This window comes from Sorghum bicolor, chromosome 7 (assembly GCF_000003195.3).
Source record: "Sorghum bicolor cultivar BTx623 chromosome 7, Sorghum_bicolor_NCBIv3, whole genome shotgun sequence".
In the NCBI taxonomy this organism is placed as follows: Eukaryota; Viridiplantae; Streptophyta; class Magnoliopsida; order Poales; family Poaceae; genus Sorghum; species Sorghum bicolor.
In genome coordinates, this window is record NC_012876.2 from 50,279,840 (window position 1) to 50,351,928 (window position 72,089).

Below are 72,089 nucleotides of genomic sequence, written 5' to 3' on the forward strand. Positions count from 1 at the left end.
TTTGTATTTGATAATTATTGTCTAATCATAGATTAATTAAGGCCAAAAGATTCGTCTCGTAAATTACAGATAAAATATGTAATTAGTTAATTTTTATCTATATTTAATATTCCATGCATGCATCACATCGAATCTTGCGGCATATATATAGAACATTAAATATATATTAAAAATAACTAATTACATAGTTTATCTGTAATTTATGAGCCGAATCTTTTGAGTCTAGTAAATCTATAATTAGACAACATTTGTCAAATACAAATGTCTATTTTGTAAAATAAATTGTAACTAAGGCCTTGTTTAGTTTCAAAAAAATTTCAAGATTCCCCATCACATCAAATCTTTATACGTATACATAGAGCATTAAATATAATCAAAAACAAAAAATAATTCTACAATTTACCAGTAATTTACGAGACGAATCTTTTGAGCCTAGTTAGTCCATAATTGAACAATAATTATCATATACAAACGAAAGTGCTATAGTAGTTAAAACTAAAAAAATTTCGGGAACTAAACAAGGCCTAAACGCCCTAGGCCTTGTTTAGTTCCGAAAACTTTTAAATTTTTGAAACTGTAGCACTTTCATTTTTATTTGACAAACATTGTCCAATCATAGTAACTAGGTTTAAAAGATTCATCTCGTGATTTACAGATAAATTATGCAATTAGTTTTTATTTTTGTCTATATTTAATGTTCTATGCATGTGCCGCAAGATTCGGGCTTTGTTTAGTTCCGAAAACTTTTTGGTTTTTGGAACGGTAGCACTTTCGTTTTTATTTGACAAAAATTGTCCAATTATGGAGTAACTAGGCTTAAAAGATTCATCTCGCGATTTACAGGTAAATTGTGTAATTAGTTTTTATTTTCGTCTATATTTAAGGCCCCATGCCACAAGATTCGATGTGACGGAGAATCTTGAAAAGTTTTTGGTTTATGGGGTGAACGCCTTGTTTAGTTTCTCAAAAATTTTGCAAAATTTTTCAGATTTTTTGTCACATCAAATCTTTAGACGCATGCATGGAATATTAAAGATAGATGAAAATAAAAACTAATTACACAGTTTGGTCGGAATTGACGAGATGAATCTTTTGAGCCTAGTTAGTTCATGATTAGATAATATTTGTCAAATATAAACGGAAGTGCTACTATTCCTATTTTGTAAAAAATTTTGGAACTAAACAAGGCCAAACCAAAAAGTTTTCAAGATTCCTCGTCACATCGAATCTTGCGACACATACATGGAGCACTAAATATAGACAAAAATAAAAACTAATTGCACAATTTACCTGTAAATCGCGAGATGAATCTTTTAAACCTAGTTACTTCATAATTGGATAATGTTTATTAAATAAAAACGAAAGTGCTACAGTTTTAAAAACCAAAAAGTTTTCGGAACTAAATAAGGCCTTGTTTAGTTTGTAAAAATTTTGGTTTTTGGCTACTGTAGCACTTTTGTTTTTATTTGACAAACATTTTCCAATCACGAAGTAACTAGGCTCAAAAGATTCATCTCACAAATTACGGGTAAACTGTGCAATTAGTTTTTATTTTCGTCTATATTTAATATTTCATATCAAAGATTCGATGGGACAAAAAATCTTGAAAATTTTTGTAAACTGAATAAGGCCTAAAGTGACGAAAAATCTTGAAAAGTTTTTGATTTTTAGGCTATCTCCAACAGGAGACCCATTTGGGAACCCAAACCTAAAATGGGTCTCCAACACAATACCTATAGCCTCCAACAGAGTACCTATACAGAAGACCCATTATGAGTATCATGAGAGGCATAACCCAAATTTGGGTATCCTCTCTCCTCGAGACCTATTTGCAGAGAGTGTTGTCTTTTAGGTCTTGTTGTTGGAGAAGACTAAAAATAGGTATAAAACCTTTTACCTGTAGCGTTAGCCAAAGGACAAATAGGTCTTGTATTTTGGATGACGATTGTTGGAGATAGTCTTACGTGAACTAAACAAGCCCTAGTATTTAAAACACGCACTAAAGTAGCAGCAGGCAGAGGCGTATAGGGGCGCGTGCAGCCAAGCAGCGGCGCGCAGCAGTAGCAGGCGCGTAGCAGCAGCAGTATTCGCTGGCGCAGCAGCAGCTTGCGCATGCGGCTGCGAGCAGATGACGTGTTCAGTTGACATGTACGAGGACAACGGATAAGGACGCATGCATCTCTATCTCGTCACGACTTTTGTAGAAAGGCCTCGTTTAACAAAAACAAAAAACTTTTTAAAATTTTTTATCACATTAAATTTTGAGACATATATGCATAAAATATTAAATATAATCAAAAATAAAAACTAATTATACAGTTTGTATATAAATCGTGAGATGAATCTATTAAACTTGGTTAGTTTATAATTGAATAATATTTGCTACGAACAAATGAAATTGCTACAGTGTCCAAAAACTTTTCATTTTATCAACTAAACAAGGCCTTAAAAGAGTATTTGATTTGAGTTATTAAAGTTTAATATGTACTGTATTATTTTTATTTTATTTGATATTTAATGTTTAATTATAGACTAATTAAATTTAAAAAATTCATCTCGTAAATTACTCTCTAGCTATGTTTTTAGTTTTATAATTAGTCTATATTTAATACTCAATACATATGTCCAAATATTTGATGTGATAGACGATAAACTTTAACAAAGGTAACCAAACCGAGCCTAAGTTATTGTTTATTATTAATTAATTAATTAATGACAGCCGGAACTTGCAGGACATGCAGCTGCAGCATGTATCGACGAAGCAGGTAGACACACGGGGACTCGTCGAGCGTATAGCACAATTCTAAAGGGCATGTACAACGGAGAGACAGCTGCTGTCTATAAATTTTTGGAATTTGCAACATATATGGCTAAACAGACAGCTCGTACAATCCATAGACAGCTCACGAATTGATTAATGTTTGCATGTAGTCATGATCAATCGTGAATATCATTTGTATATATCACTATGTTGCTAATTGATACAAAACAAATCCTTCAAAGTAAATCATATACATTGTATATAATGTAATATATATTTTATAAATCAAATATAACATGAATCTTCTTTCTCATAAATCAAATACTGAACCAAGTTTCTGTAGATGAAAACATTTAGTAGCTAGAATTGCAGGTTCCATATATTGGCATGTTTAATTAGTTCACATAAAAAAGGTAAAACCATATAACAGGTCACAAGCAAAATTACATACAGAGCAAGCACTACCAAAGCATCACGAGAAGTATGGTTCACGTTTGTTACCAGTAGAGGGAAGTATAATTGTATTATAAGTGTATTTCTTCTTTTATTTTTCTATAGAAAAACAGCAAGGTGACACTAGACTACAGGACGTTGGCCACAACTAGATCCCCATGAGCGCTGCTGGATAAAGAAGTCTCTCGGAGCACGCGCCGCTGCTGTCGCCTCACCAGACGCCGGCTAACCTATCTCACTTCATTCAATACTGTTTTGGAGGGTGTATTTTGCAAATATACATCTTTGTAGACAGCACTCCGGCATCCGTTGTAGGTGCCCTAAGGCCCCGTGTAGATTGGAAATGAAAATTTTTTTGGGTGTCACATCAAATTTGTCGTAAAGATGTCGGGAGGAGTTTTTAGAAACTAATAAAAAAACAAATTACATAGCTCGTCAGGAAACTGCAAGACAAATCTATTAAGCATAATTAATCTATTATTAGCACATGTGGGTTACTGTAGCACTTAAGGCTAATTATGGAGTAACTAGGCTTAAAAGATTCGTCTCGCGATTTTCAACCAAACTGTGTAATTAGTTTATTTTTTTTATGTACATTTAATGTTCCATGCTTGTGTCCAAAGGTTCGATGGGATGGATGAAAAAATTTTGGGTGGGGAACTAAACAGGGCCTAAGGCCTTCTTCCAAAAGCCATTTTTTCAGATTTTTACGGTACATAAATATAGCGCTAAATATAAATAAAAAATATAACTAATCACATAATTTGTTTGTAATATGCGAGACGAATCTTTTAAACTTAGTTAGACCATAATTAGATAATAATACAAATGAAAGTGCTACAGCAGCCCCGAAAAGTTTTCGGACACGAACTAAGGCTTTGTTTAGTTCCCAAATTTTAAAGATTTTGAAGTATGCATGGAACATTAAATATAGATAAAAAGTAACTAATTGTTCCATACCTCGCGCATTTTTTCAGCTGTTGTCGCTTAAGACCAGTTTTAATAGAGTTTTATTAGAATTTTATGCATATTAAATATGCTAATGTAACACTGCATCAATGAAAAGAGATATTATAAGAGTTTTATGAGAGTAGAGAGAATTTCATCTCCATAAGACCCTTCTACACTGTTTCTAAAATATGGATACGTTGTCAAGGTCATGAAATTCGGTAACCCTCACTAAGGATGGTCTACCTAATTTAGCGCGTGTATGAAAAATATCAGTGTCACTGCACGGTTTCACATACCAACACATCATCGAGATTGAAATGAAACCATCTATGAAATAACCCTAGCAATGGAGCATTTCACTTTGTTGTTTCCAAGGCTAAGCAAAGCATTTAATTGCTACAAAATGATTGGATCACATGCAAGATGGTGAAACGATTTGGCTCTCAGTGAGGATTTCATCCCGATTCACCGCGTGGAAAACAACGCCCGCGGAGTTTCACCATGGTGAAACTACTTCCTTCTCTCTTCTCTTCATTTCATGCAAAAAGTGTAGTTTTACTAACATGGCGCTCTAATAAATATACATGACATTCTGGTGAAACATCCACTGAGACTACCTTAGTCCTCCCTTTAACCATCCATGCAATAATCGAATTGGCTGGTCTCATTCCTTGCAATTGCAAGCAGAAAAGACATTCGGTGTGAGAAAATCAATAACTGTGCCATCCCATGTTCGCGACAAAATTTAAGCCCAGAATGCCAGCTCCAGAACCAAATTGGTTCTATTAAAATTTGAGGACCAATCTGAGCCAAAGCCATCTTAACATTTGGAGGGATGAAAATGATCACACAGACCTAACTGAGAACAGCACAACATAACCTAGATTTTGATGAGGATAAAAAAAGCACGATACAAAAACAGCAAGGTAACAATTTGCACAGAGGAAACCCTACCATTGGAGCAAAACAAAACATCAAGCACACCAAACTAGTACCTAGTGGTAATACTTAGCCTCATGACAAAATTGTCATCTGCTACAAACAGAAAACATTGCCTACGTGCCTAATACAATAATCTATCAGCTGTCATAACTCGTTGTCAATGATGTTTCTGATCATATCCGTAGGAATTAGCCCCTCAGTGCGTATGGCGTCTTTGTTTTGATCTGGACTGAAGAAATAAAGCGTTGGAAGTCCTCTTACCTGAATGTTTCAGCATTAGTGACTTCAATAATTGAAAGGATAAAAAAAGGAGAAACCTAAATAAGCATGTAATCAACACTTTGTTGGCTTCAACGAGTGCCATCTTGGGTGTACCTGCATGTCTTTTGCAAATTCATATTCATCATCTGTGTCCACCTTCACAAACAGGGCATTGTCCTCATACTCAACTGCAAGCTGCAATATATTGAAAGGACTGTTTAGAGATACGGCATGATGTATCAACATAGGCAGAGCAATTAGATAAACATAAATGCAAACAGCTCCAAGATTCAAGATACCAGCAATAATTAAACAGAACCCCCAAGTGACTGATTATGCTTTAATAGAAGCTAAAAATCCAAAAGTGGTTTTCATCAAGATTTTTTCTTCTTGGTCATCTTTTCACATTATTTTCAAAAGAAACAAAAGAAGAATCGCTAATTGCTAAGAATACTAATATTTGTTAGGGAAGTCTTCTATTATTTTCAGAAATATAGTTTCCTTTTTAGTTCATTTCAGATGAAAATTCTAAACTGTCTAAATTCCCCTCGGAGGCCTTGTCAACTTGTCCAATACCAGACTACACCAGCTACCAAGCTGTCTAAATTCCTCTCAAATGATATACAGCCTGATATCATCTAGACTAAATTGTCCAATGAAGGTATTTATATATTGTCAGAAACTCCGCATATAACAGCTTAATCCAGCAGAACCTATGCTCAGCATAGCTGCTACCACATTCCTTTCCATTTCATCGCATAGTTTCTGCGCACTGAAAGTGCGCACACAGAACTTGTTTCTATCACTGGTCCCATTGGTTGCAACTTCACAGACAGGTATTGTGTATTTGTGTTGGCCAAGGTAGCGAGAAATTGGCTATTATAGGACTCCAAACATTGGGTTTCTCTATAATAGGATTCCTAATATTTGTTTCTCCCAAATAGGACTCCAAACAATTACAATCAGCTCTAATGATATTTTGTTTATTTTTTAATCTCTTTTGTCATCTAAAAATACATGTATTTTTCGTATTGACCCTTTTACCCTTCACCTATCATATGGTACTCAATTTCATCGATTCATCTATTAGACACGAGACGCCGTCGCTCCTCCTCACACACGTGAACACCGCCGCCGCCGCTTCGCCGTGGAGATCGACCGTCAGCCCTCCTTCCCTCCCCCACGCGAGCGATCTGCCCTCCATGGAGGGAGAACCTCCGGCCGAAGATATCACCGCTCGGACGATCGCCATGGATGTCGACGCCACGTCAAGGCCTGCTGCCTTAGCCCTAGGCGCGTCGGGGCCTGCTGCCCAGGCTGCTGCGGCGCCCGGTGCACATCCTGACGTGGTTCCTGGAGAGCAAGCCACGGTAGATCACCTTCCACAGTCTCCATTGGAGAATCGCAGCGACGATGCCACAGCTCTAGCAAGAGTTCTGCTGCCCACAGTTCATCATCCGATAACAGAGTTGAACCTTCCGGTGCTTGATGTGCAGAGGTATTGCCTCTAAGGATTTTTCCTTTCAGCGCCTGGTCATTTATTTGTAATATTCAGTTTGCTCAAGGCATGGAAATACTTTAGTAATATGTGACCTAGGGTTATCGAGAGAAAATTAATTAGATTGGTGTAAAATCAAACACTCTGGTTTGCTAGCAACCAAGCGTTGCATGCCTGCGTACTATCTGGAATCAAGCAATATAGTACTAGACCATGCAGAAGCAGTATAGTACTAGACCATGCAGCCTATCTTTTTTTTTGCGAGGACCATGCAGCCAATCTGGTCGCGAAAGTTCAATATATGCTTGATCTATACAGCTGTGTAAAACATCAATTATCGTACTATATATCATATATAGTAAGTTTGTACTATAAAATGTCAATGTATTTATTAGTATCAATGTTACTAGTACAATAACTAGATTTTGCTTTTTTGTAGGCCCCAAGTAAATGATGTCGAAAATACAGAAAGAATTGATTGGTCTACCATACAGATAGTTGAGACAGTTGATAATGAAGGTCGAATTGAACTCATGAGCGAGAGTCAGATGTGTGAGCTTTTGGGATTGGGAGATGAGGGCACACCAAATATACCCACACAAGCAACTGATTGTCGAATGGATGAACAATGCAATGATAATGAGCTTGGTCAAGATGTTGATGGTGCTGCCATTCCTACTAATGATGTTGTACCAGGTGAGATCGTCATTTCATATGATAAGAACAACCCGTCAGTGAAGGTTGGGACACAGTACCCAACAATGGAAGAGTTCAAGCTGGCAGTGCGGACATATGCCATCAAGAAGGAGTTCCATTTACGAGTAGAGAAGTCAACTACGAAGAAATATAGGGGTTTTTGCAAGTCTGGTGATGAATCGACGGGCCCTTGTCCTTGGAGGATAAATGGGTCCAAACTAGATGGCAGCGCTACTGTGGAGGTAAAATATTTTTTTGGATAACTTAGTTCAATCGTTCATCTTGTTATGTAATTTAATATTTTTTTTATTTTTGTAGGTAACCGTGTTAGTTGATAAACATGAATGTGTGTCTAGTGAGAGGATGCAGGTTACAACTCCAAGTTGCAAGTGGTCAGATATATCCTGCTGCAAGGGCTTACACAGAGGAGATTTTCTATGACAATATAGCAAAAATGATAAGTGAATCAGCTGCATCAGTGCAATGGTTAAAGGCAAATCATAAGCTATTATGGTACAGGTGTGGTTTCAATCCAGAAATTAAGTGTGACTATATAACTAGTAACATTGCAGAGTCATTTAATAACTGGATTAGAGACCATAAGGACTTACCGGTTGCTGACCTTGCTGATAAGATTAGAGAAATGATCATGGTATTGTGGAACAAGAGAAGAATTATTGCATACAGGCTACCTGAAGGCAGGATACTCCCAGCAATTATGGTTCAGCTAAGGGCAAACACTAGAGGTTTGGGACACCTAAAAATTGTACCATGTTCTAACTGGAGTGCAGAGGTGTGGGACCATAGCAGAGCCATTTCTGTGAGGCATATTGTCAAGCTAGGCCAAAGAACATGTACTTGTCTTGAATGGCAGCACACTGGTAAGCCATGTCAACATGTATTGGCCTATGCAACCCGCCAAAGGGGAGTGGATCTAGAACAGTTTGTGCATAACTACTACTCTGTGAATAGATTCAGGGCTGCTTATGGTAGAGAGATTGAGCCAATGACAGATAAAACACAGTGGCCACATGTTGACCTACCATTTGGCGTTGGTGCACCTCTGACTAAATTATCTGCTGGAAGAATGAGAAAACTAAGAATCAAGGGATGGGATGAGGGTGGACACAGGAAGAAAGGAAAATCTACCAATGAGGGTGAAGGTGAGAAGGGGTGGGATGAGGGTGAAGGAGATAATGATATTGTTCCAACAAATGCAAAGGGACAGAAGATGATCAGAGGACCAATGACTTGCAAACGATGCGGAGAAAAAGGTCACAGGCAAGCTAGTTCCAAGTGCCCATACAATGGGACAGCAAAAAAGGGGTAATTTATTATTTTCTTTATCAACTAACTAGAATGAAAATATCAATATTAATTTATTTCATCACTTGTAGGAAGCGTAGGCAACCTAGGAAGAATGTTACAAAAGAAGGACTGGCGGAACCTAGCACCCCACGGAGGCCAACCAGGGATGAAATCCTACGAGATAGTCCAGGAAGGATCACTAGAAGGTAAAGAATATTAACACATTTACTGTACTGTTGATACATTTTTTGGCTCACCTATAATATGCGTGATATTCTTACATTAAATAAATGTGAATAATATGTGGTCAAATTCTATATAAATGATATATTGCATTCCCATGCACAAATGACCTACAGGTCTTTAACATATGTCCATGCAACGTATATGTGTGTCATATACACGGCTAGCTAGCCAGTTAGCATGCACGTACGTATAGTCGTAAATGGATGCATACGCATGCTGGGCGTCACTTGAACTTGTTGATCGTCATTTGTTTTGACCATGACAAGTTCAATTGTGGTAAGCTAGTACCTGTATACAATAATTGTTTTATATATACATCTAATTGCCGATACTATTTATGTGCAGCAAGCTGGCAATGTTACTTGGAGAGAGCACATCAGTACAAACCAACAACGCTAGCCCCGTGAGGATGCCTACCCCGGTGCCACCAAAAAAGATGACTCCAAAAAGGAGAAAGCTAAACATTTGATGATGGAGCATTTTAGTTGTGATGAGATGTAACCTCATGATTTATTTCATACGACATTGATTCTGTTTGGAACCACATTATGGTCTTTTGGGATAAACTTGTTTGTACTACAAAACATGGTTTTATGAGATGAACTCGTTGCTAAATTCTTGCTGTCATATATTACTTATAATTGTGTATAAATCAAGTCTTGTTATATATTACTTGGAACGTTGTTATATTTACTTCAGAAAAAAACACGCACAAATCTAAAAGAATTAGCAGCTTCTCGGCAATCGCCTTCACCTGCCAGTAAAGCATATAAACGGGCTTACTCCGACGCGACGTGATGACCATGACCGTGACAAATGAGCTAATACTGTACCTGGCTGGCCACACACACCATACAATAGTTGAAGGGTAATAGGGTCAACACGAAAAATACATGTATTTTTAGATGGCCAAACAGATTAAAAATGAAACAAAATGTCATTAGAGCTGATTATAATTGTTTGGAGTCCTATTTGGGAGAAACAAACGTTAGAAGTCCTATTATAGAGAAACTCAACGTTTGGAGTCCTATAATAGCCAATTTCTCCAAGGTAGCATCAGTCACACACGTTATCAAAAAAAAAAAACATCATTCACACAGGAACAAACAGAACCAAAGGATGGAAAACCGGCAGGGAGCGTGGCTCACCATCTCGATGTCCTGCGCCATCTGAACACAGGGCCCGCACCAGGTCGCGTAGAAGTCAACGATGAGCGGCACCTTCCTGTGCCCCCTCACCAGCTCCTGCACCTCCTCGGCCGACACCTTCCTCTGCAACCACGAACAATGCAAAGCACCGCTCAGACTCGAACCCACCGACTGCCGAGTGCTGAGGTGCACAAAGATTTGCGATCGAGTGAACCGTGCTGCGTACCACGAGGTAGTCCGGCGCTATGTACTTGCCGGAGCCCGGCACGTAGGGAACCACCGTCTCCGCGGAGGCGTTCCGTCGAAGGGTTGGCGCGCGGCGGATGCTGCTGGCGCCTACGCCAACGAGGCGGCTGCTGCAGCCGCGGGAGCGGTCCCAGCGCGCGGGGGAGAGCGGAACGGGGAGAAGAAGACGCACAGGGGTCAGGGAGGGTGCACGAGGAAGGGAACCAGCGGCGCACGCCGACGGGAACGCGGCGGCCGCAGCCATGGCGGAAATGGAGAGGGGCGGTGGAGGGGAGACAAATCCTATCCGGTAGACTCCGTGGAAATGGGCCGGTTTCACTTGCAGTTGCAGCTAGGTATGAAATTTTCCGGGCCTTGTTTACTTCCAAAATTCTCTGTTACATAGAATCATATATACATGGAGTATTAAATATAGATAAAAATAAAAACTAATTACACAGTTTGGTCGAAATTAACAAGATGAATCTTTTAAACCTAGTTAGTTAATGATTGGACAATTATTATCACAAACAAACGAAAGTGCTACAGTGTCACGAAATATTTCCTATCGCGAACTAAACAAGGCCCCGATCGTATTTGAGACCAAATTCGTTTAGAAGGGTTTAGATTTGTCCGTATCTGAATCCGAATATTCAACATTCGATACCGTATTCGTATCTGAATATTTAAATCATATATTTATAATGTTGACGTCCAATTATATCTTATCCAACATAATTGATATTTTTCGTATTCAATTCTGTAACGTCCCGCCTCCACGAGGCCGGGCCCGTTTACATCTGGCAGCTTTTCTAGGACATAGTCAGCCCCCACAGACCAACACTAGTCTTTTCTGCACACTTTTCGGCTATGATACCATTCTGTAACGTCCCGCCTCCACGAGGCCGGGCCCGCTTACATCTGGCAGCTTTTCTAGGACATAGTCAGCACACTTTGTCGTCGGCTATGATACCATTCTGTAACGTCCCGCCTCCACGAGGCCGGGTCCGCTTACATCTGGCAGCTTTTCTAGGACATAGTCAGCACACTTTGTCCTCACACGCGCCCGTGAAACCGCGAGAGTCGGTAACGTCCCGCCTCCACGAGGCCGGGCCCACTTACATCTGGTAGCTTTTCTAGGACATAGTCAGAGTCTTTTCTGCACACGCGCCTGTGAAACCGCGAGAGTCGGCTCCCGCCTCCACGAGGCCGGGTCCGCTTACATCTGGCAACTTTTCTAGGACATAGTCCATCTGGCAACTTTTCTAGGACATAGTCAGCCCCCACAGACCAACACTAGTCTTTTCTGCACACTTTGTCCTCACTCGTGCGCACCCGGGAACTACTTCCCGGTCGGTCACCCTTCCCTAAATTGCTCTAGGCCAAGCACGCTTAACTTTAGAGTTCTTTGGAGACGGGCTTCCGAAAAAGAAGTTGCAACTTGTTGGTATGAGTCTCCTATTAATCCTATTAAACTCTGGGGCGGGTGTTACAAATCTGAATCCGATCAAAAATATAAAAATAAATATGATATCGGTCCGTTCGTATCGAATCCGTTTCATCCTGCTTCCAGCCGAAGCGCCAAAGACGACAAGTATGCCTTTTGCCGGTGGCTTGTGAACCAGCACTCTCGTTTGTAGAGTCTTTTTTAGAAGTGAAAAAGATTTTTTTTTGAAACTTAAACTTTCGTGATAGTCCAAATTGTTACCCTCATTTATAAAACTAGATTTTTAACCCTCTCAACTTTTAAAACCATTTATTTTTACATCATAAACACAACTATTATTTCTTTTTGAACAATTATTCTTTGAATAATTTGTTCTCTGGAAAATTTATGCAATCAAAAAACCTAGTTTCATCTTAAAAATCCATAGAAAAATTATTTTTACCAAAAAAACTATATTTCATAGTTTTTCTAAAATCATGTTGTATCTTATGGTGCCGAAGTCAAAACTATGAGTCTTCTATGCACATATTTTGTTTTTTATTTGCTAGTAGATGCTCTCATATCTATTATAATTAGTCTATATCAATGACTTGGACTATGGAAAACTTTAGGTGACTTTGATAAGAACACAAGCTTCATGTAATGGCGTAATCGCAACATACTTGATCCTATTTAGGTCATGTTTAATCAGTAAATGGTGTATCTTTATCCTATTTAGGTCATGTTTAGTACAATAAGAGCAACTTCAACAGATATGCTATCCATGTTGTCTAGGCTATTTTTACATTTTGAAAGCAAAAGTTAAACTCCAACAGATGTGCTATCTAGTTTGCTAAAATAGCAAGTTTGTTATTCCTAAACTTTCGCTTGTCATATATAGCATGTCGTCCTCACTAGCTATCCTATACAAAGTCTGTTATGGAACTCTATGCTTTGAGAGCATCTCCAAGAGACTTTGTATATTCTTCCTAAATGCTAGGAATAGCAATTTTGGTGAAAAACTAATTTCCAACAACTTCTCTAAATGGTCATCCAAATATAGCAATTGTCTATTCTGAGTTCTTCGCTAGGCAAATATAGAAGACGAGAATGACTCTTTAGAGTGCGGATGAGATTCAGCAAAACTGTTGGAAAGTAAAAAAAATATAAAAAGTAATTTTTATGTAAATGGCTCTCAAAATAATGATTTAGAGAGTGAGATTTAGAAAGTCTCTTAGAGATGCTCGGAGTAAGTTTTTTATTTTACACAATGACTAAATCTTGTAATTTAGAATATAATTTTAGCTAGTCTCTTGGACATGCTAAAGTTTGATTTACCCCCTCTTAGCTGATATGGCGTTGTTGACCTGATGCCACGTTGCGCAAGACCATCATCCAAATCCGCTCAGGGATGCAAAACAAACATTTTAAAAAAGCGAGGTTAAAATTTTGGTTTTATAATGAGAAAGTAAAACCAGGCTATCTCGAAAGTTGAGTTTCCTTTCAAAAGTTCCACCTCACAGAATTTGACAAATCGGGAAGGCTAAAAATTCTTAGGTTGGTTTTTTCCCATTCATTTCTATCTTTTCATTTTATTTTCTTCCTGAAAGGACAAATCTGCCCTTGCCTTAGGCCTTGTTTAGTTCTAAAAAAATTTCGGATTTCGCTACTGTAGCACTTTCGTTTTTATTTGACAAATATTGTTCAATAATGAACTAACTAGGATCAAAAGACTCGTCTCGTGATTTACAGACAAACTGTATAATTAGTTTTTATTTTTGTCTATATTTAATATTTCATACATGTGCCGCAAGATTCGATGTGACGGAAAATCTTGAAAACTTTTTGGATTTCGAGGTGAACTAAACAAAGCCTTTATCCAATGCAACGATAGACTCCACATCAGGCAAACCAGCGCTCATATGACAAGCAAACAGCCAGTAAATTTTACATACAAGTTATTAAGGGAAATTTTACAACAAGCAAACTCTAAATATAAAGTAACACAGACTGACACATTGGTCTGTCTATTTCAGACAGTCCACTTGTCATTTTCATAAATATTTTTTAATATACTCTCTCTGTCTTTAAGTGTTATCTTTAAATGTTAGTCGTCACGTTTTGTGTGCTCACAACTTTGACTCGATTTATATAAAATATGTACAATACCTCTGTCTCTAAGTAAATTTATTAAAAAACTAGATTTAAATATCTATCCAATAATACTAATTTTGTATTATCAATATTAATATTTTTTTTAATATATACTTAGTCAAAGTTGTTTCTTAGAAAGCGAAAACAACAAATTTAGAGACGGAGGGAGTAACATCAAAAGTAATGATCAACATTAAGGGAAACTAAACACCCCTTAAAGATATTAACTTCCACAACAAAAAGGGAAGATGGCGGTGCATAGTTTCATGGCACATTTATCAAGACTATAATAACTAGGTAACCGAGCCACATGAGTTTCATGAGGATGAAACTCCTCTCTCATCTCATAAAACTTCTTCATTTAATGATGTATGACACTCTTATGAAACATTTATTGAGACTAGCCTAAGGGCCTATCTAGTTCACCGCTTTTGCCAAAAATTTTACGATTTACCCCATCTCTTGATAAAAAGAATCTAAATAGCATAGGTAAAAAAGAGCAAAACTTAAACTGGGCAAAAACGTCATGGCGGCGAATGTTGTGTATGCATGGCTAAAGTTTTATCATGCATCTAAACACCAAGATGTAAAGTTTAAATGGGCAAAAGTTTTACAGCAAAAGATTAGAAGCAAAACTTTTGTTATTCCAAAAGCATCTAAACACCCTCTAAACTCTCAATTGGAGTTGCATCACGACATACAAAATATGAAACCTTGGAGAGAATGGAAATATGGTTTCTGGGCTATCTTCATATCTTGGTATGTACATGTCCTAACACGGGGCATTTTATATCTCATTTTCTAATCAGATTCTGCACCAAACACAACATAACCATAAAAAAACATAGAATCTCATATTACAATCCCTACAATTAGTATGCTTGAGCAGGTAAACACTTAAAATAAAACAACTATGTTCAGTATCTAACATTATCACCTATGACGTTGACACATCCGTAATATGCCAAGTGAATTCCTGTGTATGAATGAACACGTGTACCACCAGGTTGGCGGAATTGTAAGTTTCCAGGCTGTTGGTAGTTGCTTTCTTTTCAGCCCTATTGTGCCAGAGCTATACCATACATGATATCATTATAGTATATAAGAGCCATAACAGGATATCACACGCTTCATCCAAATATAATCTTGATATACCTGCTTGACTAAGTCTCAATTGAAAAAAATGAGTGCACCTCACTAAGGCCCAGCAATTCAACTCCCCAATACATCACATCGCCCGTTTTCCTTGACATGTGAGCATTACTGAGAATCTCATAACAAGCTATCAACCACAGCTGAGATTTTGCAGGATGCGATTCCAAAGAGACTAGTTCTTGTGATTCAAGTCACCTCACCTGTCAGTTGAGGTGCATGGTGCGCCCACCACTATAAAATTTGTAGCATGGAGTTGAAGCTTCATCACCATTCAGGAGGGAAGCACATCATCACCACTCGGACAAAGTACAGAATCAGCATCTACTGGCAGCAACACAAGGAAATAGATATGCGCCTTCCATGTTTCTTAAGTATGTTCGTTGATACATAACCCTAAATGATTCAGTGATTCAAGTGTTGTGACTGAGGAGTTGAGGGATAGGATAACTCAGATTGTTCACTGCTGCGCAGTTTGGAACCATCACTCTACAGGAGACAAGTACAGCAGGATTTGAGAATTTTTTTAGGGAAATCAAGATTGGAAATGTCAAAAAAATAATTAACTAATACTGACAATAATAGCCTCAGGTATGCCAAACGACATGATTGAAACTGTGACAAGTGGATAATTAATGTCACCTGTGAAGCTTCAGACAGTTGCCCATGCTCAATTTGCCTGTTCCTTCCATCCTGAAAAAGGGATAATATCTCAGAACCAATGGCAGACAAGATATAGATAGGTTCCCTGCGCATGCAGGCAGGGTTGCTCGTGAAGTTTTGAATTAGACAGTAAGAAATCAATGAACCAGCAAATGAGCTGCTCATCTGACATAACTTCAGTTCACAAGCAAAATAACCAAGACAATAGCAAAATCTGACATGAGATCCTGGTTCAGTGCCATGCTCAAATTATCCTCGAAACTAGAAACATACATAACAAGCACTTGCTATCCAAGACTCATTTTTGCTTTGTCTAACTCTGTACTCTTGAAAAAACTACAACTACTCTGTAGCAGCCTCAGCAGGCAGCCCCGACCAGCCCTATGGCAACTGGCACAACAGCCAACACCATATACGGTGTTCGAAAATTATATGGTGCCCTGTGTTAGATGTATATATGTGTTCTTGTATTTTCTCTTTCTTGGAGGTTCTCCTTGCATATGTACACACTATGTTTTTGCCCCCTTGGGGTCTGAATAGAAACTTGGTTGGCCATTTCTTCTAACATGGTATCAAGCTAGGGTTTCCAATCCTCACTGTTAGAGTATATGTGTATGAGGCCCATGAGGCTAGGCCCATGAGGCCCATGTATCCATAATTATATGGCCACCCTGGTTTAGGGTCAGCCCATTAATGAAACCCTAATTCTAACATGGTATCAGCCTAGGTTTTCCTCCTCCTCCCCTTCCCAGCCGCCTCCAGGCCAGCAGCCGCCGCCGCCGGCCGGCCAGCTGCCTGGGCGCCGCCGCCGCCGCCATGGCAGGCCGGGACCCTCCTCCCTCTCCTCCTCCTCCCTATTTCCAGCAATTCCCGGCGCTGCCCTACCCGACTTGGGCCCAAGCCGCCGCCGCCGCCCGACCTCCCCTGCCGGCCGCGACCCGCCCTCCTCTCCTCCTGGCGGCCGTCGCGAGCGCGGAGCCGGCGGCTGCCGCGGAAGCCGCGGCGCGTGCGGCGGCAGAGGCGCGCGCGGGCGCAGACGTGCACGCAGACGTAGCACGCGCGGGCGCGGACGCAGCACGCGCGGCCTCAGACGCGCGCCCGGATGCTCCACCGCTCGCGGACACGGCAGCGCTCGCGGCTGCAGCGCGTGCGGCGCGAGGGGAGCGCGCGCCTGCAGCAGACGACGACTCGAGCGCAGCAGCCTACGCCAGGGGAGCTGCTGCCGCCATTGCTGCAGGGCTTGGCATGCCCCTGGACATGGAGACTCTGCCCAGGACACTCCTCACAGCCGGGGGCGCCCTGTCCAGGGGGCTTCCTGCCGTGGGCACGGCTCCCTTCCCTGCACCGCCTCCGCCGCCCGTGATGCATCGTCCGGACTCCACCCTCCTCGCCGCTCTCGCCACTGCTCGTGCTGCAGCTGCGGAGGGCCGGGCCCGCGTGCGTGAGGCCGCTCTCGCTTGGGAGCGCGAGCGTGACGCGGCCGACGCCTTGGCCCGCCAGATTGCCGACGCGGAGCAGTTCCTCGGCCTTCCGGCCTCGCCTGACGTCGGGACCACGTCCTCAGCATCGGCTCCGGTCGTCTGGCACGATCCGACCGACCCCCACGTGGTGCAGCTCCACTACCAGGCAGGGGGCGTCCAGAACATACGCCTCCTCGTCCCGGTCGTCCTCGAGCCCGAGTCGCCCTCCTACGCTCGCTGGAGGGACTTGGTCCTCCTCACCCTCCGCCGCTACGCCCTCGACGACCACGTCCTCCTCGACGCCGCGGGGGCGGTCCCGACCCCCTCGTGGCTTCGCCTCGACAGCGTCGTCCTCTCCTGGATTCTGGGGACGATCTCCCTGGATCTCCACGACCTCGTCCGCAACACCCCGAGCGCTCGCGGGGCCTGGCTGGCGCTCGAGGGCCAGTTCCTGGGCAACGCCGAAGCCCGGGCTCTGCGGCTCGACGCGAGCTTCCGCACCTTCGTCCAGGGAGACCTCTCCGTCAGCGAGTACTGCCGCCAGATGAAGGGTATGGCGGACTCCCTCGGCGACCTCGGCTGGCCCGTGGAGGACCGCATCTTGGTCCTCAACGTTCTCCGCGGGCTCAGTGACCGGTACTCCTACCTCCGGACGTGGATCACCAGGCAGCGGCCCTTCCCCACCTTCCTGCAGGTCCGTGACGACCTTGTCATGGAGGAGCTTACTCAGGGCCTACAGCCTGGGTCCACCTCCGCTTCGGGGTCCTCGTCCTCCTCCTCGACTGCTCTCGCTGCCACTCCGCCCCGTCCCGCCACCCCACCACAGTCGTCTCTTCTTGGTCCCCTTCCCCCCGGGCCGAGCGGGGGTGGGGGCGGGGTCGGGGCGGCCGCCGTCGTCGTGGTGGGGGACGTGGAGCAGGTCGTGGGGGCAACACGACGACGCCGCCACCTCCACGGGGTGCACCCTGGCCATCCTACAACAACCCATGGTCAGGGCGCATCTCCATGTGGCCGTTCCAGGCTTCCGGTGGCGAGCCTCGCCCGCCGGCGGCCATGCTTGCGGGTGCTCCCCCGGGGTTCCCCTCAGTGACCCCGTGGGCGGCCCCGTTCCCCGCGCACTCGTGGGCTACTCCACCGGCGACCTTGCCCGGGTCTGCTGGCTGGGACCAGGCGGCCTTGGCGCACTCCTTCAGCACCATGGCCCTGACACCCCCAGTCGGGCCGGAGTGGGTCGCCGACTCTGGGGCTACTTACCACACCACTCCTAACCCCGGTATACTTTCTTCTGTTCGCCCTCCTTCTCCATCTCTCCCTTCGTCCATTATGGTCGCTAATGGGTCTTGTCTTCCTGTCACCTCTGTGGGTGCTGCCGGCCCCCATGGTTCCTTTCGTCTTCCTGATGTTTTTGTTGCTCCTTCTATGGTTCACAATCTTCTTTCTATTCGTCGTTTTACAGCTGACAATTCTTGTTCTGTCGAGTTTGACTCTTCTGGTCTTACTGTGAAGGATTTGGCTTCCCGGCGTCCTCTGCTCCGATGTGACAGCACGGGGCCCCTTTACACTCTTCGCTTTCCGGCATCTGCCTCGCCTCCTTCGCCAGTTTTGTCAGCTGCCTTCGCCACCACCACCTCCACTACTTGGCACCGGCGTCTCGGCCATCCTGGACGTGATGCTTTGATGCAGCTTAGTCGTAGTTCCGATATTCGATGTACTTGGGCTCACGATGAGCATTTGTGTCATGCGTGCCAACTGGGCCGACATGTTCGTCTTCCTTTTTCTAGTTCTTCTTCTCATGCGGCCCGCATTTTTGACCTTGTACATTGTGACTTATGGACCTCTCCTGTCATCAGTATTTCTGGATACAAGTACTATCTTGTGGTGGTGGATGAGTATTCTCATTATTCCTGGACTTTTCCTTTACGTGCAAAGTCTGATGCTTTCCCCGCGCTTGTCCACTTTTTCGCTTGGGTGTCCACTCAGTTCGGCCTCACTATCAAGGCTATCCAGTGTGACAATGGTCGGGAGTTCGACAACTCCGCCTCCCGTGCCTTCTTTCTCTCTCACGGTGTCCAGTTGCGCATGTCTTGCCCGTATACATCCTCTCAAAACGGCAAGGCTGAGCGCATGATTCGCACCACCAACGACACCGTGCGCACTCTCCTGCTCCAGGCCTCTCTTCCTGCTCGCTTCTGGGCCGAGAGCTTGCACACCTCCACTTACCTCCTTAACCGCCTTCCTTCCGCTGCTTGTCCAGCTCCCACACCTCACCACGCTCTCTTTGGTACCCCTCCTCGCTATGATCACCTTCGAGTCTTTGGGTGTGCGTGTTATCCCAACACCACCGCCACCGCTCCTCATAAGCTGGCACCCCGTTCGACTCTCTGTGTCTTCCTTGGGTACTCCCCGGATCACAAGGGGTACCGATGCTACGACCTAACCTCTCGTCGAGTCCTCATATCTCGCCATGTGGTGTTCGACGAGTCGATCTTCCCCTTTTCCACCACTGCCACTCCTGCTTCCACCTCGGAGCATGACCTCTCCTCTGTGTTTCCTACTGACCCGGTGGTCCAGCCACCGTTTCCGGTGTTTCCTGCAGGTACTGCTACGTCGCCTGTCGCCCGTGACACCTCGGGGCCTCTACCCTGCCCGGGTCCCGAGGTGCCACCTTCTGGCCCGGCCCCTGCGCCTGACGCGGGTCCCGGGTCGGCACCTTCGCCACCGGTACGCTTCGCCCAGCCGGTGCGTGTCTACCAGCGACGTGCTCCCGACGTGGGCCCCGGGCCGGCGTCTCCGACTCCGGCCCCACCACCGGCACGTTACGCCCAGCCGGTGCGCGTCTACCAGCGACGTGCCCGGCTGGCGCCGCTGCCTCCGGCGGCGCCGGTGGCCCCCTCTCCGCCGGGGTCACCTGCGCCACCGGCGACGTCTTCTCCGCCGGCGACACCGACCCCGCCGCCGCGGCATCCAGCTACTCGGGCCGCGACGCCGGTGTACCACCCACCGCTCCTTCACCGACACCCGCGTCATGTTCACCCGATGGTGACGCGACACGCGGCTGGGACCCTGCAGCCCCGGGCTCTTGCGGCGATGCCCGGGGACTCGCAGGTCTCACCGGTACCCTCTTCCGTGCGCGAGGCCTTGCTGGACCCTCACTGGCGCCGCGCGATGGAAGAGGAGTACGCGGCCCTCCTCGCCAACCAGACATGGGATCTGGTGCCACGACCGCCGGGCTCCAACATCGTCACCGGCAAGTGGATCTGGACCCACAAGCGCCGGGCTGACGGCACCCTTGAGCGGTACAAGGCTCGCTGGGTTCTCCGGGGCTTCACTCAGCGGCCCGGTGTCGACTACGACGAGACCTTCAGCCCGGTGGTGAAGCCGGCCACCGTCCGCACGGTGCTCTCACTGGCTCTCACGCGCGGGTGGCCCGTGCATCAGCTGGACGTCAAGAATGCCTTCCTGCATGGCGTTCTTACTGAGACAGTCTACTGCAGTCAGCCGGCGGGATTTGTTGACTCTGCTTGTCCTGACATGGTGTGTCGGCTCAACAAGTCTCTCTACGGCCTCAAGCAGGCCCCCCGGGCGTGGAACCATCGGTTTGCTGCTTTTCTACAGACTCTGGGGTTTGTGGAGGCCAAGTCAGATACCTCTCTGTTCATCTATCACCATGGGACTGAGACTGCTTATCTGCTGCTCTATGTTGATGACATTGTCCTCACAGCCTCCACTGAGTCACTCCTTCGGCGGATCATCGCCTCTCTTCAGCAGGAGTTTGCCATGAAGGATCTGGGTGCTCTACATCACTTCCTCGGGGTCACTGTTCAGCCTCACCCTGCTGGATTACTCCTTCACCAGCGGCAGTACACTCTTGATATCCTGGAGAGAGCTGGGATGACTGACTGCAAGCCCTGCTCCACTCCAGTTGACACACAGGGCAAGATCTCAGAGGCTGAGGGTATACCAGTGACAGATCCTACTGCATATCGGAGTCTTGCCGGGGCACTTCAGTACCTCACCTTCACCCGGCCGGATATCACCTATGCAGTTCAGCAGATCTGCCTTCATATGCATGATCCCAGGGAGCCACACCTCACCGCTCTCAAGCGGATCCTACGATACCTCCGCGGCACAGTCGACTTCGGTCTTCTCCTTCACCGACGGTCGCCCTCCACCGAGCTCGTCGTCTACACCGACGCCGACTGGGCCGGGTGCCCGGACACCCGCCGCTCCACCTCTGGCTACGCCGTCTTCTTAGGCGGCAACCTGGTGTCTTGGTCGTCCAAGCGCCAGCCGGTCGTCTCCCGCTCCAGTGCCGAGGCGGAGTACCGTGCTGTCGCCAACGGCGTGGCCGAGGCTTCCTGGCTCCGTCAGCTCCTCGCCGAGCTCCACAGCCCTCTCTCCCGGAGCGCACTGGTCTACTGCGACAACGTCAGTGCGGTGTACCTCTCCACCAACCCTGTGCAGCACCAGAGGACCAAGCACGTGGAGATTGATCTACACTTCGTCCGGGACCGGGTCGCTGTCGGCGATGTTCGGGTCCTCCACGTCCCGACCACCTCCCAGTTCGCCGACATCTTCACCAAGGGTCTCCCGTCCTCGACCTTCACCGAGTTCCGCACCAGCCTCAACATCACCGGTGGCTAGTTGTGTCTGTGGGGGGGCTCGTGTGTTGTACTTCTTTTCTTTCGTGTCCAGTCTGTAAACTCCGCTGCGACGGTAGTTCAGACTGCGGGGGGATGTTAGAGTATATGTGTATGAGGCCCATGAGGCTAGGCCCATGAGGCCCATGTATCCATAATTATATGGCCACCCTGGTTTAGGGTCAGCCCATTAATGAAACCCTAATTCTAACACTCACCTTCTCTCTGCCGGCGACCAACCCCGACGGCACCTAGCCTACGCGGCCTCCGTCCGTCGCGCCGGCGCCGCCCGTCCACATCGGCCCTTGTCTGTCGCGCCGCCCGCGCCGGCCCCTTGTCCGTCGCGCCGGCGCCATCCTCCCGCTGTCCGCCCGCGCGGCCGTCGTCGCGCGAGCGCGCGCCCGAGCTCGCCCTTCCTTTGCGCCCGTGAGGCAAGCTCGCGCCCGCCCTCCCGTTTGCGCCCGCGAAGGTGTGCCTCCTCTGTTTGTCAGGCGCATGCCCGCCCTCCCGTGCGCCTCCTCTGTTCTGTGCCTTCGCTCGCCCCTGCGCGCGGTCGCCTCCATCCATCCCCACACGCGGTCTCCTGTCCGTGCTGAGGAGGTCCCGTGACCCTCTTCCTCTGGTAAAAAAAAAAGATAACCAGAACAGAGGGGGAACACGAGAAGCTTTTGCTGTTTATCTTTTCCATGGCATCCCCTAGTCGCATTCGTCCGGGTGCCATTCCCGTTCCCAAGTGTCCGGTCATCTTCAATGGCACAAATTGGGTCGATTTTGTCTTTCATATGGAGGTCCACATGGATGGACAGCTGCTGTGGGGCTACCTTACGGGTGATCGAATCTGTCCTATTCCAATTCTTCCTAAGCAGCCTACCTATCCTCCAGATGCTGATGATGCAGCCAAATATGCTCTCCTTGATGCATTTGAGGCTGAGATAGAGACCTATCAATCTGATCTTGGCCTCTATGAGACTTGGCTGCGTGAGGAGAAATCAGCCAGGGCCATCTTACTTGCGAGCATAAAGATTGATCTTGCACGCTCCCTCAGAGGTCTTGCCACCTCCCACCTCATGTGGGATCATCTTCGTCGCAATTATGAGATCCGCAATGAGGCGATGTATCTTGTTGTTGTTGAGGAGGCACAGTCGCTTCGCCAGCTCGATTCTACAGTCAACGACTTCCACCGTAAGATGACTGACGTCTGGCATCTGGCATCACCTGGACAATTTGGGGGCAGAGTTCTGTGGTGGTGGTACCTGTCGGTGTTGTGACCGGCACCGTGAGCAGCGAGACACCCTTCGTTTCCACGAGTTCCTCTCTCGGCTGCGTCCAGAGTTGAGACTATTCGCGCACAGCTCCTGACTCGTCGTCCGCGCCCATCGCTTGCCGAGGCGATGCCTGAGCTCCGGGCTGAGGAGACTCGACTTCGGACTGGGGGGGTGAGCCATGCTCAGCCTGCCATTCTGGTGGCTTCACCCCCATCGGTCTCTCTGTCCTCGCCCCAGCCTGCGGTGGTGGCGGGGGTCCCCTCTGGTGTGCAGTGTACCTACTGCAAGATTTATGGTCATGAGGAGAAGGATTGTCGTAAGAAGCAGCGCAACCGCTACTGGCGCCGTGATCGGTGCCACTCTTCGGGCTCTGGTGGTTCCTCTACTCCGCATGGCACTCGCTCTGTGTCTGCAGCGGAGCAGGAGGTTCTTGCCATGTTCCGTCGCCTCACTACTGCAGCTCAGGCCTCCCCTCACGGGACTACAGCTCAGGCGTATGGTTCGACACCTCTTCCTCATCCTTCGTCAGGTATCTCACCACCATGGTTTCTTGATTCTGGTGCCTCTTTTCACATGACACCCCATACCACTCATTTGTCCTCCCTGTCATCTTCTGATTCACCCATCCTTGTTCGCACTACTAATGGCACTTCTCTTCCTGTTGCTGAGAGAGGTGTTCTTTCAACCTTTTCTTTTGAGGTTCCTAATGTTTCGCATGTTCCTCAACTAACCATGCAACTTCTTTCTGCGGGACAAATTACTGATCATGGTTGTCGCATTATTCTTGAGTCTAATTCTTGTTGTGTTTAGGGTCTTCGTACGGGCCTTTTTGTGGGAACTGGTCCTAGGCGTGGGGACTCCCAGTGCCTATGGGAGCTTGATTGGTTGCGTCTTCCTTCATCCGCTTCGCTCCTTCCATCGCCTGGTTCTCCGGCATCTACTTCAGCTGCCTCACCCACTACCTCTTTTGCTCAGTGGCATCGTCGTCTTGGTCATCTCTCTGGTGCTAGATTGTCCAGTCTTGTTGGTAGTGGTGTATTAGGCCCTGTTTCTAGTGACACTGCTCTACACTATACGGGTTGCAAACTTGGCAAGCAGTCGCAACTCCCCTATTCTTCTAGCGAGTCAGTGAGTACAAGTCCCAGAAACCTTTTGATCTTGTTCACTCTGATGTATGGGGTCCTGCACCCATAACTTCAAAAGGAGGGCAATCCTATTATGTGTTGTTCATTGATGACTATTTGAGATTTACTTGGATTTATCTGATGTCCTCTCGAGGAAAATTTCTTTCCATTTACCAGCAATTTGCTACCATTGTTCGCACCTAATATAACTCTCCCATTCGTGTTTTTCGTGCGGACTCTGCTGGTGAGTACATCTCCACTGCCCATCGCTCCTACCTTGCTAAGCAGAGTACCCTTGCCCAATTCTCATGTCCTGGTGCTCATGCTCAGAACAGTGTTGCGGAGCGCAAGCACCGCCACATTCTTGAGACTGCACGTGCTCTCTTGATCTCCTCTGCCCTTGCTCCTCATTTCTAGGCTGAGGCTATCTCCACGGCCGTTTTCCTCATAAACCGCCAACCTTCCACCTCTCTTCAGGGTAGCACTCCCTATGCACGTCTCTTCGGCAGCCCTCCTTCCTATGATCATCTTCGTTGCTCTGGGTGTATCTGTTATGTTCTACTTCCACCTCGTGAGCGCACCAAACTCACTGCTCAGTCTGTCGAGTGTGTTTTCCTTGGGTACAGTACAGAACATAAGGGCTATCGCTGTTATAACGCTGTTGCTCGACGGATGAGGATCTCTCGGGATGTCACCTTTGACGAGTCTCGCCCTTACTATCCTCGTTCTCCCTCTGGTCATCCTAACACCGTTGAGTCCCTCTCTTTTCTTACTTTACCTGAGTGGTATCTTCCACTGTCTTCCTCCTCAACACCACCTCCTATCACTCCATCCTCGCCATCTCCTCCACCACAACCACCACCACCGGTCGCTCAGCCCCCGTTGTGTCCTTCCCGTGTGATCACTCACGTCTATACTCGTCGTCCATGCCCTGCTCCATCCCTTGACTCTTCTCCGTCCATCCTTGGCCCTCTTCCTGGGTCTCCTCCTCGCTATGATCATCATGATTGCAGCACCCTTCGTCCTCCCGAACGCCTTGGCTTCACCGCTACTGTTTTAGCTGAGCCCTGCTACCTATCGGGAGGCTGCTCATCATCCGGAATGGCAGCATGCTATGGCTGAGGAGATTGCAGCCCTAGAGCGTACTAGCACCTGGGATCTTGTTCCCAAACCCCCACATATCACTCCTATCACTTGCAAGTGGGTTTACAAGGTCAAAACTCGCACTGATGGTTCTCTTGAGCGCTATAAGGCTCGCCTTGTGGCTCGTAGTTTTGAGCAGGAGTATGGGATTGATTACGAGGAGACGTTTGCTCCTGTTGCTCACATGACCACTGTTCGGACCCTTCTCGCTGTTGCCTCTGTCTGTCAATGGTTAATCTCGCAATTGGATGTCAAGAACGCCTTCCTAAATGGCGAGCTCCGTGAGGAAGTCTATATGCAGCCACCCCCGGGTTACTCCGTTCCTGATGGAATGGTCTGTCGGCTGCGTCGTTCCCTCTATGGTCTTAAACAAGCTCCTCGCGCTTGGTTTGAGCGTTTCTCCTCTGTCCTACTTGCTGTTGGCTTCTAGCCTAGTGATCATGATCGTGCTCTCTTTGTTCACACCTCCTCTCGTGGTCGCACCCTTCTTCTCCTCTATGTTGATGACATGATCATCACGGGTGATGAGTCCCAGTTTATTGCCTTTGTGAAGCAGCATCTCAGTGAGACCTTCCTTATGTCTGGTTTGGGCCCTCTTCGTTACTTCCTTGGTCTTGAGGTCACCTCCCACATCTAATGGTATTTTTCTTTCCTAGGAAAAGTACACTCAGGACCTCCTCTCCCGTGCTGCCCTCACTGATCACCGTACTGTTGACACTCCTATGGAGCTCAATGTTCACCTCCGACCCACTGATGGTGCTCCTCTTGCTGATCGTACTCGCTATCACTAGCTTGTTGGGAGCCTTGTTTATCTTGGGATCACTCGCCCTGACATCACACATTCTGTTCATATCTTGAGTCAGTTTGTCTCGGCCCCCCCTACCAGCTCCACTATTCTCACCTTCTTCGTGTTTTGCAATACCTTCGTGGAACCACCAACCGTTGCCTTTTCTTTCCTTGCTCTAGCTCACTCCAGCTTCAGGCATATTCTGATGCAACTTGGGCAAGTGATCCCACTGATCGCCACTCTCTCTCTGCTTATTGTGTTTTCCTTGGCTCCTCCTTGATTGCCTGGAAAACCAAGAAGCAAACTGTTGTATCCCGCTCGAGTGCTGAGGCTGAGCTGCGTGCTATGGCGATTGTGGCTGCTGAAGTGACATGGCTCCGATGGCTTCTTGAAGACTTTGGTGTCCCTGTTACTACACCCACTCCTCTCTCCACTGATAGCACTAGTGCGATCAGTATTGCTCGTGATCCGGTCAAACATGAGCTCACTAAACACATTGGTGTTGATGCTTCCTACATGAGGTCACGGGTGCATGATCAAGTTGTGTCTCTCCACCATGTGCCTTCAGAAGTTCAACTAGCTGATTTCTTCACCAAGGCACAGACCCGAGCTCAGCATACATTCATGCTTTCCAAACTCAGTGTTGTTGATCCACCATGAGTTTGAGAGGGGGGGGGGGGGGGGGGGGTGTTAGATGTATATATGTGTTCTTCTATTTTCTCTTTCTTGGAGGTTCTCCTTGCATATGTACACACTATGTTTTTGCCCCCTTGGGGTCTGAATAGAAACTTGGTTGGCCATTTCTTCTAACACCCTGCACCCTCTTTAGCTAAAATATCATTTTTGCAATGTTTCAAAACATCATCATGTATGTAGTACAACTAAAGTTCAGTGTAGCCAAAACAATTCAGTTCAAAATTTATCTTCGATGTTGAGATTCAAAAAACATGTGTCACTGTCAGCACAAGATGAACAGTGCCAGGTTGACTGCTTGTCTACTTTGTTTCTTGACATCTATGATGAGTTTTAAACTGAATTGTTGCAACTATACTTAACTTTATATGTACTACATACATGACTTTTTGAAACATTGCGACATGATATTTTATTTTAGTTAACGAGAGCACCAGCCCCCCTCGGCTCCCTGTCCATTGTTGTCATAGTCAGCCAATATGGACTTCAGGTGGGCAAATGTGGCCATCATCATGCAAGTGGTGATGATCATGATTATTGCTCCTTAACACATTATCTCAGAAGCAGAGACGATCATGTCATCACAAATAGCAATGTCAGGGTAAGTTTGGAAAACAACAAGAAAAAAATGAGAGGTAGTTGGCTGAGGTCCCAGCCCCATCGATGGTGCCGGACAGCACTTTAGCCAAACAGAATGCCAACAGCAAGGGGTCAGAGCCAAATAGAAGAGAGACACAAGAAAAGAGAAGGGAGATCAAAGATAACTTGGAGGCACTTGGGAGTACTAAGCTGGCCGTATGAGTGCTCTGACTGATTGATACCAGTGGAACATGTGACATACTAAGCTGGGAGAGGATGCCCTACATGACCCTTTCCTCAAGAATTGAGTTTAACTCATATAGTCAGTTGTGTTCAAGATGAATAGAGTAATGCTACCTAACAAAATGGTCTACAAAAACTCTACTTATGTGCTCTGCAAACATGAACCATCACCACTAGTCAAATTCTCCCGATTGAGTTACACTGGTGAGACCATTCAAATCCATGGGTCAATGAAACCCCTGTCACCAGTTCAAGTTCGAAAGGCTGGCACAAACTTCATAAAAATAAAATCAGGGGGATACGCCACCTGGTCGAGGCTTTTTTTCCCCACCACCAACCACCGAAGGTCCATGAAACTGAGTAGAGGACATCCATGGTATAAATATATAAACATAACAAAACCAAGAGTGGATATCCATTAGCTGAATAAACAAGATACCCTGTCCCATTTTTCATTTGACTCTCCCTTTCCCACCCTCTGGACAGAAGTTAGATTGGTTCATAAGAATTATAACCTAACTAACTAATGGATACATGCTGAACAAGCCCTCTCCTATGCGTATTAACTTTTTCCATACAGCAAAGAGCCAAAGTTATACCTAAGTTAGACATTTGATCACATTAAAACTTGATGTTTGATTTGATAAACTTTTTTATGATGAAGCATCTTGAAGTGCAACACCTTGAAGAAAGGCACAGGAGCTTGATTAACATAAAAGAATGACAAGAGAATTGAACTTTGGTGTTGAAATACTGCTGAAAATTTTAAAGTTCGAATTTGTTCAAAAAATAAAATAAAAGTTAGAGTACAGCAAGGGCTACAATCATGTGTATGCCCTTATTGTATTTCATCAGAATTTGGGTAAGTACCTGAGGATTTGACTTGTAAGTCTGATCCTTGGGCCCTTGTTGGTTTTGTTGCTGTTGCAAGCACTGTTGGATCTGTTGTTGCATAAGCTGTTGCTGCTGTCGCTGAAGAAGCATCATCTGCTGCTGTTGTTGGTGAAACAGTTGCTGCTGAACTGAGTCTTGCTGTTGCTGTGGCATCTGCAGTACATACTGTTGTTGTTGCATTAACTGCTGCTGAAAGAGCTGCTGTTGCTGAGCTTGCTGTTGTTGATACATCTGCTGCTGCTGTATAAGATACATTTGTTGTTGCTGCTGCTGCTGTTGGTGGAGATAAAGAAGCTGTTGTTGCTGCAACTGCTGGCTTTGTTGATCTATTTGAGGTGCTTTTTGCTGCTGTTTATTTTGGTCGTGTTTGGTATCCCCGGAAGGACACTGACCCTGTTTTTCATCAGGAAGTTGCTGGACTGGCAGTGCCTGTTGTAGTACTACTTGTTGCTGCTGCTGCACTTGTTGTTGCCAAAGTACCATTTGCTGGTTCAGCTGTTGTACTTGCTGCATAAAATTTTGCTGAAGATGCTCAGTTGGAAGCTGTTGCTGTTGCAGACTCTGCATCTGTTGATTGTGCTGAGCCTGCAGGTAATACAGTTGTTGCTGGTAATATTGCCCCATTTGTGATGCATACCCTTGCATCACTTGGAGATACTGTTGGTTTCCATGATTAGACTGTGCAACTAATTGATCGTGAATCTGTGCAGATGTTTGAACATTCTGAGCCATTGTAAGCTCTTGTTGTTGCATGTTTTGTGAAAGGTTATTAGATTGATGTGTTTGAGCATCCCCCAACTGGTGTTGAAGTTGAGCTTGAAAACCGAAAGTATCCGATTTTGTTTTCGCTAAGTCCAAGCTCGAAGGTTTTGCACAGGCTGAGAGTTCATGTGACTGCGAAGATTGAATATGGTCTTGACTCCCATGACCAATGGCAGAGATTTCCTTGTCGCATTCAGTTGGATTTGGACCATCAAAAGATCTCTCTAGGTTTGCATTACTGACAGACAAATCATGCTCTGTGTCAACTTTTACCTGAACCTCCACATGTTGCCTTTCCTCCAGCTCTGGAGACATTCGAGCTGGACCAGCAGAATTTCCTTCTTTGTGCATGTTTGATCCAGATGGTGAATCATATTTTGAGCATACTGTTTCTAGATGGCTGCGTGCAGATACCTCAATGACCTTGCCCTGAGAATTGATGTTCTCAGAGCTAGCGATTGCTTTGGAAGGAGAATCACAGTCACCTGACTCAGCTACAGGAGCCTCCACCTCACAAGAATTTGTTTTCTCATCATTTTGTTTATGCAAGATTAGATCTTGATTAGTCTCTTCTTTGGCATGTGGATTCATTTGCTTCTGCATTCCTTTTTTTTCCAGGATATGTTCACTGTGAACCATGTTGGTGCATTCCTGAGCAACCCTGATGGTCTCTTTATGTGAATTGACAATCTCTAAAGCTTTCTGCTCTCCTGCATCCCTATGTCCTTTTCCTGAATCCACAATGTCCTTGTCCACTTGTGGTTCACTCTCGTTATCAACTTCAAGAGAAAAATCATCAGCTTTGGGTGCTAAGGAATGATCATGAGCAACCATCAAAGGTTCTGTTTTTCTCCTCTTGTTAGCCTCTTGAAGGCTATTCCCCATAGTAGAATAATGCCGTGAAATGTTCCCAGTGCTGTGAGGAAACAGTTTAGTATGCCGAGCCCACGCCTTTCTGAGTTCTTTAATACCCCCATAGAGGTCAACAAACTGTGAGCAGGAAAACAAATGAGGCATGCAATATAGCGTATACAGGAGACAATCTATTTAGAGTTCCTGCTGTCACAGCTGCATGTTCCCTCAGCATGACCAGCAAAACAGAGCAAATTTCAAGCAAAGACTACAATTATCTCAAGTTATCCCAGCATGACACTTAAGATTTGCCTTTTAAAAAAAAATCAACTATTATTAAGATTCAACAGAAATAAATGGCAACAACAAGGGAACATCCCTTTCCTTCAGAAAATAAAAAAAAGGGAATATCCATTAGCTAAGATGGATCGGTAGGTAAACAAGCATCTTGCCTAATCTCCGACAACAATTTAGCACATGGCTCAACCAAATGCTTATTACTCCTCTAGTCCCCAAAAAAATTTCTTCCAATGTTAGTGGTCAGCAATTTACATCACTCAGCCTGTGAGCCACAACCAAGAATCTCAGCCCCCTTTACTATCATTACAATTACCTCTTCTTGCATTTGTCTCTAGCTTATCTCAACTCGCTTGGAACAAGAGGCAAGCGCCCTCTATAGCAGGGTGGGTCAGGTACCAATGGTGAGGACGAACGGACACCCCTAGCACCACCACCCCACAATGCCTTGATGGACTGGTGGTATAGCCCAATTGATAGCCCATAGGCCACAGATCAACAGGCCATAACATCCTCAGCCGCATCTCTCTCTCTCTCTCTATGTGCAGCTCGCTACTCACCCAACACATACTGCCACAGTGTCCAATGATTTACTACATTTGAGATATATTGTCCCATATAATACACACTAACTGATTTAGTTTTTGAACAAACAGGTTGGTTCTTTTACCAATTGGATCTTGGTAATGTTGAATTAATGAATTATATTATGGTGTTGAAGACGAATGCCCTTTTTATGGAAGGTGCCACCTTCAAACTTTAACTATGCCATTTATTAACCATTCGTACTCTTATCTGTGTCATTTTAATAAGAATGTGGTATGGATACCGCATATGCAATCATTTATACTACTCCCTCTGTCCTGGAATATAAGGCATCCTAGGAATTCTAAGACATTATGTGATAAACTAAATGATGCATATAACCCTTCCTGGCTACCATATTTGGATTAGTAATAGAAATTAAAATTAATGGTAGGTATGCATGCGAATGCTTCCTTGTTAAACTAAGATGGAGGGTTAATTCACCTAGAATCCCTTTTTTTTTAAGCTAGAATCCCTTATAATTTAGGACAAACTTTGAAATCTTGGATACCAGTTAATTTGTCATGTGTACTCACACCACATAAAATTTAGAGTGTGATCTGCCACTGCTTGGAACTAATCAACTAAAAGGCTTTGTTGTAATTGTTGGCTTGTTGCGGACTTCCGGTTGCTTTAGTGGTCCTCCACATACTAGATTTAAACTTAATGTGGAAGATTATACATTATGAAAAAAAAGAAACTTCTAACAGAAATGCAATTCTGATGTCCTAAATTAAATCTGTACATGCACAAGGAGTTTGATGTAAGAAAGTTCTGGCTGTCTCTGCAAAAAGCACCAAAATTTTTATTGCCAAGAGGAGAATAGGTAACTTAGTACTCTGAGAATGTTAGTTATGCATAAGGCGTTCATGGAAAGTAGCACAAACATTAAAAAAAAAAGATGACAACTATCATAAAAAAAAACTCGAATACACAGGAGAACTGTGTATCATTGTATTAAGAGTAGAAGAGAAAGGAGTCATACAAAGACCCAAACACACACACATCAAAATCAAAATGAAGAATGCAATTCTGGCAGGAAATTATCAAAAACGGGTACACAAATATTTCTTTCTTAGATAATATAATCACTGAGTAGTGACAAGACAACCCAGTACTCAACTTGATTCCTTTGTCCTACCATTTGATAAGCAGAGGATTCCTATTCTGGTTTGAGCTTCGAGGTCCCCAAACCAACCATTAAGATATTACAAACTATAGCACAAGGCTATTCTGATTCAGTATAATAATATATAAATGCATGACATATACATATTTTTGAATCCCCAATGCCAACGACTAAACTTTAAACAAAGAAAAAACATGCGTAATTTATTGTTGACCGTCTAATGGACCACATCCATTGTCATTGCTCCTAGTTAGAGTTAATATCTACCTGTCAATAAACATTTGATGGGACGTGTTCAATGCAAAATACATGGTACATTTCAAGTGGAGAGAAAGCAAAACAAAAGACGACTTTATTTTAGTTATCAATCAATCAATTTAAAAATAAAATATCGGAATTATTTGTGTGAACTTTTCCATCATGTGTAGACAAGTGTGTTGTACCAGTACATATTGAAGAGGATCATATCCTGTGCACACCCCTATTTCATCCAAGTCACCATTTGATTGGTGATTGAAGTGAAGGAGCTGCACAAGTACATAGATGGCCATTTTGCAAACTGCAAATGCAACAGGTACTTGTACACCCCCTACTAAAGGAACATGTGGGGAGGAAAATAATTGCTTAGCTATTGGAAACTCTCTAACCTCCAAAAACAACAATGAGATATCTTCACGGTCCTCTGTGCTTAAGGCTGTAGATACATCAGATCCTGGAGTCACGGCATTAGAAATAACAGAATCAAGAAGAGGTATGTCTTTAGGCCCTCCATGTGTACTCATGAACTGTATGAATCCCTAATCAGAAAAATAACAAAATAAAAATTACCGAGGCTTCTTTATGTACAGGTAAAGGTAAATACTGTACGAACTGTACTCAATAAATTATACACCTTAATCAATGGTTTACAGGGTACACGATTTATTCCCTTGACAAAGACTTGTTTAGCCTCAATAATGCTATGACTTGCCTGTATTGAACAACATATTAGCCTAAAATAAAAAAGAAAAGGAAAATGTAATAGTGCCATACAGACAGTAGCAATGAATAATATGTTAGATAAAAAATCAACAGTTCCCTGTATCTTACCATAGAAGCAGACACAGATTTTGTTACACACATTGATAATGCACATACAACAGAAAAATCAACAGTTTCTCACATCTTTAGAAGTAGAGACAAAAATTGCTACAAACATTGATCCCACAGATATATTAATCTAATTCCAGTCAATCGCAGATATGTGAATACATGTTTGACAAAGAATGAACAACCTACAAGCTGCACATTTCATTTCATGGACTTGAAGGCTGTCTTTGCAGAAAGCATGTATAAGAATTGAAATGGGCATAGCATACTCGAAGTCCATGGCAAAGTACTTTGTTCTTACTGCATATATGAACTGAGCAAAATTGCTGTACAGGTCAGGAAGCAACTCTATATTCTTCTTCTGTATTGCATCCTCAATTGCTGTCTCATATATCTCAGAAGCTGCTTTAGTATTTCCCTATGAACATTTAAACATTGTAAGAGGATAATATTCTGGCAAAGGGTACAAGTTTATAAAAGATACAAAAGGGACAATGTATTGGTGTATACCATTCGTTTTTCCATGTTAGCCAGCCTATTAATATTTGCATAAAACCCTGAACTGAAGTAACTTCTTGCTTTAGTAAAAAGAGAGCGCGCAGCCAGTGCATCACCAATTTGCTCTTTAAATAACGCATAATACATGCAGAAAGTTGGAACTTCCTGCTTGGATGGAAATAAACAAAGAGAATAAAATAAGAATGAGACTGGTATTGCTAGCAGAAAAGTGCATGTTCTACATCTTTCCATCCATTAGGTTCTGAAACGCTTGTGACAAAATTCTAATGGTCCATGAATTTAATGAAAGCTTGACTCATGTGCCAAAAAGGGTACATAAAATCAGAAACTGTACCAAGTCACAACAGGCATAGCATATGACAGATTCATATAAAGAATAATAACGTGAAAGCATTAGAGTAGAGGCTTGCAGAGTGATAGAGGTTCTCAATTCAAAGGACATACTGCACAAGGAAGAGGAACGAATACAACTTTTAGGTGCAGCTATTTGGAACTGTGTCCCCTCATTTTTTTAAAAAAAAAAATATCTTCTAGCATTGTTGAGCATCAGAGTTGAGGGAAAGAGATGTATCAAAAGTGTTTGTGTTCTTTGTTGGAACCATTCAATTCGCACCATGGATGGAGTCCCATAGAATAATAAAATTTCTTATGGCTTGCTATCCTTAATTGTTGTTGGACTGCAATAGATTGTCAGAGAAGGAATAGCCAAGCCCAACGGCATGCCCACTTTGTGATCAAACACCTGAAACCATTAACACCCCTGCAGATATCCTGTGTGGTCGTGAGGGAAGTGTAGCACACTGTTTTCCAGAAAATTGGTCTGCTAGCTCCTATGGAACTGTAGCAGGATGTGGTGAGGATTGTGAGATCTTTTATCTTATCCAGAATGCATATATGTTTACATAAAACAATTAATTAGTATCCTATGATCAGTTATTTATCGTACATACTCCCTCAGTCACAACCAAATATGTTTTGAGTTGCTTTAAGTCAAAATATCTAAATTTTGACAATCAATATTGTTTTACATATTGAAAATGAAGGTGCTCAGCACTGAGATTCAAATGATAATTATATCATCATACTAGCAATATTTGCTTGAGAAGCTATTATTATCAGTACCAAGAGTTAGTGAATGCATGTGTTGAAATTTAATTAGTGCTCCCTCTGTTCCATTTTACAGATACCAAGACGTCCGTCCATCTCGCATGCAAACATATTAACTCGCGTAATTATCCGCACCGCTGGCCATGAAGTCTGTCTGTCATTCTGTTTCTTGTGCAGTACTCAGCCCACATTTGTAAATTCTTCCCTGGCTCTTCCACCAAATTAATTCATACCGAGAGCATCCAGCACTTCGGTGCTAGGCCCTCATGCATGCATGTGACGCTTCAGCTGTCTTGAGCAATTACCTGCCACCTCGATGCTTTAGCCCGCCTAGTAATATGGCCAAAAGCAAAAATACGAAAGCGCCCTGTATAATGGAATAAAGGGAGTAGATTGGACTTGAAAAGTAGTATCATGATACTATAGAGATATATTACATTAGAAATTAGTGATCAAAGTCACAGTTCTTAAGACCGTTCCTATACCAAAATGATTAATTTTGGCAACAAAAAGATTATGAATTGTATCAGTTACCATATAGATTTTTTTTTTTTGAGGAAGTTATCATATAGATTGGAATAATGCTAAGAGAGTTCTGTATCTATATAAAGAAGTTATCTAGTCTCTCCCTCAACCATGCCTCAAAGCCACTGCCATACAGAGGACTCTGTGCCCCTGCCAGTAGTAAGATGAGAGCAGGTACTGTACCCTTCGTCCTTGATCCATATCCAACTATGCACATAACACACAAGTACATAGGGTCCTTACACAATCTCAAAACTATGGGAATATGTAAAACGCCAAGTATGTTACCAAGTGATACCTTTACAAAACATGATGATGCTCGATCCAGAGCATGGTTTGCAATTTCTTGGCCGCCATTAGCATCAACATACTCTGCGTAGCGGATCCAAAACTCCGAATAATTAGCACAAGGGATCAAGCACCTCTCATAAAGTTTTACAGCCTGCAAATGAAAGGCAAGGACATGAAGTAATCAGATTCTTGAATAGAATATATGAAGCTAGCCTTCTGCATAAAAAAAAACTAAAAAATAATACCCAGTCAAAATCCCCATTCTTCTCAACAAAGTCAAGATACTGGTGCCAGTTTTCAAGCTGATCATCATCAAGTGTCTTGACATGAAAAAAAGGCCTTTTTATGGATGCCTCAAAGTAACAGATTTCTTTGTAAATCTTGCTGGACCTTTTGTAGAGCCTCTCCCCAGCAGATAAGTAATGCTTCAATGTTTCAGGACTAAGATGCCCACCTTTTTGGTCAAATAAGTTAGCAATAATAGTTGATATATCCAATTCAGAATCTTCAGCGCCTATCATTTCAGAAGCATGCATTTCTTCTGATAAAATTTCAGCAACACAACTTGTCACCTCTTGTTCCAATAATGTTACAAACTTTCTAAAACTGGCACATTTACGATCCCAAGAAAGAAAGAAAGAAAGAAAAGAGGTCTATTAGTAAGATACAAAATAACTCAATAAATTAAGAAACTTTGATGTGTGAAGGCATGGACAGTTCTAGTATAAACATGTCCTAGTTATCCAAAGCAATTCTTAATATGCAAATTAAGGGCCTGCATAAATCTCTTGGCAATCCTATTAGATGTATTGTAACCTTGATCAGTAAGGTCAGCATTTTGTTATTGGCTGCAAAAGATTTCATTTGAGTTGAAGTACAAGAATTAGATTTCTCGAACATCCTAGCATATTCTTTTGTAAGTAGTAACTGGAGGTTAGCTATTTGCCATTGTCTCCACATATCAAGAGGAGGTGGCAGTTTAATGTCAGCTCTGCATTGACTAACTCAAAAACAATTTACATATTGATAATATGATTCAGGATTGGAGCTTAACAGAAAAGAAATGTTTTATCATTTACCATTAGTATGAAGAGTAAAAGAGCAGCATAACAACTAACAAGAGCAGCAGAAAACCTTTCATACTCATAAGTAATAATAATAACAATAGTGAGGACAGCCCAATTGCAGTACCATAACTCCTAAAGTGCAAATGTTAAATCAATGTGATATCATATGAGGATATACCTTTCATAATACATGTGCAACTTCTTTGTGGGAAATTTCAGTGTGTTGATATAAATGGTGGCAAGCTGAATCAGCTGCTTCTGAGAGGTTTCAAATTCTATATACTTGTCCCACAGGTGATAACACAAATAGTCCTTTCCAACAAGAGATAAAGCCCTCTCGAATAAACTGGCATGTATGAAGAGGTATTAGTATGAGATATGCACAAGTTACACATGATAAAACTTGAGAATAAGTTGACCACATCAGAAAGCACAAGGTACACATGATAAAACTTGAGAATAAGTTGACCACATCAGGAAAGGGTCAAATTTATCAGGTTATAATGCTTATAATATAAATCTTAACAACAAATTTCAATTGGTGAGTGGATGGTTTGGGTGGGGGAGGGGACAGAAAGATTTGAATGGTTAATATATTTCAATGAGGGTACCCGGCTTCCAGCAATACGTTATTTCTCTTCCTGAGGTCTTCACTTCTTTGATCATCATGCTCAAAGCCTCTCTAGTCTGATATGATACCCGTATTAAAATTTTACTCCATATAAGAAAATGCTCAATTTTTTCTAGTAACAATTTGTGAAATCAATTTTCTCTCTGCCCTAATCTTTCAATTCTATCTACTAGGTAGAAGTTAGGAATTAATAAAAAAATATCCATTATAGCTGAACAAATTCTCAATTTGTGGCATTCAAAACATATAAGCTAACATGATATGTTAAGTTGCCGCATAAAGATCAAAATGGGAAAAGGAAGAAAATGGTAAGACTAAGGAGAATGGAAATTTTCGCATCAGTGTAAATAAGAAGAAAGATTGACTCCAAACACAGATCACACTGATGTTTCCTTCACCTTCTGATATGAGCAGGTTCTTCAAATGCAGATATACCAAACCCACAGTAACTGACCCAAATATCAACAGAATGAGGTACAGCGTGGACAGCTTGTTCGTAAACATCCACTACATATCTGGTTGTGCATAGTCGTGCCTTGTGAGCTGCATACTTGATCCAGTAACCATAGCACAAAGGAAATTCCAACAAGAAGCTATGGTACACCAAGCTTATGACGTCTATGTCATCCTGAAAGATCATTATCATCAGAAGCCAGATGAATGTTTGTAACATACATTGGCGCAGCATTCAAAACCATTGAAAGGACTCAACGAAAACACATCAGTCAATCAATCTCTGTATGCGGTCATGGGTCACATGAGGAAAAAAAGAGAGGCAGTAGCAAAGTATGAAAATAATTAAATAAAACACTAAGAAAGATTCCACTTACTGCTGATGTTCCATCTGCAGCATTTATTAATGATACCCAAGCATCAAAATCTCCCATGTTGCTATCACATAATAATCGAACTCTTGTCTTGAAAAAATCTGGTAGATAAGCAAACAGTCATGTTCAATGCATTGTTCAGATACAATTCCAGTACCAACTGTTGGCAGATGAGCAGAGACAAAAGATTCCACCTAACCACATGAAATGAGCTTCATTTTATATTTGTTAGTGAAAATGCCTTGTCCTTGCTACTCAATAAAAGAATTAGCAAAGAACCACTGGACGAAGTACTAGACAAACTAACATTCTAACAAAACCCTAAAACCTACTTAAAGCGTTCACAGTGCTGAGGGCAATCAGACATGATCTCCATTTAACATGTAGGTATCAGCACTTGCTGAGTTCTTAACCAAGACAAACAAAGTGGCACAAATCGACCTACTACTACTAGATAGGGACTGACACTCCTCCCAAACAGGTTTAGTACCATAACCCCAAAATCAGTGTTAACGTAGCTCAGACCACACTTCAAAACCTGGAAACCTTTACCTAAATCCCTGAATTAGAAAGGAGCTGGCGTTTTAAGGGTCCTTTAATTTAGTTGAAATCAGCAACAATTTTGACTAACGCAAATCCCTCGAAAGGAAAGGATAGGGAAACACGGGATCTGCTCACCGAGCTGCGACGACGGGAGCTCAGGCGCCGCGGCGTCCGACGCGAGGGCCATGGCATCGGACTCCGGCTCCATCTCCACCTCCGGTGGCGCCAACGTCAACGAGGCCGTCGCTGGCAGGGCCGCGGTATTGGGTTCGTGTCTCCAACCTCCCAAAGTCTGTAACGGTTGCTCTCCGGCTCTCCCTGTGGTGTACTCCTAGGATTAGTGGACCTGCGTTTTGCTCCATTTCCATCGGCGAGACAGCAGAAATACCTACAGGTTCCCAAGTACGCAGAGTATACTCCCTCCGTCGTCCGATCCAAAAATAGTAAGTCCCTATCTCACGGGTTTTTTTTTTTTGACGGCTCTCAATTTTAACTAGATTTATAAAAAATATAGTATCAAAATTTACATCTTCAAATAAATTTACTTCATAAATATTATTTTTTTATATTTAGTTAAAGTTAAAATTATTTGGCTTCTTGAAATATGAGATAGTGACTTATTTTGAAAGGATGAAAGTACATCTAAGACGTTTAGTAGAAAAATAAGAAGTGGCATGAAATATTTTGAGACAAACAAAACGATATCTTTTTATTATAGTGTGTTTGAAAAGAATGGAGAGACTCATTGATCACTGGTTAGCCTCCACGTGCAACACCCAAATCTAGCTAAATCCACTTAACAAACTTCAGATATAAGTTCTTTTCACGAAAAATTGACACACCCAATTTTTAAGAACGAAATAAAGGTATAAAAGACTCATGTGTATCCCAAAAATGGTCGTATATATATAAGTTAACAAATCTCAAATAGTATCATCGTAATGTTTATTACATAACGAATGAATATTCAACACATAGTCTTAAACAATGATAGTAGTAGCTAATAGATAATCTCTCAATAGTAGCACCACACAGGGACACACGTTGTCAGGTTGACTCCAAATTTAGTACTCATTACGATAGTACTCATTCCAATCATCTTCTGTTGCACATCCTGAGGTGTTGTGAAATAGCAAGAGTGAACACATTTCGTACTCAACAAGTATAACTAGGGGTTCACGAGGCTCAAATAGCTGACACTAGTTTGATTGCATTTAGCTTTTAAGTATGTATCATATCTATCAAATAGTAGCAACAACAAGGTAACATATAATCCTATAACCACATGATCAATGTAAGCATAATTTATACAAAGCATGAATGGTCATTAAATGATCATATTAACATAATAAGAATAATCATCCTTAATATAAATGTCTCCAAGGCCCCTCGTGTCCATGAGTACGGCTAGTATACCAGTTTATTAAATACTCTACAAAGGTTGTACATCTTTATCCATGAGTCATGATTTACTCTCTTGTCCAAGGTCGCGAATCTGTTAACCCCCTTTCTTTGGAGGTCGGCAGGGTTCATTATGAAGCCTAAGTTCATCTAACAAGTTAAGGTCGCTAGGTTTCCAATCGGCGAGCAGATGTAGAGCCTCCCTTCCGAATGACACAATGATGCGTAGCCTATACACATAGAGACAGAGACCGCACTATACCTGAGTCGGCAAGTGTTGACGGTCCTTAAGTATCAATTTTAACCGTTCACTAATCATGGAAAAGGATCTATATGCAACTAATAGCTAGGATTAGGGTTTATACTGATAGAATTCCATGAGTTTTGGTAAAAGTCTGTTTCTGTAGGGGGTTATCAGGAAATATGGAGGAAAGGCCCACATGTCATAATTACATAGAGATAATAACCAACCGCGCAATTTTCTACAATCTAGAAGACTCTAGAAGAGGCGGGAAGAAGCGGGAAGCCGAGGGGCGCCAACCCTAGGGCGGTCGCCCTGGCCCCCTAGCTAATCAGGCTCTCCCTTGTGGATCTTGCTCCACCGACCTTGAGAATCAATCTAAACCACACAATTAAGGTCGGTTTGATCCGACAGCCGACGTTCATTTGAGGAGACTATATAAGCAAGGCCCCTGCCCCCCTGGAGAGAGCCAACAATTCATTATTCATATTCATCTCAAGAGGAGAAGCCCCTGATCAAGCCCTAGAGCCACCACATCAACTAGATTTCTAGTTTAGCATAGCTACATAGGATTAGAACTAGAAGGAGTCAATCTTCGATTGGTTTCTGGATCTGTCAAGAGGATTCTTGGTAATTCTCACTCTAGTTCTTTATTGTTCATCATTGTTCTTCATTATTATGAATATGACTTTGGTATATTTTACTATATTGATTATGACTTTATTCTATTTGCTTATGTTCTCAATTATATTGTTCTTAGTTTATTATGCTTATATACTTGGCTTAGTTAGATCTGAGTTTTATCCATATTTAGGATCGTACAAAGTTTATCCAATAATGGCTTCTCCATTGGTACCATGGGTAAATGATAGATATTGTATAGGCGTGGTGCCTATACCGTATTTATCTGTGACTGTACCCTATATTCCAGAACGTGAGGTAGATCGCGGGAGTGACAGTCCTGTTGATTCCTCTGTAGTCCTCCTCCCATTTATAGGGCAGGCAGAGCAGTACTAGTATGGGGAAGTGATTACTCTGTTCTTCATCTTCCTTAGTAATACTCACTACACATGAATGAACCTTTTATCTAGCCATGATTACTATGTATAGTTGCACTAATCATAATATGATAAGACTGTATAGTTAGAATGACTTAGGAAATATTCTTGTAGTTTGTCCTAATTCCATGCTAATGACTTGCTAGAATATCTGTTGAGGTGCTTAACATTATTTTATGTGGTTGTTTATGCAGATGAGTGTATTTATCTTTTGTCACTATTCATTCATTATCTATATTTTATGTGACACTTACCCTGTATTGAGAGAGATAGAATGGAAGCTTATCATTACACATGCAATGATACTCATATTCCTCATTTATTCCTTAGCATTCCCTTCCCAGTGGTAAAAATATAAATAACGATACCTGGAATACTTTCCAGTTAAAATGCTACATCGGTATTATCTGTGCGCTTGCAGATACACATTCATATAGTTGTTAGAGGAGCATTTGCATATTTAATACTACATCTCTCTGCCATGCTGGGGATGACAACTTGGCTTAAGTGGCATGAGAGTTGGTTACCATTTTTGGTGTCGTTATCAATATGTTAATCTACTTTTGGTAACGACGTTAGAAGTGTCAACAAGCATTTTTGGCGTCGTTGCCGGGGAAGGTTCATTAGCTATCAAAAGGAATAAATGAGTTATCATTTGCATCACTAATGTGATTAAGCAAAACATCAATTCTCTACTCATACAGTTTTACCCCTGTTACTTTGCTATTTTTTATCATTTTATGCAAGGTGATGTATGAATAAGTTTGATCTCCCAGAAAACTTTATTGAAAATCCCGAAGCATTTATCAGAAGGATAAGAGCCAAGCTCAGGAGAGTAACAGAACCATCATCATCAACATCACAGCTCAAAGCTCAATCCAATCAGGAAGATCATCCAAACATTGTTCGAGACTTGACATCAGAGTTCGAAACCATGGTGGAAAAGTCAATCCGTGAGTTCTCAGCTCCCACTACAGACAATATCCGTACTGGACCTACTGCGGACATTGATCAGTCATTTGAGCTTAAGCCTACGCTCATCAACATGGTGCAAGCAAGCCAGTTCTGTGGGAAGCCGCACGAAGACGCTAGTGCTCATCTCCAACACTTTCTGAAGATTTGTAGCACATTTACTATCAAGGACATTCCCAAGAACACCATACTACTTTGCCTTTTCCTATTCTCACTCTTGGGAAGAGCGAAGTAGTGGTTCTACACAAGTAAGGAGAAGAATACTACGTGGGCACTTTGTTCCACCAATTTTCTAGAAAACTTCTTTCCCATGGACAAGACCAATGCTCTTCATGGGAAAATTTCAAGCTTTCAGCAACAACATGACGAGTTTGTTCCAGAAGCATGGGAGCACTTTCAAGACTACATCCTAGAATGTCCCCATCATGGAATGGAGAATTGGCTACTTATGCAGACCTTTTATCATGGACTCAGCAACAACACTCGTAAAACCATGGATGCTGCTGCTGGAGGAGTGTTCCTATCACTTATCATACCGCAAGCCACAACTCTTGTGGAGAAGATGGCATCCAACCAAGGTTGGAATGAAGAAAGAACTCAAACTCGCAAGAAGAGTGGAGGTATACACCAGCTCAAGGAGGTAGACATGCTGCCTGCGCAGAAAAGCCTGCTCATGAAGAGACTCGATGAAGCTGAAGATAAAAAGGAAGTCAAGCACATATATGACTCTCACATGACCTGTGAAGAGTGTGGAGAAACTAGACACTCAGGCAACCGCTGCCCTGAGGTGCACGAGGATATGAACTACATCAACAACAACAACAACTACTACCGTTCTCAGCAAAATCAAGGTTGGAACCAACAACAAAGGCCTAACTACTCAGGTAACTATACAGGTAATTATCAAGGTAACAATTCTTACAACAATTCTAATTTACCACCTTTGAGAGAGTTAGTGTCTAATCAAGGTAAGTTTATGGATAACCTGTCTAAGAAATTAGCATCCAATGATAAAAATCTAGAAACTATAAACAATAGGATGGATAATTTTTCAACTACCATTAAGAACTAGATTAGCTTTAATAAAATGATAGAATCACAGATAAATCAATTAGCTGTTGTTGTTCCTACCACTAACTCCGGTATACCATCACAACCGGAAGGACTAGAATTTGCAAATCTTGTATACATATTTGATGCAAGTGCCTATTGGAGCAACCCCGCAGGAGGGTGGTATGATGAATCTCTGCCAATCAAGAAAGGAGATCCCGGACACCCAGTCGTCCCAATCTCCATTGGCAGCATGGACTTCCCGAAAGCACTTTGCGACTTTGGCACAGGCGTCAACATCATGCCTAGAGTAATCTATGAAAAATTATTTACTTATCCTTTATCAGATACAACTATGTGTTTGCAGCTTGCAGATCGAACACTGTGCTACCCATGGGTAACTGCAAGCCCATTTTATGCCCTTTTCGAGTAACTGTTGACGGTAGTTAAGTTTCAGTTTTTAAACGTCAACTTAAACAAAAGAATGCTATAAATAAAGTTATCACCCTAGAGTAGGAGTTTCACTAACAGAATTTCACGATTTTTGGTGAATATCTATTTCTGCAAGGTGTCAGCTAAAAATAACCAAAGATGGTCCACATGTCAGTTTACATAGAGAGAAAAGGACCATACACCGAAGAGTTCACAAACTCTAATTCATATTTTCCAGAGAGAATTCGCCTAAGAGGGGTCCCTTGAATGGATCTTTCTCTAGGGCACATATAAGAGAGTTTAGCTTTGTAGTCTATGTGAGATTAGAGTTATTCTTCTAGATTGAGAGAGTTAGAGTGGAGGTAGAAGTTGGAGGAAGCTCGGCATGTTGGTGTCTCCTCTCTAGTCTGTACTTACGGGGTCAAGTCTCCTAACCCGAGGCTTGGTTCTATGATTCTTCGGTAATTCAACTTCTAATACTAAGTAAGTACGTTGTTATTATTATTCTTTGGTTCATGAGTTTACTTTATTTGTTTCAAGTAAGGAATAGAGTAAACGTTCGTAGCGTAAGCATGGTGCTTAGGCTAGAAATACTTGTAGCTATCCCCTGTCTGGCCAGATTGGAGCATGGGACGTGACAATCCCATTGTTACCTTCGGAGCCTCCTCCCATCAGAAGGTTTGGTAGGACCTAAGCCCTGGTTAAGCATCCTCTGTGGTGTCTCTTTTCCAATTGTGCGTCCCCTTAGACCAGTAGTTTCATAGCTTACCATAGGTTGGAACCAGACTATCATAGTAGTCTTCTCTAATCGCTTATATCTTTACCACCCAAGACTTGTTAGTCATTGCACGCTTTCTCCTTGCAGATAAAACAAATACGATACTCTTAGGTGAAGTGCTCATCGATATCCATGCGCTTGCAGATTATTTCTATTAGATTCTTTTATGTGCATAACCAATATCAATAAGCATTTCTAGCACCGTTGCCGGGGAGAAAGACGTCGGCTGTGTTAACCTTAAGTCTTGCTTTACCTTGTACCTATACTTTTATCTTTTCCTTTTTATTCCTTACCTTATAATTTTTTATCTTTCCTTTTTATATCCGTATGGATAACATAAATTCCATTCCTATCTTTCAATTTTTTGCACCCATGGAAACCAACCTAGTGCCATGGGAGTCATCACAACGTATCCAAACCACTAGCTATGGATTGAGTCCATGGTTGATTGCAATGGTCCAAAGCCTATCCATTCAGGAGGAGTAGACAAAAACCTTGATATGAACAAGGGTGGCCTGATCTTCTGAAAGGTTGTGGTAACTCTCGATTTGGTGGAAATGAGTCACAAATCGATCCGGCTTTCAAACAACAAGATCTGAAACCCTGCAATCGCAGCACCATATCTCCTCTGGTTATCAACTAGCGTTGCACGATTGACCTCACCAAGAAGGCTAAGTCTTTTGCCTATGAATCGAAGAACATAAGTAAGAACAAGGAAGAATGCAACCAATTTGCGGATGAATGATTAATCTCATGAGTTGGGGTCTCATAAACCGAAGAAATGGTGAAACTGTTCTTGACAGATTAATCTAAGCAAAACCCAAAACCTAATAAGAGTGGTGGTGGCTGGATATAGAGGTCTAAGGGTCGTTGCCACTCCTAGACGTGCCCCCCTAATGGGCTCAACAATGATACATGGCCCAACGGACCAAAAACGGTGACACAACAGCAAAACAGATTCTAGACGCTGACTTGCTTCAACGTTTCCCGATGACTCAGAAGAAATTTGAACCTCGAACCACCTCCATTGGTACCTTATGAAATTATCTTTCCAACTATGGGTGGATCATTGAAAATGGAGTCCGGATGCGTCCTGGGTGTTCGTTTTACTCCTCGCTAGTTCTAGACTCCGAAACAAGCTCGAAATCGACTCGGTTTGTGCCTCCTCCATGACTTGGGTGCCCTTACTGGTCCTCCATGCCTCCAAGCCATCCCTTATGTATTCCTTGGTCCTCTCTATGATTTCTAAGTACAGTATAATCATTAGGTAGCAATCTATTATCAAAATCATAAAAAGACTTGCTTAGGAACGAGCTCACCTATAAATTTAAACGTCGTGTGCGAGCTCTTGTGATTAGACCTTGAGTGTCTAGTGGAGGATCATCTTGTGCATCCAAAGGAGTGATGTCCTTATTATCCTCCCTCTCTTGAATTGGAGTCGTCCTCGACTCAAGGTTATCTTCTTCTCCCATAATGGGTTCAAATCTGAAATGTTGAAAGAAGGACTAACCCCAGAATGTGGTGGCAACTCAAGTTTATATGTATTATCATTTGTTTTCTCAATAACTTTATAAGGACCAACAGCTCTTGGTATTAATTTTAACTTACATAGCTCTAGAAACCTATATTTTCTCAAATGTAACCATACTAAATCACCCGGTTCAAGTTTAATTTCTTTTCTACCTTCACTACCAGCGATTCTATACTTTTCATTCATGTTTTCAATATTTTCTTTAGTGGTTTCATGCAACTTATGAATAAATTCAGCACGTGCACTAGCATCACTATGTGGTTCTTTTAGTGGTAGGTAAAGGCAAAAGATCAATTGGAGCACACGGGTTAAAGCCATACACTACCTAAAAAGGACTTACCTTGGTGGTAGAATGTGTTGCCCGATTGTAAGCAAACTCCACATGAGGCAAACATTCTTCCCACATCTTCAAATTTTTCTTCAAAACAGCTCTTAACATGGTGCCTAAAGTGTGGTTCACTACCTCTGTTTGTCCATCAGTTTGTGGATGATAAGTTGTTGAAAACAACAGTTTTATACCCAACTTGTTCTATAGAGTATGCCAAAAGTGACTCAAGAATTTTGCATCATCATCTGAAATAATAGCAGAAGGCATACCATGCAAGCGAACAATCTCTTGGAAAAAGAGGTCAGCAATATAAATGGCATCATCACTTTTATAACATGGTATAAAATGTGTCATCTTAGAGAATTGATCCATAACAACAAAAATGCTATCCCTCCCCCTCTTAGTCTAGACAATCCCAAAACAAAGTCCACTGAAATATCTGCCCAAGGAATAGAAGGAATAGGAAGAGGCATATACAAACCATGTAGATCCAGACGAGACTTAGTTTTTTGACATGTGGTGCAGCATGCCACAAACCGCTCAACATCTCTCCTCGTCTGTGGCCAAAAGAAGTGTGTGGCCAAAATATCCACCGTCTTCTTAGCGCCAAAATGGCCCATCATTCCTCCTCTGTGCGCTTCCTGCAATAACAACAGACGAACGAAACCAACTAGAATGCATAAACAGTTAGCTCTAAACACAAATCTATTATTTAGCACAAGCTTGTTCCATGTGCGATCTTCTTTACAATTTAGCAACACATTTGCAAAATAAGGATCAAGCACATATTGTTCTTTTACTGATTGAAGCCAAAAATTCTACAATCAAGTTGGGACAACATAGTATATCATCTAGATAAAGCATCGACAATTATATTATCCTTTCCTTTCTTGTGTTTGATAACATAAGGAAAAGATTCAATGAATTCAACTGACTTAGCATGTCTTTGATTCAGATTGTTTTGAGAATAAAGATACTTAAGCGATTCATGATCAGAATGTATAATAAATTCCTTAGGCCACAAATAATGATGCCACATCTCTAAAGAACGTACAAGTGCTTACAATTGCTTATCATATGTAGAGTAATTAAGAACATGGCCATGCAATTTTTTGCTAAAGTATGCAACAGGCTTACCATCTTGTATCAACACACCTCCAATGCCAACTCCACTAGCATCACATTCTAGCTCAAAAGTCTTACCAAAGTTTGGAAGTTGCAACATTGACACGTGTGTAAGCTTGTCCTTCTAAGTATTAAAGGACCTCTCTTATGCCTTACCCCAATGGAACACCACACCTTTCTTTGTCAACTCATGCAAGGAGGCGGCAATGGCATACCACTTGATGTGAACAAGGGTGGTCTGAAGTCACACCCAAATTTCCAAGAACTAAATAGGATACATAAAAGACTCATGTGTGCCCCAGAAACAGTCGCACACATAAGTAGACAAATCTCAAATAGTATCATCACAATGGTTATTACATAGTGGAACAATAATAAGCACATATCTTATACAATAAAGATAATTGTACTAAAGAAGCTCTCGACGGAAGCACCACACAGGGACAACTATTGACTAGTTGACTCCAAACCTAGTACTCATAACAGTAATCCTCACTCCAGTCATTATCATTTGCATAACCTGAGGTGTTGTGAAATAGCAAGAGTGAGCATATATCGTACTCAATAAGTATAACTAGGGGTTCATAAGGCTTAATTAGCTGACACTGGTTTAACTGCATTTAACTTTTATATGTATAGAGCATGTTCATATTTAGATAGCAAATGTCAAGGTAGCATAGTAAATTCCATAACCACATGATCAAATGTAAGCATAATTAGTACTAAACATAAACAATAAGTAAATGATCATAATAACATAACAAGCGTCATCATCTTAATGTAAAAATTCCCAAGGCCGCTCTTGACCATGAGCATGGCTAGTATACCAGTTTTTAATAGTCTACAGAGGTTGTACATCTTTACCCATGAGTCATGATTTACCCTTTAGCCCAAGGTTGCAAGTCTCTTAGCCCCCTTCCTAGGGAGGTTGGCAGCGATCACTATGAAGTCTTTCAAAAGTTAGTCTAACAAGTTAGGGTTGCAATGTTTCCAATTGTTGAGGAGATGTAGAGCTCCCCTTCCAAATGGTACAATGACGCATAGCCTATACACATAAGGACAGAGGCTCGCACTATACCCGTGTCGGCAAGCCCCTCTAGCACCCTTACCGGTAACATCTAACAAGCTAGAAAAGGTCTTCATACTGAGCTAAAGCTAGAGCCATCATAGCCCTCATGGTTGCACTGTCATCCCAGGTGATCATGTACATACAAGATCTCATATAGTCATAAGTCATCTTTTAACGTTCATTGCACAGTTGAAAGGTCCTAATATGGCTAGAGAGGGAGTGAATAGCCTATTTAAAAATCTACAAACTCACTAAAGCAAGAGGTTAGTAAATAATAAAGCAAAGCTTTTTGCTCTAGCTTTAATGGGGTGTTTGCAAGCCACCTATCCAACAATTCTAGTTGTTATGTGTTGACGGTCCTTAAGTATCAAATTTAATTATCAAATAAACAAAGAAAAGGATCCAAATGCAACCGACACCCAGACTTAGGGTTTTATCTGACAAAATTCGACGAGTTTTGGTGTTTGTCTATTTCTGCAGGGGGTTATCAGGAAATACGGAAGAAAGGCCCACACGTCGGGTTTACATAGAGATATTAACGTGCCGCGCAATTATCCTACATCTAGAAGAGTCCAGAAGCCACGGGAACGAACGGGAGACCGGACGGGCTCGGGGGCAGGGCGCCCGCCCTCCCCCCTTGGGCGCCCGCCCTGGCCTCGGGGCCAATAAGAGCCAACTTCGCGGATCATGCTCCACCGACCTAAAGGATCAAGGAAAACCGTGCGATTAATGTCGGTTTGATCCGACGGCCCACATTTACTTGGAAGGACTATATAAGCAGACCCTCTGGCCCCTGGAGGAGAGGACCTCAGACCCGTAATTCATTTTTCATCTTGGGAGAAGAAGCCTCTGATCAAGCCCTAGAGCCACCACATCAATTAGATCTCTAGTTTAGCATAGCTACATAGGATTAGAACTAGAAGGAGTCAATCTTCGATTGGTTTCCGGATCTGTCAGGAGGATTCTTGATAATTCTCTATTGTTCTTCAATTGTTCATCTTTGTTCTTTAATATTATGAATATGACTTTGTTCTACTTCAATATATTGATTATGACTTTGCTCTACTTGTTTATATTCACAATTATATTGTTCTTAGTTTATCATTTTATATGCTTGGCTTAGTTATATTAGAATTATATACATGTTTAGGAATGTATAACATTTATCCATGTGTACAGTGGGTAAATGATAAGTATTGTGTAGGCGTGGTGCCTATACCGTATTTATCTGCGATTGTACCCTATATGCCAGATCGTGGGGTAGTTCGTGGTAGTGACAGCTCCATTGATTCTTATATAGTCCCTCTCTCATGCATAGGGCTGGCAGAGCAACAATATTACAGGGGAGTGATTGCGATGTTTCTCATATTCCTTGATAATATCACTATACATGGACGTTGTTGATGCAAAACTGATCTGCAAACACAAAGGGCTAATACCCGATTCAAACGTTAAGGCGTGCCAGCCGATTTAACCTTACTATCGGCAAAGGTGATAACTCGAATACTTTAGTCCTGACAACAGCGATGCGCCCGGATGTCATGACTAAGAGGTACTCATGCGGAACTCGAGAACACGCCGAGCTTAAGTCGACGAATTCCTAAGAACTCGTAATAAAAAGAAAAAAGTATGATGAAGTCGTCGAAAAGTAGATACTGGAATATGAGTAAAAACATGTGTTTGATTGATTGATAGATGTCTCATTACAAGGCCCTAGGGTTCATATTTATACCCTGCTCAAAGAGCTACAACTAAACACGACTAGAATTCGAATTCCAAATTACACGGAATCCGTATACAAAACGACTTAAATAAATAAAGAAATAACAAAGTTATCTCCCGTGATAAACTAAAATTCTTCCATAAACCGATCAGCAGTTTCCGGACTCCTCCTCCGTATCATCGGCAGACTTGCCAAGGTCATCGGCAGACTCCTCTATTATAGCCATCGGCATAAACACATCACTGCCCGTAGACTTAGTCACATTCGACCTCTCCTTCATCGGCAACCATCCTCATCGGCAATTCATCCTGTAAATAGCATACTTGCCACCTTATCCTGCCATCCTGGACACGTGCCGAAAAACGGTGTCAACACATGCCCCCCAATTTCGAAGTATAAAACTATTAATGCTCCGAAATTCTCTGCAGCAATGATGCCTTTTCCCGCAATTAATGTTCCTAATTTGGTAACCAACAACCTCAATCTGAACAACTCTGATCCTATTCTTCCGCAGATTCCTCGAAATCCCCAATTTCCTAAACGGGCATTTCTCTCTCAACCGTACATCGGCAATATTACCGTTACAAAGATCTGCCGACGTACTGACCAGGACGTTCGTACAAACGGCTACCTCCCCTTTATTCGCCCATCGGCAATATGACCATTATAGAACGCTGCCGATGGACCGACCAGGAAATCTCGCGCAGTAAAATATCTTCGGATAATGACCGCTTCCTGTCAAATCACCTGCACAATCCCTTGATTACCGTGCGAACAGTTACCATATCTACCTGAGTACCCTCAGATTTCCCGGATGCGGCAAAGAGATAAGTCAGATTTGCCCTTGCCCATTTTGTCCTATAAATAGTTCCTTCTCGGGTACTCCTTCCCCATCACATCATTCCACCACCCCAACTTTACTTTTCCAGCGGCGGCGCCATTCGAAACTCCCAAGATCTCCGACAAACACTCTTCCTCATCAACCCCGGTGCCTTCAAACACTCTCTTCGCAGCAAGATGGCCATTAGCTTCGTCGTCCCTGAGGTCAGATCTCCATCTCGTCTCCTGTATATTTTTCTCGTATCCCTGTTCATCCGTAATTCATTTTACTGAATATTTTCCTTTTTCCTTTTTCTTTTGTGTTTCCTTTACGCCCAAAATCACTAGGAATTGTCCAATAAAATTGTCATCCCCACCGATCAACCACACCTTCAATGCCTCGGCCCTCTCATGCCGCGGCATGATCGACCCCGAATACGAAGTCCCCGATGACACCGTAAGTATTTCAAACTGATGTTTCATTTTTTTTTCAATACTATTTCCATCGGTAGCTTACCCTTGTATTCCTTTTGTAGGTTGACAACATTCCCTCGTCGGTTAGCAGGAGTGGCAAGCCGATCGACTTGTCTCCATCAGGCCCGATCTCCTCAATTGGCCATAATGCTCCCACTCTGGCTTCCGTCGTGCATCGGGGTGTACGCCTCAGGAAAGTCACCACCAAGAGAACTCAGACATCACCAACGGTAGCTGCTTCCACTTTGGCGCAGGCTTTCAAGGCAATTTGTCAATCCTTTTTCTTTTATACAGACCATCTTTATATCGGCCATATCTGTGCTTATAAACCCCTTTTCGTTATCGCAGCAAACCGGTGCATCGGCAAGAGCCAAGCGTCAAAGTGCCGATGCCCCCCAGTCTAGCCAGCCAAAGAGAAAGGGCACCAAAGGTGCTAAGGCTGGAACAAAGCGCCAGAAAGTGGCAACTCCCCCTCCTCCTCCGGTGTCTCCAATTCCGGTGGAGTCTTCTCCTTCTTCTCCAGAAGTCCAGACACAGCAAGTACCGTCTCCCCAACCAATGCAGGAAGCACCACAGATGGAAGAACTTCAGCAAGAAGAACCTCAGTTAGAAGCACCCCAATCAGAAGATGTGCCGGCCGACGTAGGAGATCAAACTACCGATCCAGCAGGTTCAATCATACTATCGGTGGTTTCCTCACTTCAGACAAGTATCATCCCTCCTCAAGGTAACGTACTCTCCTCAAAATTACTGTCGATGAGCTTCCTCTCTTCGATCTTATAACCTTTTCTGTTAACTTTCAGCTGACATCGTCCCATCGGCAACACTTGCCGATCAACCTGTAGCTCCATCGGTATCTTTCAGTCAAAGGCAAGAAATTGCCTTGAAGCAAGTAAGTCATCCAACTTTCCACTAGTATTGTCTGCCGAAGCTCTGACCGTAAAAATGACTTATTTCATCCTCACTTTCAGGAACAAGATTCTCCCGACAGCTTATTCTCCTTCGCCATTGATATCTCCGAAGAAGAAGGTAAGGAAGCAAGCTCCTCTCGGGCAGTTGGGACTGTATCGGCAGAAACCAGGGCTAAGCTGAAAGAGCTATCGGCCATACTTCATCAAGAGACAGCTCAACTGGTCAATGATTCCGACCCAGCCAAGGCCCTGTTCAAGACCCTTAGAGGCCAAATTCCTGCCGATGCTGAAGAAACCCTCTTCCAGGCTGCACACCTAGAAAGCCGCCAGCTGCAGTACCAGAGAGCCACTCGGCGCCTTGCCGATAGAGCTGCTCAAACCCAGCTCTCTGAGGAGATGATGAAAGAAAAACTCTTAGCCGATGAGAAGCACAAGAACATCGGCACCTTAAAGTCCTCAGGTGATGTACTGAAGCAGAAAGTCTCTGATCTATCGGCAAAAAGAGAAGCCCTGCTGGCCGAACTCAAGCAAGTAGAGGATGCTCTGTCTCAGGCCCAGCAAGAAGAGAGCCAACTGCCGGAGACCATCAAGCACCTCGAGCAAGAACGAAATGCCCACGGTCGCAAAGCGCTGCAGTTGAAGAAGAAACTGAAGCCGATAGAAGGTTCTGCCGATGATGATACCAAAGAGATAGAAACAGCCAATCAGATCCGGCTGCGCGCCATATCGGCCATCCAAGCGCTGCTGAACATCTGAAGCTCTCATCGGCAACACACCTTTGTTCTTCTGCATTTCAGCTTTCTTAATGTCTTAGTCTAGCCGATAGGACTGTTATCGGCATCTTTTGAAACATTAAGTCCATCCCTAGATACACTTTAATCCAGTCGATAGGAGTGTTATCGGCATTTGAACTTTTATGCATCGACCCATATGCTAGGGTAGCACTTTTTTAGATATTTGCCATTTAATGCTCTGGGAAATTCAACTCCTTCGAGAGTTTCTAGAATATAGGCATTACCGGGAGCCGATCGACTTATCTGATAAGGACCTTCCCAATTAGGAGACCACTTTCCAAACTTCGAACTTTTAGTCCCGACTGACAAAATTAATTTCCATACCAAATCCCCATCGGCGAACTCCTTAGCCTTCACTTTATTATCATACCATCTAGCAACTCTCTTCTTATTTTTTTCTATACTCATTAAAGCCTTTAACCGATGTCTTGCTAGATCATCTAACTCATCGGTCATCAAAGTGGCATACTCATCGGCAGCTAATTGATCTTGAAAAGATAATCGCCTAGATCCAGCCTTAATCTCCCAAGGTAATACTGCATCATGCCCATACACCAATTGATAGGGTGACACCTTGGTTGATCCATGACAAGCCATCCGATAAGACCACAGCGCTTCATTTAATAATGTATGCCACCGCTTAGGATTTTCTTCAATCTTTCGTTTAATAAGCTTGATAATTCCTTTGTTAGATGCCTCGGCCTGCCCATTGGCTTGAGCATAATAAGGAGAAGAATTCAACACTTTAATCCCCATACCGATTGCGAATTCATCAAACTCCCCCGATGTGAACATAGTGCCTTGATCGGTAGTAATTGTCTGAGGAATCCCATATCGGTAAATAATGTGCTCCTTCACAAAATCAATTATATTGGCCGAAGTGACCTTCTTCAAAGGAATAGCTTCAACCCATTTAGTGAAATAATCAGTGGCAACTAAAATAAACTTATGCCCCTTACTAGATGGTGGATAAATCTGGCCGATCAGATCGATAGCCCATCCCCGGAACGGCCAAGGCTTTATGATAGGATTCATAGCCGATGCGGGTGCTCTTTGAATATTACCAAACTTTTGACAACCTTGACACCCCTTGAAATATTTAAAGCAATCCTCAAGTATGGTCGGCCAAAAATATCCATTCCTTCGAATTATCCACTTCATCTTAAAAGCAGACTGATGTGCTCCACACACTCCTTCATGGATTTCTCCCATCAAACTTCTAGCTTCATCATCACCTAAGCATTGGAGAAGAATTCCATCAATAGTTCGATAATACAATTCATCTTCGAGGAGCACATATTTGGTTGCTTGAAACCGAACTCGTCTTTCAACTTTCTTAGATGGATCTTTTAGATAATCAATAATTTCCTTCCTCCAATCATCGGCACCGATTGCCGATATTGCATTAATCATAGGCTGATATCCCGAGGCATGCTGAGCTAACCGATTGGCCTCTTCATTATGCAATCGAGGAATATGCTCTAATCGGAAATCTTTGAATTCCTTCAACAGTCGCATGCTTTTCTCGAAATAAGTTATGAGAACTTCACTTCGGCATTCATAACTCCCGGTCAATTGATTTATAACCAACTTAGAATCTCCGAAGACTTCAACAGCATCAGCACGAACTTCTCTTAACAACTCCAATCCCTTGATCAGAGCCTGATACTCAGCCTGATTATTCGTTGATGTAGCAACAACTGGTAAGGAAAACTCATACTTCCTCCCCTTAGGGGAAACTAATACAATGCCGATTCCTGCCCCCCGGTCACAGGTAGACCCATCAAAGAAAAGTGTCCAGGGTACAATTCCCAAGGCTTCCACTACACCGCAATGCTGAGTCACAAAATCGGCCATAATCTGCCCTTTGACTGCCTTGGCCGATTCGTAATGCAGATCGAACTCCGACAGCGCTAAAATCCATTTACCGATCCTGCCACTCATAATCGGCATGGATAGCATGTACCGGACCACGTCATCTTTGCAAACAACAGTGCATTCGGCCGATAGCAGGTAATGCCTTAGTTTGATACATGAAAAATACAAGCATAGGCATAGTTTCTCAATGGCCGAATACCTGGTTTCAGCATCAATCAACCTCCTACTCAAGTAATAAATTACCCTCTCTTTCCCTTCAAATTCTTGAACCAAAGCCGAGCCGATAACCGTCCCATCGGTAGACAAATACAACCTGAAGGGCTTTCCTTGTTGAGGTGGAACTAGAACTGGAGGATTCATTAAATACTTCTTGATTTCATCCAGAGCCAACTGCTGTTCTTCTCCCCAAATAAATTTTTGATCGGCCTTCAATTTAAGAAGAGGAATGAAAGCACGAATCTTACCAGACAGATTAGATATAAATCTCCTAATAAAATTTACCTTGCCGATCAAGGACTGGAGCTCAGTCTTGTTGGTAGGGGCCACTATCTTATTGATGGCATCAATAGATCTTCGACTAATTTCAATACCCCTTTGATGTACCATGAAACCAAGAAACTGCCCTGCCGATACACCAAATGCACACTTGTTGGGATTCATCTTCAATCCATGTTTCCTTGTGCACTCTAACACTTTTCGTAAGTCGGCAAGATGCTTTGAGAAATCCCCAGACTTAACCACCACATCATCAATATAGATCTCCACGAGCTTGCCGATGAACTCATGAAATATAAAATTCATGGCCCTTTGATAAGTAGCACCAGCATTCTTCAACCCAAAGGTCATGACTATCCATTCAAATAACCCAACATGACCAGGACATCTGAATGCGGTTTTTGGAATATCTTCCTCTGCCATGAATATTTGATTGTATCCCGCATTACCATCCATAAAGCTAATGATCCGATGACCAGCCGCAGCGTCAACCAGCAGATCGGCAATAGGCATTGGGTATTGTTGACACTTCTTAACGCAACCACCGGATATCGGCGACGGCGCCAGAAGTGCCCTGGTAGGGTAACTCTATTTACTATTGGATAATTCCGCAAGCGCACAGAATGTACCGCTGTAGCACTTCACCAAGGAGTATTCCAAGGTATCGTAATTTATATTTTCCCAAGGGAAAGCGGCTAAGTGCGTTTAACAAAAAGGGGAATGAGATTCCTTGAGTTATCTAGTATCAACTAGTGAATAAGGGTGGTAAATAACGAATAGGAAGGGTAGTGGTGAATCCAAGGTCCTATGCTAAAGGTAAATGATAGAGTTAGCTAGGTGGGAGGACAACGAGTGAGTAAAGGACTCCTATGTATCTAACTTGACTTCTGTGACTTACTTTAATAGATAATTGCCTTAACTACGCTAGAGCCTTACTAACTGTGTGCGAGGGATAGCCGAGCTGGTAAGACGCTTAGAAGGTTTTTCACCTAACCCCTTACCGAAAGCGACTATTGGGCTTATGGACGCCTTACCTTTTAAGAACTAGCCTGTACGTGAGGAGAACCTAATGCCGCCCACGATCTGTCACCTACTAGGGAGTGCGCTCCTACTTTCCGTTCAAGCCAGCGGTAATCAAAGGTAATCTTAAGTATGAGCACCACGCTCACACTTAATCCTACAACGCTAACTAGTTGCAGCTAGCTAGAGCTCCTATACAAGATAGGACGATGATGCACACACAGGAGTGGTTACAGGTCACTAACTTCACTAAGACAACTATATTACTAAAGTAAATGCACAACAAGACTAAAAGACTTGCACTAAGTAAGAACTCAGTAAAGTAAAGTAAGAATAATATATTAATAAAAGGAAAGTCTTACAAAAGTAGAAAGGTACAAGAGCTATACCAGACTCTCCAGAAGACGACTCCGGAGACCCCGAGCTTCGCTCGACTCGACTCTAACTCCCACTCTAGACTAACTACTACTCTACTTGTATGCTTGGAACTTGTAATGCACTTGGCCTTGGAATTGCACACTTGAAATGAAGGATGGAGGCTGCCTTTTATAGAGGGAGATGGAGTAGGGGTTACTCCATCGCCACGTCATCGATCCGCGTGACATCTTCTCTCCACCCTTGGATCAAACCGACCTCACAACCGCCATTTGATCAACGGCAGGGGCAAATCAACATGTGGGACATGTGGGGAAGGTCGGTGGGAGGCCACCGACCCTGGAACCGCCTTTGATGTGGGGTCGGGCGACCCCACTTCTGGGCCTCTGGGCCCACCAGCAGTGTCCACAGGGGTCCCTTATGTCGGTGGACTAGGTGGCACACCTGGGTCCCACCAAAGAGGGGTCGGGCGACCCCCTCCCTGTGGGCCCAGGGTGTCACCTGTTGTCCCCTCGATCTCCTCTTGATGATTCTGATGTTGGCTTTGTCCAATAATGTCTTGAATTTGTTGTTCCTGCATAAACAAGCTAAGAGTACAAGTGGAACTAGTTATGGATAAAATATGTTCATGTCATGTCGTTTCCTCTTGCAACCGAGGCATGTTGACGGTGTTTTGTATGTGGATTTCTATGGTATATCCACCGTCAACAGGTATCCATCCATCGGCGTAGCTTTATTGAGATTCCTGAAATCAATGCATACCCGAAGCTTCCCGTTTTTCTTGTAAACCGGAACGACATTGGAAATCCACTCGGCATACCGACACTGCCGAATAAACTTAGCTTCAATGAGTTTGGTGATTTCGGCCTTAATATCAGGTAGAATGTTAGGATTACATCGGCGAGCTGGTTGCTGATGTGGCCGAAATCCAGACTTGATGGGTAACCGATGTTCAACAATTGATCGGTCTAAACCAGGCATCTCGGTATAATCCCAAGCAAAGCAATCTTTATATTCTTTTAACAAATTAGTTAATTGTTGCTTACACTCAGGATCTAATTTAGCACTAATGAAAGTAGGTCTAGGCTTATCACCACTACCTATATCTACTTCTACCAAATCATCGGCCGATGTGAATCCCTGGCCTAATTTTCCATCATCGGCGAATCTATCCATTAAAAACCGTCGTCAGAACCGACTGCTTGGATCGGTGGAATCTCGTAATTGGCAACTTTGAGAAAATCTTTCTCCCAAACTTCCCCTGAAATGCACCTAGTCCTCTCATAGGTATCCGCCTCTGCTGATGCAATAACATAAGAAGAATCCCCTGGGACAATCTCAATCTTGTCACCTACCCACTGAACCAAGCATTGGTGCATTGTAGACGGGATGCAACAATTGGCATGAATCCAATCTCTTCCCAGCAATAAGTTGTAAGCACCGTTTCCACTGATCACGAAGAAAGTTGTTGGCAAGGTTTTGCTGCCGATGGTCAACTCCACACATATTGCCCCCTTGACTGGAGACACGTTTCCTTCAAAATCCTTGAGCATCATATCGGTCTTGGTCAAATCCTGATCCCCTTTCCCAAGCTTCCGATATACTGTATACGGCATAATATTAATAGCAGCTCCACCATCAACTTGGATCTTGGTCATTGGCTGCCCATCAACCCTTCCTTTGACGAACAGAGCTTTGAGATGCTGTCTTTCATCATCGGCAGGTTTCTCAAAGATAGCTGTCATAGGATCCAAAGCCAGCTGAGCTATCTAATCGGAAAACTCTAACTCATCATCACTGGATGGTGCAAGAAACTCCATCGGCAACATAAAGACCATGTTGACTCCTGCCGATGGACCTTCCCTCTTAGTGTCTGATGGCTGCTGACTTCCAGAGTTCTCGCCTTTGCTTAGCCCCTCTTGCCTTTCACGTTGCAATCTCCTTTTCTGTGTCTTGGTTAACCCTTCAGGACACCATGGAGGGAGTGGCTTTTGCCTTGCTGCCGGGCGTCGGTTCTCCCTTGACTCCATACGATGCGTGTTAGCATCCCTGCAAAATATGAATTCATCGGGAACTCGCGCATTAGCCATCTCCTCGAGCTCTTCCTAGTTCCTGGGAAAATATTGGACACGATCACCAAGCCTATCGTGCACGCTAAGCCTGCCCCCCAGCCGATCATGAACTGACGCCCTTCCTCTGATTGGCCCATTAAATCGCCGATCATCATCATGATAACGCCGATCGGTCCTGTTGTACCGATCATAACCGTTGCACTCAGGGCAGTCTCTGACAGTGGGAAGCTTGATATTTTCCTCCCAATAATGGATGAAGAACGGACAATTCCAATGATCTCTATGTCGATTCCACTCCTGTCGGCGCCTTTCTTCCTCTCGTCGATAATCCTCTCGTTGGCACCGATATCGATCTTCCCGTTGCTGCCAATTCTCTCGAGGCCTTCTATGAGTTATAACGATGCCGGACCGAGGAGGCCTACCCGAATTAGTCCCTTCCTGGACCAAGCCTTTACTCTTTGCATCGGCAGTAGTAATCTGATGTTGAGGATCTACCGATGCACTTTTCTCAGCTGCTTCCGACGTTAAGACCTTGGCCTTCCCCTTTGCATCCAACATGTTTGTCGGGAAAGGATGCTGGTCTATCTTCATCGGCTTCTGAGTCTTGGAACTGTCAAATTTAATTCTCCCAGACTCTATTGCCGATTGCAGCTGCTGTCTGAAAACTTTGCAGTCATTGGTGTCATGAGAAGTTGCATTATGCCACTTGCAATATTTCATCCTCCTCAACTCCTCTGCCGATGGGATCACGTGATTAGGAAACAACTTGATCTGACCTTCCTGGAGTAGAAAATCAAATATCTTATCGGCTTTAGCAGTGTCGAAAGCGAACTTTTCTGGTTCCTTTTGCCCAAAAGGACAAGACATCGGCTTCTTGTTCTTCACCCACTCTGCCAAGCCGATTACTGGTTCCTCATCAGAATCTGAACTTGTTGCTTCATCAACAAACGACACCTTCTTGTTCCATGCTCTTTTGGGCTCAAAAGGCTTGATGTCTTGATCAGAAATCCTCTGTACTAAATGACTTAAGCTTTCAAACTCCTGAGAGGCATACTTATCCCTGATGTGTGGCAGTAAACCCTGGAAAGCCAAATCGGCTAGCTGCCGATCATCGAGAACCAGACTATAGCATTTATTTTTTACCTCCCGTATCCTCTGCACAAAACCCTCAACCGATTCATTATTGCGTTGTCTCAATTTGACCAAATCGGTGATTTTCTTTTCATGAACCCCCGAAAAGAAGTATTTGTGGAATTGTTTCTCCAGATCAGCCCAAGTAATCACTGAGTTAGGAGGTAGTGATATAAACTAGGTAAAGGCCGATCCAGATAATGACGACGAAAATAGACGAACCCTCAATTCGTCCCTGTTACCAGCTTCTCCGCATTGAATGATGAACCTGTTGACATGCTCCATGGTTGACGTGTCATCCTGCCCGGAGAATTTGGTAAAATCTGGTACCTTGTACCGATGTGGAAGCGGGATCAAATCATATGCAGGAGGATACGGTGTCCGATACGAGTAAGTGTTGACTTTGGGTTTTATCCCAAATTGATCCCTCATTACTTCAGCGATCTTATCGGCCCAATATGCATCGGCATCCTACCGATGAGGCGGCTGCGGGTCCGGCACCTGGTGATGAGCTTCCACGTGTCTGTTTGGGGCATGATCCGCACGGAACATTGGGTTGATCATCTGGCCTCCAATTTGTGGACCACCAAACTGCTGTCCACCGATTTGCTGCCCCCCGAGTTGCTGTCCGAGATTCATTGGCTGGTTGGGGATCCCCTGATTCTGGAATCCGGGATAGATCTGTCCTTGCTGGAATCCTGTAGCCTGGTAACTCTGTTGGGGTGTTTGTGGAAAGACTTGCTGTCCAAGCCATCCATTATTAGTGTTCATCGGCATAGGCGCTGCCGATGATTGGTAATTGGGCACCATCATTGAATTGACATACCCCGACTGGGCTATAGACCTCTGTTGCATCAGCATTGAATCTGCCGATGCATTAGGCATCTGGAACATTGAATCTTGAGGATTCCCAGTATGAGGCCTTGCAGTAGTAGTTGTAGTATACCGAGGACTCTGATTCAACGGCGCATTGGGAGGCGCCGACGTCATAGGAGTTTTGCCCCTCATGTCGGTTATCTGTGATGTGCCCGGCGTCAACTCTGGGGGCATACCATAACCCCACCAGTTGGGAGGGAGAGTCAGCCCTGACATTGCCGATGCCAACATATCTGTTGTCAGTTTACTCTGCCCACCTGAAGTCTATGGGTTGGTTGTCATCGGCACAGATAGTGCACCAGTAGCTCCCGATGTACTTGGAGGGACGGCAGATTGTGCACTTGCAGCCGTCAAAGCAGCCGATGGAGCCGTAACCTCTGGTGCTGTTGGTTGATGATGAGTAGGGCCCACATAGTCTGGAGGGATCTGTCCTTCCTTGAAAGTTCTTGCCACGGCATTGAAAACCGTATTAGACAGTACGCCAGCTTGGTTGATCAAAGCTTGGTTGATAGCACTGTCAACCATATCTTGAAGCTTGCCAGGATTGGCTTCGAAAGTAACCTGCCGTGGTGCCGGCAGTGCATCTTTCTGGATTACTTCGCCACTCCTATTTATGCTGAAGGACTTAAAACATTGCAGCCTGTACTCCTCCATAGCTTGGGCAATGGCTTGCTTCTGCTCATCCTTGAGATTGGCCTCCGTCACGGGGATGACGTTCTCCTGATCGAAGTCAGAGATCGACATGTTGATCTTGATCTTGAATCTTGTCCCACCGGGCGTGCCAAAAGATGTGTTGATGCAAAACTGATCTGCAAACACAAAGGGCTAATCCCCGATTCAAACGTTAAGGCGTGCCAGCTGATTTAACCTTACTATCGGCAAAGGTGATAACTCGAATACTTTAGTCCTGACAACAGCGATGCGCCCGGATGTCACGGCTAAGAGGTACTCACGCGGAACTCAAGAACACGCCGAGCTTAAGTCGACGAATTCCTAAAAACTCGTAATAAAAAGAAAAAAGTATGACGAAGTCGTCGAAAAGTAGATACTGGAATATGAGTAAAAACGTGTGTTTGATTGATTGATAGATGTCTCATTACAAGGCCCGAGGGTTCATATTTATACCCTGCTCAAAGAGCTACAACTAAACACGACTAGAATTCGAATTCCAAATTACACGGAATCCGTATACAAAACGACTTAAATAAATAAAGAAATAACAAAGTTATCTCCCGTGATAAACTAAAATTCTTCCATAAACCGATCAGCAGTTTCCGGACTCCTCCTCCGTATCATCGGCAGACTTGCCATGGTCATCGGCAGACTCCTCTATTATAGCCATCGGCATAAACACATCACTGCCCGTAGACTTAGTCACATTCGACCTCTCCTTCATCGGCAACCATCCTCATCGGCAATTCATCCTGTAAATAGCATAATTGCCACCTTATCCTGCCATCCTGGACACGTGCCCAAAAACGGTGTCAACAGACGTAATCTTGTCTTGCAATGATTGCCAAGTATAATTGCACTAACTATGATATGCTAGACTGTATAGTTGAGAATAACTTAGGAAATGTTCTTGTAGTTCGTCCTAATTTCATGCTAATGACTTGCTAGAATATCTATTGAGGTGCTTATCATATTTATATGTGGCTAAGTTATGCTGATCAGATTAATTATCTTTGTCACCATTCATACTTTATATATCTTTTATGTGACACTTGTCCCTGTATGAAAGAGATAGATAAATGCTCTCAATTATACATGCAATGATAGATACTCAATCCTATATTCCATTCTATAATCAACATTGATGTTTAGCAATCCCTTCCTAGTGGTAAAAATATAAATAACGATACCTGGAATACTTCCCAGTTAAAATGCTACATCGGTATTAATCTGTGCGCTTGCAGGTCCCATTTATTATTTATTCTGAAGAGCAATTGCATATTTCAATACCGCGTCTCTCATGTCATGCTGGGGATGACAACTTGGCTTAAGTGGCATGAGGGATAGGTTTGGCATTTTTGGCGCCGTTATCAGAATTAGGAAATTAAATCTACTTTTGGTAGTGACGTTAAGAATGCCCAACAAGCATTTTTGGCGCCGTTGCCGGGGAAGGTTGATTACTAAATAGGAATGAATATGGAATTTCGAGTCATCATTCGCATCACTAATATGATTGAGATTATCAATTCTCTCATACAGTTTTACCCCGATATTTTTCTATTTTATCTTATGCAGGGTAATGTATGAATAGAAGACATCTTCCAGGAAATTTTGTTGACAATCCCAAAGCGTTATTCAGAAAAAACAAGAGCCAAGCTCAAGAAGAGATCATGAACACTTCAGCATAAAACTTCATCCAATCAAGAAGATCACCGAAGTTTCATCCAAAACTTGTCTTCAGAGTTCGAAGTCATGGCAAACAAATCGATCCGTGAGTTCTCAGCTCCCACTACGGACAACATCCGCACTGGACCTGCTGCAGAGATCGATGACAACTTTGAGCTCAAGCCTAGACTTATCAACATGGTGCAATCCAACCAGTTCTGTGGGAAGGCACACGAAGATGCTGGTGCTCATCTCCAACACTTCGTGGAGATTTGCAGCACATTCACCATATCAGGAATCCCCTAAGATGCTATACTACTTCGCCTTTTCCCATTCTCACTGTTGGGGAGAGCGAAGCAGTGGTTCTACGCTACAAAGGAGAAGAATACTACGTGGGCACTCTGCTCCACGAACTTTCTGGCTAAGTTCTTTCCCATGGGCAAGACCAATGCTCTCCGTGGGAAAATTACAAGTTTTCAGCAACAACATGATGAATCCGTTCCAGAAGCATGGGAGCGCTTCCAAGACTACATCCTAGAATGTCCCCATCATGGAATGGAGAGTTGGCTACTGATGCAGATGTTTTATCATGGGCTCGGCAATAGTGCCCGAGAGACCATGGATGCTGCAGCTAGAGGAGCATTCTTATCACTCACCATATCACAAGCCATAGCTCTTGTGGAGAAGATGGCGTCCAACCAAGGCTGGAATGAAGAGAGGACCTAGACACACAAGAGAGGTGGAGGTAGGCATCAGCTCAAGGAGGTAGACATGCTGTCTGCTAAGTTAGACCTACTCATGAAGAAGCTCGAAGATAGAGCTGGAGATAAGAAGGAAGTTATGCACATCTACGACTTTCACATGACTTGTGAGGAGTGTGGAGATACTGGACACTCAGACAATCACTGCCCTGAGATACTTGAAGATGTGAACTACATCAACAATAACAACAACAACAACTACTACTACAACCGTCCTCAGCAAAATCAAGGCCACCTCTAAGAGACTTAGTGTCTAATCAAGGAAAGCTAATGGATAACCTATCTAAGAAATTGGCATCTAATGATAAAATGCTAGAAAATATAAATAATAGAATGTATAATTTCTCTACTGCCATCAAGAATCAAATTAGCTTTAATAAAATGATTGAATCTCAGTTAAATCAAATAGCTGCTGCTGTTCCTGCTACTAACCCCGGTATACCATCACAACCGGAAGGATTAGAATCTGCAAATCTTGTAGACATATTTGATACAGGTAACTACTGGAGTAACCCCGTCACTGAAGTTACTACTGACCTTCTGCCGATCAAGAGATGCGATCCAAGATGCCCCGTCATCCTGATCTCCATCGGCATGGTGGACTTCCCAGAAGCACTCCGTGACTTTGGCTCTAGTGTCAACATTATGCCCAGGGTACTCTATGAAAAATTCTTTACATATCCTTTATTATAAACAACCATGTATTTACAGTTTGCAGATCAAGCGTTAAGTTTTCCAAAGGGAATTTTGAAGAACCTCTGTGTCCGAGTTGGTACCTTGTACGCCCCAGCAGACTTCGTGGTGATAGAGACCGGTAATGATGAGAGGGCACCCATCATTTTAGGGAGGCTATTTCTGAACACCTCGGGAGTTGTCATCTACGCCAGTGCTGCCAAGATCAGTTTCTACATCAAAGGGAGGAAGGAGACATTTTCCTTCAAGAACAAGAATGCACAAATCCCAGAGCAATCTCGACATGAACCAAGGAAGAGGACCAACAGGAGGAACAGAACAAGCAAGTGTGGACCGAGTGAGCTAAGATGGTCACTGTAGTTCAAGAAGGTCAAAATCATTGACTTAAGTCACCGTTTCTAACCAAGAAGGACGACCCAGGAATGCCAAGCATCTATTGCTCCATCAATGGGTACAACTTCTACAAGACACTTTGCGACACCGGATCGGGCGTCAACATAATGGCCATAGTCACCTATCAGCTCTTGTTCGGAACCATGCCCTTAAAACTGACATACATTCAGCTCCAGATGGTAGATCAGACATTTTGAAAGGTTGAAGGTATAGTAACTGATGTCCCTGTCAAAATAGACAATCATTTTGTCCATACAGACTTTCAGGTCATTGACACGGGAGAAGATGAGTACGATCCACCCATCATCCTTGGGAGACCGTTCCTTAGCACCATTAAAGCAATCATCTACATTGGAACCGGAGAAGTCCATATGCACTTCCCCTCTGAAAAGGTACGCCGCTATTTTACTGACCCTAACTATATAGTTGAAGACTCTAAGCAGGTCAAGACAAGAAGAAGATGACGCAACCACAACCAGAGGAGGCAAATCATCAAGGACGGATGGGCAGACTATGAAGGAGAAGTGGTAAGGTCTGAAGACATACAACTTGAACAGAATTATCCTGAGGAGACCGTAGCACCGAGTCAGGTGTGGAGAGAGAAGATAACTATACACGAAGAAGAGGCGCTGCCGGAAGCACCGATTACGCCATCCAACGAATCCCACGACAACTTAGAAAACCAAGAGTCCCGTTCGGAGGACTTAAAAACACCTTGCCAAGAGGTAAACTTGGTAGTTATCCTTTTCCTTTCAATTATTTAAAATAGTTTGCTTAGTTAATTATGTTCATACTATCCTAAAAAGAAAATAAAAATGTTAAAAAAACAATAAGCCCTATATGAGTATACGAGTGGCATAAACTCCATGAGTACATTCACTGTGGTGGCATAAATATAAAATAAATATTTTTTTTGCTCTATAAAAATGAAAATACAAATATAGAGAGTAACATTTATTGAGGAGGCTCAACATGATAAAGGCTAGATATTTATGCTAACACCTAATCAGTTTCACAAAGCTTTGTTGTCTATTTGAGCTCCACAGAATTCAAGGATCAAGAAGACTAGCAGACGGAGGACATTCTAATCGTTGTCAGGGTGCTGCCGACTTTCAAATACACCTCTGCCACCTGCTAGCTACAATAGAAGAAATTACGTCAAAATTCAGCTTGGGGGAGAGCACCCCCATTTATCTCGCTAAGTATTTCTATCTGTCTACATTTATACTTATACTACATTAAAATAAAAACATATATAACCATGAAAAACCAAATAAAGATTTTGTGCTTATATATAAATATATGTCTTTTGCTTAGTGTGTTTAATATATAAATAAAGTGGCTATGCTAAACTGAATCTTAATAATAAAACTCTAGCACGGATAAGATGAATAGTTGCTCTGCCTAATTTTTCAAATTTGAAGTTCTTTCTCTAGTTTAGATATAACTGTTATAATTTAAAGCTTGCTCTAAATCTGAACTTGTGGGAAGAAAACTTGATCTGAAGTCTAAGTTGTTAACGGATATGATATGGAAAGGTTGAGCTGCTGTTTATCTATTCCTATAGATGCTAGAATTCTAGAGAATTTTATCTTTGAAAATCTTTAAAATATCACACGATGAGTTTCTGTATGATGAGAGTTTAAATTCCTACCACAGCCATATATACATGCTTGCTAGACTTTGAGCCACACATGTACTTTTTACTGCTTATGAGCATTGAGTGTGGTCAAGCTGTGTAGACCCTTAGGAGCTTGTCATGTGGTTAAATCAAGATTCACTTGCACGTTCACTCACATATGTTGTTTCCACTCTAGAAGTACGCATCCACATATATCCACCCATTTCCATCTCCAAAACCAACCAAAAATATTCTACTCCTAATCCGGGAGAGAATAGCCAAAAATATTTTTGTTTTTCCCTGTGAAATAAATGCTCGAGTTATTTTGATTACTACCACTTGCTATATTATTTCAGGAGATGAGTGCTCTAAAAAAAGAGAAGAAAAGAGATACGAGGAAATAAAAAGGGGCAAGTGCCCGGAACCTCGAAAGAAAAGAAAAAGTGAGACGAGAGGTAAAAGTGGACAAGTGTCCGACAGTAAAATTAGGGGTACAAGATACCCACCTGAGAGGAAAGAAAAAGAAAATATAGAGCATCTCATTCTTCTCAAAAGTTTCAAAAGAGCAAGAAAGGTATGTATCCTCTCAAAAGAGCACAAGTAGAATTAGACTTTCACCATTGTTATCACCATCATCACCATACATCATTCATTCGCCACACATGCACATCTTGATTTGACTTATTGACTTGTTTCTTTGGATCCATGGTTTGACTATGCAATAAATATCTTGTAAGTATGTATATTCTATCTCCCATCTATGAGCTGTAGATATCAAAAGCCTTATTAGAGTAGGATGAGAGAGAAGGCAATGTCACTATGCTTTATACCATAAATACCACATATTTTGAGAGAGAAGGCATATACCATCACTGCCTTGGTAAGGATCCAGAAATACCACAAAAGAGAGATCTGAGAGGGTCATACAAGGAATCTTTGAGTTTTATTTGAAAATCTACAAAAACTCCAGAGCTATAGCTGATCAAGAATAAGAGACATGACACTTGACTAGACCGTTCTATCTTTTAACTACTCAAGACAGAAGTGACGGTTACAAGTCCCATGGTGAAAGGTATTACAACAACTTCTGATCCATCACTGAGACTATCCTTGCTCAGGGACGAGCAAGAGGTAAGCTTGGGGGAGTCTGTTGACGGTCCTTAAGTATCAAATTTAATTATCCAATAAATAAAGAAAAGGATCCAAATGCAACCGACACCCAGACTTAGGGTTTTATCTGACATAATTCGACGAGTTTTGGTGTTTGTCTATTTCTGCAGGGGGTTATCAGGAAATACGGAAGAAAGGCCCACACGTCGGGTTTACATAGAGATATTAATGTGCCGCACAATTATCCTACATCTAGAAGAGTCCAGAAGCCACGGGAACGAACGAGAGACCGGACGGGCTCGGGGACAAGGCGCCCGCCCTCCCCCCTTGGGCGCCCGCCCTGGCCTCAGGGCCAATCAGAGCCAACTTCGCGGATCATGCTCCACCGACCTAAAGGATCAAGGAAAACCGTGCGATTAATGTTGGTTTGATCCGACGGTCCACATTTACTTGGAAGGACTATATAAGTAGACCCCCTGGCCCCCGGAGGAGAGGACCTCAGACCCCTAATTCATTATTCATCTTGGGAGAAGAAGCCTCTGATCAACCCCTAGAGCCACCACATTAATTAGATCTCTAGTTTAGCATAACTACATAGGATTAGAATTAGAAGGAGTCAATCTTCGATTGGTTCCCGGATCTGTCAGGAGGATTCTTGGTAATTCTCTATTGTTCTTCAATTGTTCATCTTTGTTCTTCAATATTATGAATATGACTTTGTTCTACTTCAATATATTGATTATGACTTTGCTCTACTTGTTTATATTCGTAATTATATTGTTCTTAGTTTATCATAGTTATATGCTTGGCTTAGTTAGATTGGAATTATATACATGTTTAGGATCGTATAGCATTTATTCATGTGTACAGTGGGTAAATGATAAGTATTGTGTAGGCGTGGTGCCTATACCGTATTTATCGGCGATTGTACCCTATATGCCAGATCGCGGGGTAGTTCGTGGTAGTGACAGCTCCGTTGATTCTTATATAGTCCCCCTCTCGTGTATAGGGCTGGCAGAGCAACATTATTACAGGGGAGTGATTGCGATGTTTCTCATATTCCTTGATAATATCACTATACATGGGCGTAATCTTGTCTCACAATGATTGCCAAGTATAATTGCACTAACTATGATATGCTAGATTGTATAGTTGAGAATAACTTAGGAAATATTCTTTTAGTTCGTCCTAATTCCATGCTAATGACTTGCTAGAATATCTATTGAGGTGCTTATCATATTTATATGTGGCTAAGTTATGCTAATCAGATTAATTATCTTTGTCACCATTCATACTTTATATATATTTTATGTGACACTTGTCCCTGTATGAAAGAGATAGATAAATGCTCTCAATTATACATGCAATGATAGATACTCAATCCTATATTCCATTCTATAATCAACATTGATGTTTAGCAATCCCTTCCTAGTGGTAAAAATATAAATAACGATACCTGGAATACTTCCCGGTTAAAATACTACATCGGTATTAATCTGTGCGCTTGCGGATCCCATTTATTATTTATTCTGAAGAGCAATTGCATATTTCAATACCGCGTCTCTCATGTCATGCTGGGGATGACAACTTGGCTTAAGTGGCATGAGGGATAGGTTTGGCATTTTTGGCGCCGTTATCAGAATTAGAAAATTAAATCTACTTTTGGTAGTGACGTTAAGAATGCCCAACAATATGATCACTAGGCACACAAGAGCTATGTCACTACAAGCTACACAAGGGAACTATGCTACACAAGATAAAGTCAGCAACTAAACTAATTACACTACTTTGCGGTAAGTAAATGGATAGGATAATATATTTATACCATCGTGTAGAGGATGAACCAAACATCAATATATGAATAATCAAGCACTGGGAGAATGCCAATCAAACACAATTGAGACACCAATTTTTCTCCTAAGGTTCATGTGCTTGCCGACACGATACATCCCTGTTGTGTCGACTAACACTTGGTGGTTCGGCGGCTAAGAGGTGTAGCATGAACCTCGTCCTCACTAGGATACCACAAGAAGTGACCCACAAGTGAGGTAGCTCTATCGCACGAGCAATCCACTAGAGTTACCTTTTGGCTCTCTGCTGGGGAAGGTACAAAACCCCTCAAAATTACCGAGAGAGCCACGAACAATCACCAACTTGTGTCAATGCTCCTCCGCTGCTCTAAGCCGTCTAGGTGGCGGCAACCACCAAGAGTAACAAGAAAACCACAGCCAAAACAATCCCCAAGTGCCACTAGATGCAATCACTCAAGCAAATACACTTAGAATCACTCCCAATCTAACAAAGATGGTTAATCTATGAAGGAGATGAGTGGAAAGTGTTTCCTTAGGCTCACAAGGATGTCAAGTATGCTAGAATGCTAAGGGAGTGAGCCCCAAGCCGGCCACAACTATTTATAAGCCCCTCAAACAAATAGAGCCGTTGGACAGAAGTCGGGGCCACCGGACTCGCTGCAGGTGAGCCACCGGACGCTCAAACCCTGCGTCCGGTGCTTAGAAGACCTCCATGTGTCCCCAACTTGAATCTCGCGCACCGATCTCTAACGGTCACATTCAAACCACTGGGCGCAGTCAAGTAGGCACCGGACGCGTCCAATGCACAACAGACACATACGTAGAGAGGTTATCAAACGCGCGAGGTCACCGAACGCAACCACCAGACTCTCTCCCAAGCATCTGGTGCTCTCAGTCAGAAACACTCGCAACTTTCTTGCTGACGTCAACCTTTACCTAACGTGCGAACAGTGTCTAGCCCGCGTCCGGTGCTGAGCGTCTGATGCTCGCTGTTAACTTTGCCAGAGACTGACAGCACACCGGACGCGTAGGCTCAGCATCCAATGCCTGTGGTCAGAGCATCCGATGAGTGTTTTCCAGTGAGAAACACTCCGGTGACTTGTCCAAACATTCCACTAACGCAATAGAAAATATATGTTTCATTTTCTCAAAAGCGCCAAATCCTGAGGAACCGAAACCACTCTCTACCCTTTAAACTCCATCTCTTTCTTAAAGTGTGCCAACACCACCATGTGTGTACCAACAAGTGCAAGTGTGTTAGCATTTTCACAATCATTTTCTTCGAAGGAGTTACTTTAGCTCACTAGGTTCTAAATGCATGCACATGAGCAATGACACCTAGTGGCACTCGATAACCGCTTAACCAAAGAATTTCCCTCTTTATAGTATGGCTATCTATCCTAAATGTGATCACACCCTCTATGGTATCTTGATCACCAAAACCAAAACCCTAAGCAATACCTTTGCATTGATCTCCATAGGGTTTTGTTTTTCTCTTTCTTCTTTTCCAAGTTGAGCACTTGATCATCTTGTGGTCATCACAATTATCACCATGATCATCTCTTGCTCCATCACTTGGCATGTACCAACCTCATTAAGTCTACGTACACTTAGTATAGAGGTTAGTACTAGGGTTTCATCAATTATTCAAAACCAAACTAGGGCTTTCAATCTCCCCCTTTCTGGTAATTGATGATAACCCTTTTACAAAGATTTTCAATAAAATTTTCTTGGATTCATGTTGCTTGCCCAAGCATTTTACCATGTGCAAAAATTATGGACAAGTTTCATAAACCCAAAATGGTAGCAATTGCTCCCCCTACATATGTGCTAAGAGATTGGATTTGAAAGCTTGCACATATGCTTGAATAGGA

The 72,089-nt window shown here is 43.1% G+C and overlaps 3 protein-coding genes across 5 annotated transcripts; 1 reads left to right on the forward strand and 2 right to left on the reverse strand.

Annotated features, from left to right (window-relative positions):
- On the reverse strand, window positions 4,898-10,847 carry LOC8073504 (thioredoxin-like protein CITRX, chloroplastic). Its single transcript, XM_002445394.2, has 4 exons — window positions 10,491-10,847; window positions 10,265-10,387; window positions 5,483-5,563; window positions 4,898-5,368 (listed from the first exon to the last, which is right to left on the reverse strand). The coding sequence occupies exons 1-4, from the start codon at window positions 10,752-10,754 to the stop codon at window positions 5,252-5,254; spliced, it is 585 nt and encodes a 194-aa protein (XP_002445439.1). The 5' UTR covers window positions 10,755-10,847; the 3' UTR covers window positions 4,898-5,251.
- On the reverse strand, window positions 14,777-39,312 carry LOC8073505 (putative uncharacterized protein DDB_G0271606). 3 transcript variants are annotated; one of them, XM_021465341.1, is made up of 13 exons: window positions 39,072-39,312; window positions 38,397-38,494; window positions 37,965-38,194; window positions 37,114-37,281; window positions 36,114-36,474; window positions 35,876-36,019; window positions 33,937-34,089; window positions 33,728-33,844; window positions 33,230-33,307; window positions 32,985-33,134; window positions 28,689-30,464; window positions 15,864-15,914; window positions 14,777-15,710 (listed from the first exon to the last, which is right to left on the reverse strand). In XM_021465341.1, the coding sequence occupies exons 1-13, from the start codon at window positions 39,142-39,144 to the stop codon at window positions 15,627-15,629; spliced, it is 3,483 nt and encodes a 1,160-aa protein (XP_021321016.1). In that variant the 5' UTR covers window positions 39,145-39,312; the 3' UTR covers window positions 14,777-15,626. The 3 variants fall into 3 exon arrangements, with proteins under 3 accessions (XP_021321016.1, XP_021321018.1, XP_021321019.1); XM_021465343.1 differs by having other exon boundaries at window positions 14,832-15,710; window positions 38,397-38,587; XM_021465344.1 differs by lacking the exons at window positions 37,965-38,194; window positions 38,397-38,494; window positions 39,072-39,312 and adding an exon at window positions 37,547-37,920 and having other exon boundaries at window positions 14,832-15,710.
- Window positions 18,283-19,245, forward strand: LOC110437099. The gene is made up of 2 exons (XM_021465345.1): window positions 18,283-18,617; window positions 18,851-19,245. The coding sequence occupies exons 1-2, from the start codon at window positions 18,350-18,352 to the stop codon at window positions 18,883-18,885; spliced, it is 303 nt and encodes a 100-aa protein (XP_021321020.1). The 5' UTR covers window positions 18,283-18,349; the 3' UTR covers window positions 18,886-19,245.

Coding starts and splice junctions, on each gene's coding strand:
- LOC8073504 (XM_002445394.2), bottom strand. CDS start 10,754: ATGGCTGCGGCCGCCGCGTTCCCGTCGGCGTGCGCCGCTGGTTCCCTT. Junction 10,388..10,490: donor TAGCGCCGGACTACCTCGTG/GTACGCAGCACG, acceptor TCGTGGTTGCAG/AGGAAGGTGTCGGCCGAGGA. Junction 5,369..5,482: donor AATTTGCAAAAGACATGCAG/GTACACCCAAGA, acceptor TGAAACATTCAG/GTAAGAGGACTTCCAACGCT.
- LOC110437099 (XM_021465345.1), top strand. CDS start 18,350: ATGTGGCCGTTCCAGGCTTCCGGTGGCGAGCCTCGCCCGCCGGCGGCC. Junction 18,618..18,850: donor CCACACCACTCCTAACCCCG/GTATACTTTCTT, acceptor CTTACTGTGAAG/GATTTGGCTTCCCGGCGTCC.
- LOC8073505 (XM_021465341.1), bottom strand. CDS start 39,144: ATGGAGCCGGAGTCCGATGCCATGGCCCTCGCGTCGGACGCCGCGGCG. Junction 33,308..33,727: donor TTGCTCAGTTCATATATGCA/GTAAGAACAAAG, acceptor TGTTCAATACAG/GCAAGTCATAGCATTATTGA. Junction 15,711..15,863: donor AACTGTCTGAAGCTTCACAG/GTGACATTAATT, acceptor TGTCTCCTGTAG/AGTGATGGTTCCAAACTGCG.